A 64,835-nucleotide genomic window follows, 5' to 3' on the forward strand; every position below is an offset into this window, starting at 1 on the left:
TGTGGCCTTATAGATACCCACTCTTCATCTTGACTTGTCGATTTTTTAAAGATACTTAGTCTGTGCTGTAATAAATTTGGGACTTCTCGACTGGGGCATTACTGAGATACATGTAAAGAAGCTGCCAAAGGGGTTGCAGTATATCTCTGGCATGAATTTTACTTTCCGTATGTCATATTTCTTTTCTTCTTGGTTGATAAGGGAGAGAATAGCCAGATAAATTTCTTAGAGCTTTGAACTTAGAAAGACCCAAGAGTATAATTTTTGGTGACTTTCATATAATGAGTTCTTTGATGCCCTACTACTTGCCCTCTTATATTTGCAGCCCTTTTGATTTGGAGTAGTTTGTTTCTATTTAGAGGAACAGTTTGTAGTCTCAGACATAAATTTTCTGTTATGGTAGTTGATAGTAATTTGACATTGTATTTTTTGCTAAAGTAACCCTTGTTCCTTATATCCGTTCATCTCATTCAGTCAAGACGATGCTCAGGAGCCCCTCAAATTTTAAGAACAGGAGATGTGGCTAGAGCAGCAACTTCTCCATTCATTTTACTTTTGAATGTGGAACTATTGTTTCTATATATTGATTGTTTCGTTTTGTGATTTCCTTTGAATAGACTGTGAGGCCATCACCTCTCTCCAGTGGTTTTAACCATCAGGGTTATCGGCCCCATGGACCAGGTGGTCCTCAATGGGGTCCACGAGGGCCTCATCTACCCCAGCAATCTACGTATGATTATCCGCAACGAGGACCATATCCATCCCATAATCCTCATTACCCTCCTGCATATGGAAGTTATCCTCAACATATGGGTCCAAGAAGTGGCTTTGGATCTGGTTGGGAGCAAAGGCCACCTCCTAGCATGCAGGGGATGCCTCCGCATGGTGGTGGTTATGATTACTACAGCGGACAAGGACCTGATGCCCCAGTATCTGCCCAACATTCTACTCCTGTTCCTTCTCATGTTCCTGGCCCTTCTCCCAACCCTACAATGGCCCCACCCCCATCTCAAGCAAATTACAATTATGGACAGCCACATGGTCCAGATTATGGGCATCCAGCACCTTATTCCCAGACTGCACCTCCTCAGCATAGCTATGGGCATGGGTACGAAGAACCAAAATATGATAATCATGCTCCAACACAGCATCCCTATGGAGGGCATGGGACTTCTCAGCCATATCCACAAACTGGAGCTCAGCCAGGTTATGGTCCACAGCAGCATTATGGCAAGCCACAATCATATGGCATGGCATCACAGGGGCCAGCTCCCCAGTCTTATGGCCCTCCTAGGGCTGGTCAACCAGGAGACGCAACTTATCAGGGTGCTGCACCAGCTCAATCATATGGTCCGAATGTTCCGGCCCAACAGCCATATCCATATGCATCTAGTGTGCCTGCACAGCAGACCTATCCTACATATGGTTCTGCCCCAACTGATGGGTATAATCAACCACCGCCTGTCTCTGGCTCAGGATATCCACAGCAAGGAGGACAACCAGTTAGTTATAGCCAGCCTGGTGCGCAGCAGGCACCCGGCTATGCACAAGTGGCTCCTACTGCAGGGTACACACAATATGCATCTGCTCAACAAGGTTACACTGAGCAGTCTGCGCCAAACACAGCAGGTTATGGGTACCAAGGGTCTCAAGACCCCGGATATGGAGGTGTCTCTGCATCAACCTATGGTGCCCCAGCAGCTGCGCAGCCAGGTTATGCCCAACCAACAACCCAACAAAGTTACGATCAGTCAGTCCCACAGTCTGCTGGTTATGGAGCTGCACCGACTGCTTCGGCTGGTTATGGGAAAACAGTTTCACCTCAGCCTGGTTATCCTCAGTATGACTCGAGTCAAATGTATGCTGCTGCACCGCGCTGAATATACTAATCTAGTTTTCATTCTTCAGAGAGCTTCATGTTGTGATTGATGCCAGGTTCGTTTTCCTAGCAGTAGTTGTTAGGCCTAATCTGACTCGGTCGAACTTTGCATGTACTGTTTCTATTGATGTAATGCAGCACTAATGCTTTTTTTAAATTGTGAACCCTGACCATGAATGATACATTTTATGAATTGATGATATATATAAGGGTCTCGTCGTACCATCCTGTATAAAATTCTTATTATCCTGGCAGCTCTAGTTTCCCCTCTCATATGCAATGCACATGACCAATCGGATGACAAATTACAAGGAGTAAAATTCGAGGCAATTGAAAACCGTGTTCGAATGGGAACTCTGTGAAAGTTACAGGAACTAAAAACGTGTTTTGGCGCAAATGTGAGTTGGATTAGTTAAGCAGGCGTTACATTAAAAAAAGAGTGCTGCTATTTTCACCCCCTGTCCTATTTTTCCACCCACCTTATCTTCCCACCCACCATGTAAATTTGAAAGAACACAAACTTATCTTTCCACCCACCATTATTCCTAAAATTTCCTTTAATTATTAATTCTAGTAAATTCTCTTTGCTAATCATTAGTAATTTTACTTTAAAAAAAACATTAATTGTATTTTCATATTTTCCTTTACAATTAAAAAATTCTTCAATTAGCCCATCCCCACTTAAATCTCTCCCTCCCCCCCGCGACCCAAACCTCTCTTCCTTAAAAAATATAAACCCTCAAAACCCAAATAGAACCCATTGAATTTTGATTCCCACCATGATCATGAATGGTTCCTTTTCTTCTCTCTCTCTCTGATATTCAAAATAAACTATTTGATTCCCACCATGATCATGAATGGTTCCTTTTCTTCTCTCTCTCTCTGATATTCAAAATAAACTATTTGTTTTATTTTATTTTCAATTATTTCTCTCAATTAGGAAATCCTTTTTGTCTTTTGAGTTCTGAAGCCTAGATATGATTGAAGGTTCTATTGTTTTTGGAAGAAGGAAGTATATTAGGTCTGATTTGAAAACAAATTAGCCAAGTAGAAAAAACTAAAGATTCTAAATTTTAGTCCGGAAGGAAGGAAAAGAAAAGGGATTAGATTTCAATATGGCATGAAACTAGACAATAAAAATGGGTATTTCAGTTTCAGAGTTTGGGTGGGTTCTGTTCATTCTTTTTGAAGAAAGAAGTGGGATTGGGTTCCCTTTGTTTTATTTTCCTCAAGTAAAAGTGGTGATGCGTCCCTTTTTTTAACCCTTAGATTGAATTTTAATGATGTGTCAAGCTTATATTAATAAATAAAGAGACTTTTAAATTTGTCCTTAAAAGTCATTTTGCAAAGGGACAAATTTATTTTTAAAATTTTGAAAATAAGTGGGTGGGAAAATATGACAGGTGGGTGAAAATAGCAACACTCTAAAAAAAACGTATTTTGGCCGGCTCCCTACTCATTTTCCTCATAATTCTGAGTGACAGACTGATTAAAGGTAGTTAACGTTTGTGCAGCAGGATCGAGTTGGTCAGTGGACACAAAATAAATAAATAATCAGACTGAATCATATGATATATGATATTACATCACGTCTAAATAAAAATAAGAAATTAAATATGAGATCATACGGGGGGTGGTGTGGTGGTGGTGTGGAAAAACTTGTGTGAAACGGGAATAATTTTGTTTTGCTATACCCGCCAATCACGATATATCAAGTGAAAAAATTATCAATTGTGGCATATCGCAATTGGCCAAAATAACAAAATAGTATGTAACAAGTTATCAATTGTGGCATATTACAATTTGCCGAAATAACAAAATAGTGGTATTCTCGTTAAACACAAGTGTTCTCGATGTACTGGGGCAAGAAGTAGAGAAGGGTATAGTGCAAGTGTTATATATTTATCCATTCGAGGTGTGTGGGTGTGTCTAAAATGGAACAGCAACAGGGATTCAGCTTTCTCTGTGTACCCGTTTGTATAATTGTATGGCAACATATCTTGTGGGATACGCAACAGAACTGCCCTGACATACATTTCGAACACCTCACATCTTCAACTCATTTATTATCTTACTTCATGTCGTCACTTCCCCATCAAAAACTCACTCACAGTCTTTTCCTACAAAATTAAATTAATAATAGAGCAGATTAATTTGGCATTCTCTATTTACTATCTTGTGAGATACTTTCATTTTCTTTTTTCTTTTATACATACCTTCACCCCAAAATAGGGATATTCCTTCGTATATCAGTTCTATAAGTAATATTTTTGTGTATTTCATTTAGTGCCCATTTGACATTGCTTATTTAGGGTGATAAGTGATTTTGTAAAAAATTTGGGAAGCCCAGTCCATTTGGTAAACCATGAGAAAATCACTTATTGTTAAAAATTGTTGTGAGAGAAAGCTATAAAGGAAAGCAGCTAATGAGGTACTTTCATTTTCTGATTATGCCGGAATCAATTTCAAAGAGGCGCTAGGTTTAATGAAATTTACAAACTTCCTATAATACCCCAATCTATTTCACGCAATCTCTTCTCTTCGTGTGTTTTCTCCTTCGCATCCCTTTGCTTCTTCACGCCATCTATTCCTTCACAAAGTTCTCCTTCTCTTGAATATCTTTTATTCTTCCTATTATTTTTTCTTCTTGAATCAATTGAAGCACACTCCTAAGAAGCTACAAGACTTAGATAATAGGCATATTATGTTTATTTCTTCTCAATTTCATTTTTCCCTCTTTCTCTTTAATTTCTAGGGTTTTAACTTCAATAGTTGTTGCTGTTGAATATTTTTTTTCCGTTCCTGTTTTTTTTTCTTTGTTTCTTTGATAGAATATTTAACAAGGGCCAATATTAGAAGTATGTAACCAATCTATAACGTAAAATAAAATACTTATTGGAGAATCTCCCAATAAAAATATAACTAAAAAAGTCAGTTGCAAAAAATGGAGAAATAAGCACCTGTTATTTCTGTACAGAACACATTCACGCCAAAAATACCAAGAAGAACCCAAAAACAGAAAAAAGAAAGAAACCCTCATAAGAGTGTACGGATAAAAGTTTTTCTGTTTTTTTTTTTTCCCTCGAACAATTCATAATTGTTATTTACCGAATAATGGAAGATTAAACATGGATGGGCTAATACTTGGATCAAAACAGTCAAGGGTTGAAAAGCAAATCCCCACACTTGCATTTCCAGCTTATAGGCTTATAATTTGTAATGTCATCGCCTCTGGAGTAAGCTACATTCTTGGGGCTTGTTCTGGTGGAAGCAGGGAGGCTGCTATGGCTTCTGATTTTACTGTGGCCTCGGACTTGGGGGGAAACAGGGACCTGAACTGCCACACAATGCCCACAGGCACTGCACCTACTCTCACACCTTGGTGGTCTTGACCCTATTTGACGAGCGTTGACCACCACCCCTGCTTCATTTTCCTCAAGAACATGACCTCTCTGCGTAAATATAATTAAAAAAACTCAGTCAGGAATTAATTAACACTCTGGTATAAAGTTTACAAACTTCATATTCAACTGGTAGAAAGAAGCAAATTAGCAATAGCATAGACATATAATAATGTCCAGACGTCCACATAGGATAATTTATTATGCAAATTAGCAATACCATATATAATATGAAGTCTTACCGGAGCAGCCTTAGTAAGCTTGCTTGAAATTAGTCTAGCACCTGAAAAAGAAAAAAAAAAACAGAACCCATGTTAGTTTTGCCTTTTCTTTTGAACAAAGAGGGTTATATTAGTGAATGAATTTGAACAATGGGGGAGGAGTTGTTTACCTTCAGCCATGAATCTCAGATGGGTCGAGCTTGAAACCAAGAGTAGGAAGATGGAAATGATTAGATGTCTATTTCTGTGCCAACAGGCGCAATTTTGAGTGCTGCCCATTTTTCAGAAGTGGGTGGAGAAGAAGAGAGCAAGTGGCCGCAACCACAACAAACCTAGATTAGAGCAGACAAGTCGTAGGGAGGTAAATAAAAATCAAAGTAAATATATGGTAGAGAGAGAGAGAGAGAGAGAGAGAGAGAGAGAGAGAGAGAGGTGATCAGGGTGGCAGTGTTTGCAGGAATGAAAAATTTCTGAAAAAGTGTAAGAAGAGAGATTTCAGAAATTGAATGCCAGCTTCATAATGCAGAAAGATTACTCGATTTTTTTTCTTTTTCACCCCCCAACTCTGTAGATGTATATGTATCAATGAGGGAACGTGGAGCGCAGAGGCAGAGTACAAAGGGAGAGCTCAAACGAAAAAGGGAAGGACCTCAGCCTCGTTTCATGGGCCTCCCAAAAACCAGGTAATTTGTACAATTATGATTTATGTTAAAAATAAAAAATAAAAAAACTTTTCTGAGTTGCATTGCATGCATAAACTTATTATAAAAATAAAAAATGAAAAATAAAAAAAGATTGACAGATACATACGGACAGAGCAACTGTTGGGAGAGGCCTCTCTCTCTCTGCATGTATGAGAAAAACTTGGTTTTCGTTTTCTTTTCTTTGTGGAAATTTGGGGTGTTCCATTTTAACACGCTAGAGAGTGCTCACTGCTCTGTTTTTTTTTTCTCGTCTTGAAAACAGTACATGGGCTTTGTAGATTTCCCCAGAAAGATACTACTTTTGGGTGTGTTTAGAGGAAAAAGATTTTTTAGCACACCCAGCCAGAAGTTACTATACAAGTTAGTTCTATTATGGGGTAGGTTTGTGACTTTGTGACTGAGAGTGAGAGCGATATAATTTTCTGCCATGAAATTCACACACCACTTGATTTTTTTTTTGGAAGGGAGATCAGATCAATAATGACAGACTCTTCAGAGCTTTTATCATTGTGTGTGGTTGAATTGAATGAATCTGTGCCGTTAGATTTGTACCTCGTGCGCAATAATGAGATTAGTTATTCATCAAGTTCCCAAGCTACCCTGTATAGAAAAAGAAGCATACGTAATCAAATGCCATCCACGCTTGTTTTTTAGCCAAATTTTGAGGGACACCAGTTTTGGAGATGAAATTCCAATCCAGATTTGGACCCTTTTATACTGACAAGAACTGGTGGATATAAACCATCAATCAAAGTTGTTGTCCCTACGACCCATCAATGCATTTTACATTTACCACATAATTTCCTGAGCTGAGATTGTGTTGTGTGGACGACTCTTAGCCATCGAAGCGATATGCGCAAGCATACGACTAAACTCGTGTGTGGATGGATGCTCGTAGCATTTTTCTAATTGTCTATTACATTACCAACATAAACGTATCTCGTGTGGAAAGAAACTTGCATGTCATGAGGTGTATAACTCACTCCTCTTGTCATATATAAAATTTATTAACTTTGAGCAAACAACCGCAAATTATTAACAAAACTTTGAATGTGTATGTCTAAAGCCTCATCTAAAGTTGTTGGTCCCTCGTTCAGCCAGCCACTTCCAACACAGGACCATTGCAGGCTGAAAAAAAAAACACAGGACCATGCATTATGAACAGTGCTTACAAATTTAAAACTAAAGTCTGAAGGTGTAGCCAAAGCTCAATATTTGAGTAACTCCGTGAAGAAGTCGCAGCTTCCAAAGCCTTTGAGAAACAGAGGGCTCTCTCTCTCTGCTTTGCCGTGCTGAGTGGTGAGGTGACCACATTGATTCAGTTCTGACAAAAATGTATATATCATCATCAGCTTAGCTCTCTCATACTTCGAATTTATGATGCCCTGCCCCATATCTTTGTGCTGCTGTTTACCCAATGTAAAAACCTTGTCCTGTGTCAATAGATTTACTGTTTTATTTTTTACTGATGTAAAAGTAATTTCAAATAAGTCTGATATCTCTCATCATCTGAAACTCATTGCATCTTAATACATTCAACAAGATCAATAGCGCTTTCTACTCGTTTATGATAAATTAATAGCGCTTAAAACATGCTTTTGCGGCTGGGTTTTTATCACAAATGGTCCCTGAGATTAGCGAAATTATCACCTTTGGTCCTTTATGTTACACCTCACACATCAATTTGGACATGCTGTTTATGTTATGTCAAAATTTTTGTTAAATTGATAATGTGGCAGGTATGTGGTACCCACATAACCAATGAGATAATGCCATGTGGACCTAAATAAAAAATGGTTTAACATTTAAAATCCTAAAAAATCAGAAAACTAAAATAATGAAAAGAAAATGGAAAAATTGCAACTCTCCCCATCCCCCTTCCCCTCCTCCTTCCCCTTCCCCTCCTCCTTCCCCTTCCGTCTCTCTCTCTCTCTCTCTCTCTCTCAAGCCACCACCCCACTACCGAGACCAACCCCAAGCCCAGTGCCACCATACAACCACCCTCATCCCTACCCGAGATCCGCACCAGCCGCTGCCCAAGTCCCAGCACCACCCGAGAAGGGATGAAATTAACCAAAATGAGAGAGAGGAGATAGGCAAAGAGTGGGTTGCCACAAGGGCAGGGCATTGGCAGAGGGGGGGATGGTTGCAGGTATTTTTCTTTTTCTTTTAGTTTTAATCTTTTTTATTTATAAAAAAAACTTCATTTTCTTTTTAAAAAGGATTTTAAGTTTTAAAATATATCATTATTTTATTTAAACCACATAGCATTTTCTCATTGGATATGTGGGCACCATATACATTCCACGTTAGCAATTTAACAGAAATTTTGACGAAACCTAATGGCAAGACCAAATTGATGTGTGAGGTAAGGTCAGAAAAAAAAAACATAAAGAACCAAAAGTGATAATTTCACCAACCTCGGGACTATTTGTGAATAAAAATAAAAATAATTAATAAATAAAATAAAATAAATAAAACTCTTTGCGTTTTAATACATGACCGACATTAACAGAATAAAATTGCTTGTAATCTCACTACCTGCCTTAGGAAGGCCGCATTATCTCTCTCCCTCTCTATCTCTTCCAGAAAAATGCATGTTGAACCGGGATTTTATGTATGCTAATGCTATGCTCTCCGTCAGTGTCCTTTCATATCTGAAGGATTAAATTTCTCAGTTTGTGAGGTCATATGAGGCTGAAATGTTCATAACACTCCCTCAAAGCTCGGCCCTGAACCTCAATCGCTTCTCTTTCCCGAGCGAAAACTAATGCAGGGAATGCAATGTCACTGGCTTTGAGGTAATAACAAAATTGGCACGTCACACAACAAAGTTGTCAACCATGTGTTGGATCACATCAGCCCCATCAGAATGCAGATAATAGGTTTTCACCTGACCCACCAAAAAAAACCATTTAACTATGTCACACGGCTGCTTCTTAATCTAGCTTGCAGATGGACCAGCATGCATTGTGAAACCGATAAGAAAAAGAAACGTTTTGCAATGACATTAAAAGAAATGTGTTAAACAGTTAAACATGATGAGTTTCAAGGAAAAGCAGGGGGCTTGCCTGAATGGTACTGTGCGCAAGGTATCTTTGCTTACTTCCTTTGAAGCTCACATCAACCCGTTCCCAGCTCATTTTGGTCAAGCTTCTGATCATTTCCTCTACAATCGTGTTGAGAAATAAGTGAATAAAATGCCAATACGCTAAGAATTACTACATTGAGACGAGCTCAGACTACGGCAATCATGGGGTTGACATCATAAAACTGAGTATCAGATGAAAGCAAAACTATCCATATCGGATGTATCGCACTACAGAACTTAGTCTCCCTCTAACTCTAATTACTACATTGTCATCATATTCACCCTATAACTACTAATGAGCTAGTTTTTTATTCACACAAATTTTTCTCAGATTTTAGTTGCATCATTTATAGAACTTTAGTTTTCATAGTACTACGCAAATCTTAGAAATAAGATAACAGCTAAAGGCCATCAGAGAATTCCTGCAGCTACCATCTTATAGACTTAGTGTCCCCCTGATAAAGAAGAAACTTCATATTAAATTTCATTTTCGGTGCCTGTCTAAAAGGCATTGGCAGTCTCGTTCAACTAAAAGGACTTATGTTCTAAGATTGGCTCTATGATTTAGGAACAGCTGATGCACTCCATTAAGTTATTCTGTTGAACACATTTCATACCCAGAAAGCCTCCCCTCCTGTAATCTATGCACCTCCAGTTCTGTAACCATACATTCTGGAGTAATGAATTCCTAAAAATGTCCTGCAGCCTAGTTGCATAACCCTTATGATTTAAAGGGAATAATATGTGAATGAAAGCAGAATTCGCAACGGTTTTCTTCCAATCTACCCATATATCCCATCATGGGAACATGGAGCCTTATCAATAAAATGTCTCCATGCTAAAGCTGCAATAAGCTTCAGAGAGCAATGAGGCACTGATAATAAGTCATTAGTAAAACAAGATAAACAACTAGCAAACCTTCCAAGTCAATATGCTTGCATCCACTGGCTTTCGCTTCGAAAGATACTTCTTCTTGAGTACTGGCAGTTTTTATTGTCTCCACATTCACAATATGTGGATATTTGTCATCTTTGGATAAATGTTTAAGCTGATAGAAAAGTTCACGGTAAGATTAATTCCAGACAATTAAAACATCCATGAGTAGCTACAGAATTACCTTTGGCAGCTCCTTCCTACGCCGTAGAGATGATGTACTCCATCCGACAAGGTCTATAAGAGTTGTCAAGTGCTGCACATAAATTATGGAAATAGTAATAAAAGAAGTTTGTGACAGTGTCAAATTGAAAGATTGACTCACTCAAACTTTAATCTACTTTGAAGACCAGATGTGAACGCCAAATTAATTAATCCCAACATGTTTGCTTGAACAATGAGGATAATATTTAAATAATAAAAAATACATACACATAAATTTAAAGGATACGGTCATAGAGAACATTTGCATAGGCAACACGACGCCTGAAGGACTGCAATGCAGATCTGCAGAGACAAGAGATATGATGGCAAATCCTTGAATCATCACCTACAGTAGCTGATAATATGTTACAAAAACAAATGTAACTAACAACTAGGACTTACAAGAAATTAAGATCTTCAGTATCATTGACCATCTGAATAAGAAGGGGAGGTTTTCCTTTATCCCTATCAGTTAAAAACAGATGTCTTCCACTTCTACCTAGACACCATGAGGTACGAGCTGCTACTTTTTCCAGGGGTTGAAAGCCACAAAACACTGGAACCTGAAAAATGAAAACCAGCAGATAATCAAGAACTCAGAAGAATATGAAACCTCATTTGTAGGCAGAGCAGGAAGACATTCACTTGTCACTAATTTTCCAAATTATGACTTGCAACTTTTGTAGACACCCATAACCAACAATGATAAGGTTCCAAGAGTCTCTCCTCATAAAAGAAATCTTGAAAGCTTCAAAACTACATGTGCTGTTTAAATTAAGGCAACTCAATTAATTCTTCCATCAGGACAGCCTTGGAAATGCAGAAACCGTCACCAATTGGGGAAGAAAACCCAATTGCAGTTCTTCCCCTTACAAAAACTTGGCAGCTATGTGAGCAAATTACCTAATTCTTCATTCAACTAAAACAAATTCTCATGCTTTCACTATCAAACGGCACCAAAGAGTAAAAAACTGATGTGCAAACGAAAGAATTGATAAATTACAACAGAGAATAAGTACTGCAATGGTAAGTTCATAACAACTCAAGTCACCTGTTTATGCCCCCTGGTACCGAGGTGTGGAGTTGCAGAGGTTATAAAATTCACAGGCTCCAGTCCAGCAATTTTGCCTTTGACTTTGTGCTCCAGCAGTGGATCCTCAACTCCGTCACTCCTACATTCTCCATTTTCCTGAGATTGTTCCCTCGTGAGGTCTCTTTCGTAGAGCCTGCCAATGGCGTACCTTGCTATAAGGCCGCCTAATGAATGACCAACAAACGAGATCTTTTGAACACTTGGGTGGCGTTTTATGACGGAAATAACCTTCAAAAAAAAATTATAGCAATGAAACTGAACCAATCCAACAAACAGAAAATCATAAACCCATGAATTCCAATTCAAAGGAAGATGACATTGACAAACAAGTTGGTTGGTTGATGAATGAATTTAGTCCAAAAGATAACGCACCTCTTCTGCTAATCTCTCCCCCATTACATCAACCCCATCAAATGTCAGCATTGAGTAATTGCATTCACTGCCTGCAATGCAAATTGATTGCATGCAAACTCATTTCATTATAGGGAAATGCAATTGGTAATTCAAAAAAACAAAACAAAACAAAAAAAGCAAAAACTTTGTCTAAGCAAGCAAGTCATGGAGAAAAGGACTCACAGTGAACAATAACATCTTCTGGGTATCTCTTGAGAAACTGTTTTGCTGCATATTTCCAATTCTGAGCACTGCACCAAATGTAACACAAATAAATGAATAAATAAATGAAAAAGACGGAAGCTTGAGCTTCAACCCACATTCAATTTAAGCAAACAGAGAATATCAACCTGCCTATAAGACCATTCACCATTATAATAAGATGGGTAGGCGTCATTTTCCCACGCCCTTCATCCTCAACCTCCATATCAAAATTCCCCTTCCCGTCCGTTTCAGATTTCAAGCTGAAACACCGAAACTTTGGCAGGTAATGAAACGTTTCTTTTGTGCTCGTCCCCTTGCTCCTGTTCTTTTTCTTCCTCACCATGTTTTTCTTGCCTCTCTGCTTGATCTCATTGGAAGATACAATTCCAGAACCGTCGATCTCCATCTCCATGGAAGCCATATGCTCTGCAAGTCTTGGTCAAATGGAGAGGTTTTGCTTGTTGGTAGCGGTTTTGGACCTTTAGCAGTTACATATACAGTCTCTCCACAAATCACAGTTCCAGGTTTGGTTTGGCCCGCACCTCGACTAGAGCTTGCCATCTCTGACTGGTTTGATATAATTGCCCCTGTTATTTCCACTTAATTACGAGAATTTTACACTGGTTTCTGTTGGTTAAGTTATGGAAAGCGAGGGGGTATATTTGGAACGTTCGCTACCTCCGTTTGGGAAGCAAACGACTTTGACCGCTTGACACGGAATTCTCCTGCATGCTGTATGATTTTTTATTATTTGTTTTTTTCCCAAAAAGTCCATGTTATTATTGTGAGATTCGTTAGGCAGCTTTTGGTTTAATTACGCAATAAATACAACATAAGATATTTTGTTAAGTTTCTATGTTTTTCAAAATCTGGGAATCTGGGTTGCCATTGGACATGAATCATTCAATTTGTGTGTTTACATCGTGTCGTCATATCTACTATGTTTTGGAATACCTCATGGTTTAGTTTACACAATCTCTTGATTTAGTTTTTTCTTTTCTTTTTGGCAAACAGAGAAAAATGGTTTTTGTCAACCGAAGGGGTGAGGTAGAATTAAGTTAGGTTAAAAGTTCCATTCCCTTATATTTATATGCTAGTTAACGTTATTAAGGATTCTTTTTAAAAATATATATTTTATTTATAGGTAGTAACTCATTCAATCAGTGGGTTCTTTTTCAATGATCATTCATATCAAAAATCAACTAAACTAAAAACTGTTTACCTATTTGATTATTCGCATTTTTCGTTTTCTTTATGTAACAAATTGTTTTTCGTTGCACCTTTTAGATGACCAAATAATTTCCAATCTATATGATTTGTTTGCATGTATGACTCTTGAAGCAGGACCTAAAATGTAGTTTTGATCATTAAATGGAATTGGGCAATAGTCATAAGAAAGAACAGTGAAAAGTATAATCAGAACGAGAGTAATTGTAGCGTAGTAAAAGATTTTGTTGATCAACCGACATAAATTCACATACTCGCATAATCCTCTCACAAACTAGAGTGTCACATATCATATTAGTTAATCTCATTTCACATCTCAAGCCATTTGAGCTTTTGTGTACTCTAAAGTTTAAACCATATTTATTGAAGGTGTAAATTGCATATTAAACATTTAGGTAAAGCACAAAATAAATAAATAAATAAATCCCACAAAACAATTCCAGCCCTCATGTCTTAGGGCCACTAATCCCACAGGTTTTCGGGCTTTCATATTTTACAGTCATAGGTTCCCGGGCTTTCTTACGCTCTCCTTGATCTCATGAAAGAAAGTGAGACGGTTATAGATGAGCGGCTGTAGTCTTTTATATATATATATATATATATATATATATATATCAATAATATATTCGTGTTATATGCACGTCTCATGTTTTTTAAAAAGCAAACATATAATAGTCATATTGTACATGTATGTACATATTTCTAATGTTTTATACACGTATTTTTTACAAAAGTTTTAGTAAGACCCCCAAAAATCACATATTATACAAATAATTCTCACATATTATTGAATAAAAATAATATATGTTATAAATATTATATTAAAATATTATATAGTGGCCGATTAATATCTACTTTGGATACGTCGAGAAACTAGCAAATTAATAACTATAAAGTAGAAACTAATGCAACTACGATTTAAAATAAAAAATAAAAAAACGTATAGCCGTATGGCTATACCTATTTTTGACACGTGGCCCCTAAACTGCTAGAGGGTTCTCTTTTTTTTAAAAATAGTACAGCCGCCCGGCCATACTCCGTGTTTTTAATTTTTTGTTTTGACACATGGCGGCAAATCGCTGGGGTGTCGGCTATACTTAGTTTTTTAATGTTTTTTCAAAAACATTTAGCTGCACGGCTATACTATTTTACAGGAGGCGCTTTGCGGCTGCTCTGGTTTTTTTAAGTAAATAGTATAGCGTGCGGCATAGCCGAAATCGCTCGGGGGGGCGTCTTTTTTTAAAATAGTACAGCCGCACGGCTATACTCCTAAGACAGGTGAAAAACTAATTGACCCATGTTTAAAGAGATGAAGAATCGGTGGTGGAGAGCAGAGCGACACTTGTATACGTTGTTGCAGTCAAATATTGTATATAGTTCTCAAAACCCCATGAAGATTTTTTTGGCTAGAAAACAACCCCATGAGGATTTAATGGACTCTGTTGCTCTACATCTTTGGTGCCAAGAGAAGACAGAGTCAAAGACAGACAATGGGTTTGGGTTTTAGGCTGAACCTCAAGTGTGGCTTTCCTGTTCATTCTTCTCACTGGCAAACCACTTCCCCTTCCAAGCTTTCTTCAACTTCTGGTGAGTTTCATTGGCTTTCTCTGCAGCTGATTTCATATGCCTGCTCCACCAGAGAGACTGTTTGTTTCTCTGCTTTTGCAACTTTCATCTTTGTTTTGAGATTTTCTTGAATTTCCCAGCATTGCATCTGTTTTTGGCAATCTGAAACACCTCATTGTATCTTTTTAAGTAAACCAGCGTCATACTGTGTTACTTCTTAGTTCATAGTAGAGAAAGTGAATTTCCAAGATGATCAAAAGGCATTTTTAAGAATTGGGTCTTGAAGTTTTCAATGGGCTATTGAAACTGACATTGGAAAATTTGGAAATTTGGCTATTATCTAAGCTCCCATCTACCATAAGTGATGCACATTGGTATTGGCTTGAACTTGGCTCTCAACTTGTATTATACTTATAATTTTCTATGTAAATTGATACAGTTAGAGGCAGGGAGGGCTCTTTCAACTCAGCAAGGTTGTCCTTTCTGTCTGTTATTTCTGAGGAAGGTGAGGCTTCTAGTAAAGATCCTCTGAAAGTGTACACTTGTCCATCTGCTTCCCCGCAAATCTTAGAGGATGGTGTCTCAGAAATGGAAGAGGTGAAGGTTTGCCCTTTAATTGAATTGTTGCTTGAAATTTGCACAATCTCAATCACACTGAATTTTCCTTATTTTTAGTAGATGAAAATCTTACCATGACTTTTGCCTTTCAGACAGCCTTTAGGAGGGTGCCAAAGAGCATTAGTGACAACCAGATGCCTGTTGCAGAAGGCAAGTTTATGTCCAGTAAAGGCTTAGAAGCATGCACGGCATCTCATTTTAGTTTGTTACTGCAAAATCTTAATGTTTTGGAGGAGACTTTTGCTACTTCAGATGTGTTAAAGTTGGAGAAAGAGATTCTTTTGCAACTAGGAAGGCTTGGAGCTCTGAAGTTATTCGATATCTGTCTATCGAGAACTCTTAAAACCTCGAGCCTTTTGGATTTTCCTGACATACCCACAGTACCGATTGAAGAGGGTAAGATGGAGAGAAAAGAAGATAACAACGTAGGTGAGATTATTGTTCGTTCTGGGAAAAAGGAAGAAAGAAGATCAAGAAAAAGAACATCAGATAATGCCGTAGTGTCTTCTAATTCATTGCCTCCAAAAACAGTTTGGAAAGGTCTTAAAAAGCCTACTCCTTCGTCAGGAAAAAGAGCATCAAAATATAGAAGTAGAAGACTGACCATTTCTAAAAATGAGGCAGAAATGTCAATCGGGGTTAAGGTTGTGCTTATCTTCAACGGTACAGATTAAAATAAAATTTTGCTTGCTTCAAGGATGTTTTTACCAGCTATGCTTTTGTATCATTACAGGTGATCGCCGACTTGGAGAGAATTAAAGAAACTTTGGAAAAGGAAACTGGTAAAGTAGTGACCTTAAGGTGCTGGGCAGAAGCAGCTGGAGTTCATGAAAAGGTGCTGCTACAGCATTTGCGTTTTGGTTGGTATTGCCAGGATGAGCTTATAAGGAGCACTCGTTCCTTAGTTCTATACCTTGCTAGAAACTATAGAGGGCTAGGGGTAGCCTTGGATGATTTAATGCAGGTTTGTGAAACCTATATTCATTTTGTGGTTGTTCACAGTGCTTATTACACACATTAATTTTTATTTTATTTTCTAGTTTGTAAACGATGTTTCTTAGTAATTTTTTCCATGAAATAATTCAACAGTGATTATATTCGATGCAGTTCGTTGTTGATCACTGAAACAACAACTTTGATCAGATGTCAAAACTTACTCTTACTCCATGTATTTATATGATATTTACTCTCAATTTATTCGTCTATCTCCCCCTCTATTTCACAGGCTGGAAACCTGGGTCTCCTGCAAGGTGCAGAAAGGTTTGATCACTCAAGGGGTTATAGATTCTCAACCTATGTTCAATACTGGATAAGGAAATCAATGTCAAGATTGGTGGCACGGCATGCTAGGGGGGTCCAAATTCCGGTATGTTGTTCCGCTCTTCTTTGAAAGACCATACAATATTGTGTTGATGAGTGCTGGTGGTTGATCATTGAGTTGTTTTATTGTAGTTCACACTAAGCAAGGCAATAAATCAGATACAGAAAGCTCGAAAAGCCAATTACAACAGCCACATGAAATACCCAGATGATGAGGAAATTGCAAAGATTACAGGTCTTTCTTTGGCGAGAATCAGATCAGCTAGTACATGTCTGAGAGTTGTGGGTTCGGTAGATCATAAAATGTGGGAAAGCTCTGATGGGACATATATGGTATTGATCTAGCTAATCTTTCTCTGTCTCTCTTGCATGTAAATTTTATACATATTTTTCCTTTGCTAGGACTTAGTTATGGGAATGGGAATTTGCCGAGAAAAAGTGGAGATCAATGTAGTTAGTATCATTTTGTGGTCAAAGCTCTTATAGTTTAGGAAGCTAAGGATAGAACACACAAAATCCTGCAGGCCTGCAACAAATTGGAAATTTGGGATATCGCGGTCCTTAATCATGTTGAAAGTAGTGGTGAGATTATTTTGTTAACTAGAAAACCTGTTTTGTGTTCATGATCCAGGAATTTACACCAGACACATCACTAAAGAGCCCTGAAGAAACTGTCATGAGGCAACACATGAAAAAGGACATTCACGATCTGCTGAAAGGGTTGAATTTGAGAGAGAGGCAAGTGTTGGTACTGCGATACGGGCTAAACAACTACGACCCCAAGTCACTTGAGGAGATTGGCAGACTTTTCCATGTGAGCAAGGAGTGGATAAGGAAGATAGAAAAGAAAGCTCTGATGAAGCTGAGGGTTGAAGAATCCCACAAATACTTAAGCCATTACTTGAATAACTAGTAGGTTCAGAGTAACATGGAAAGATTTAAGCCATCCTTAGTTTCTCTATCAGAAGCAGTAGCCCGGGCAAATTAGTCAAGTCTATAGCTACTTGCTGGTAGAGATTGAAGGATGCAGAAAATCATGGGTTACCTTCTGTTAGTTCCCCATCAAAATTGCAGCTCACAACTCTACCATGGGAATTTTTGTTGCTCTAATGCGAAGATTACAATTTTGTATGTTAGCATTCTTTCATTTCCCTCGGCGTGCTGGGGAAGAACTGCATGTGCTGATTGTTCTTTCAAGCCTCTTTTTTTTTCTTTCTTTTTCAGTTAACAGTGTATAGTATAGAGGTGTGTTTTGTATTCTCGTCATCACGGGTACATATTAATGATATGAACTAGTGTTTATACACAAGTGTTTGTTCTAATGACGCGGTTAAACTCCGTTTAATCAAGCTCTCCCCCAAGATCTCTGTTTTCACTGTCAACTCTTATCTGTTATCACATTATATATACACCATTGAAAACCTATAACATCTGTGGCTCTGCTGCTCACCCTCCACGCTATGATGCTTACGTAGCCATTTGAAGGCCTTGATGCCAAAGTAGCCTCATTTTTGGGATAAGGATATATTGGTTCATTGATGTCACTAAAGTCATGAAAAGGATGCATAAAACATGCAGCCAACCAGGGTTTCAGAAACTGTTTGCAGAAACCATCCTTACTTCCACCTCTCATTGTAGACCTTATCATTTTCTCTTTGCTCAGATCAGATGAGCTCCTTTTGGGTACTTTTTTTTTTCTTTATGCAAATTTGGGGTTTTCATCTTTTGTATTGCAGCTAAAAAATTAACTCATTTTTATTACAAATTAATGCGTTAATCTATAATTTTTTTTGTTTCCTCATACACATTAACGCATTTAACGGTATATATAATTTGCTCAGTGCTCACTTTTGCAACAAATTAATGCATTTGTCCTCATTTTTATTTTCTCATATAAATTAATGCATTTAACTGTATATATAAACTTACAACTGTATATCCTAAACATTACTTGTCCTAAAACATCAACTGACAAAACCACCAAACTTACCACTTTAGTGATCAATCAAAATATTGGTCATTTAGCTCATTTATTTTCTGTCTTGGTTTTCGTATTTTCTTCTTAGTTGGAAAATTCAGTGCAGTGCATCCGTTCACGGATTTATATAAAAAATATATTAATAACATATCGATAAGTTTTGTTGTTCGCATATCACTAATAATGTTATTGACACCACAAAGAGTTTGTAGCTCATGTGGTTAAGAGTAATTATCTTTGCACTTAAGGTCGTGTGTTCGAATCTGCTCTCTCTCAATATCGTTTATAAACACTATAAAGGATTCAAACTTAAGTGTAAATGAGCGAACACATTATCGTAATCAACTGGATTAATCAACCAACGTGGCCTTATAAGAAAAAAAATATTATTCGTAAAGCTTCCTTAGGAAAATAAAAACAAAAGATATAGTTACAAAGTCCCAACTCCCAACCAACCATGCACAACTCCACAGCCAAACAGCGCTAAGATGCGTGTGAGTAAGCTTGCATTGGGTTGCTTTCACCCAATTATGGCAACGTGTCCTCCCCTTAAATTTTCAGGAAGCACCTAACCCATTCCGTTAAGAAAACGACCTCGTCACCCTGCTCTCCCACGTAAAGCAGTCACAGACCAAGACATTCCCCAATTCCCGTTGAAAAAGAAGCGAAACTTCAACGCAGCAGCCAATGTTGCTGCCTTGCTGGCAGAACACCTCTCCATCGGTCACGCAACTTAGCTCCCCCTCGGGTAAGTAGCCGTTGATCTTTTTCTGCCAAATCTTTTGCCTCCGCCACGCGCCGAGCACCAATGCACGTTAGGTGTCCCTGGTTACTTTCCTTTTACGGCGTCGTTTTACGCTGCTTTTCATTATCTCTCTCTCCGTTGTCTAGGAGAGTGTGTGAAACGTCCTTTATAAAAGCGTGAGATCCATCCGAATATATGATCAGGCACGCTGAACCATACGAAACACCAAACCCGTATAGCCAATCCCAGTTCTATTCCACAAGACATCCGAAAACACACGTAAGCTACAACCAATGGTTGTCTTCCACAACCCAAGCTCATGTAAAACGGACAGCACCTGATCATTTTCTCTAACCTCCTCAACCTTCCCCAAAAATCAATGAACTTCCTGTTCCCCACCCTGTCCCCTCTTTCTCTCTCTTTGTTGCAGAACGATTTCTAGGGTTGTTAGTGCAGTTTCCTTCACCAAAACGCACAAATTCACACGGTGGTCTCTGCGTTTCATTGCATTCAAAATCGCAATCCAATTCGCCTGAAATTCCCAATTCGGAGCTTTCAAATCCAATCTAATGAGTAATGACTCTCGCCACCAGTGAATGGCTCGCTTTCACCCTCCCACTCTCCATTTTGCCTTCTTCTACATCCTCATAGCCCTAACCACAAACCCTCGCCTCCTCCTCGCCTCCGATGACGACGAGTTTTCGATAATCGATTCCGATGCCAATCTCTTCCACCAGGACTACTCGCCGCCGGCTCCGCCTCCACCTCCGCCGCACCCGCCGTCCGTCTCGTGCACCGATGACCTCGGCGGCGTCGGCACTCTGGACGCCACGTGTCAGATAGTCGCCGACACGAACCTCACCAGCGACGTGTACATAGAAGGGAAGGGCAATTTTTATATCCTACCCGGGGTGAGATTCTATTGCTCGAGTCCTGGTTGCGTTGTAATTGTTAACATTACTGGTAACTTTAGTTTAGGCAACTCCTCGTCGATTTTAGCTGGGGCTTTCGAGCTCACGGCGCAAAATGCCAGCTTTCTCGATGGCTCGGCGGTGAACACGACGGCTTTGGCGGGGAAGCCGCCGGCGCAGACTAGTGGGACCCCTCAGGGGATTGATGGGGCGGGTGGGGGCCACGGAGGACGGGGCGCGTGTTGTTTGGTGGATGAGACGAAGCTTCCGGAGGACGTGTGGGGCGGCGACGCCTACTCGTGGTCGACGCTGCAGGATCCGCGTAGTTTTGGGAGCCGAGGGGGGTCGACGAGTAGGGAGGTGGATTATGGTGGTTTAGGGGGTGGGAGGGTGTGGCTGGAGATCAAGACATTTCTTGTAGTAAATGGAAGTGTTTTGGCTGAAGGAGGTGATGGAGGAACAAAAGGTGGAGGTGGTTCTGGTGGCAGCATCTACATTAAGGCTCGTAAAATGTAATATTCATCATTAATTCTCCTTTTTTTTCCTTAGAATATTTTTGAAAAAGCTCTTATATTGGTTTTTATGTTGAATGAGCTTTAGGTTTTGATTATATGTTGATGAGAAAATCCGGAACAAAGTAGATATATGATTACTGTAGTTAAGATGGTGAGTTTGGCTTTATTTGTTTAGTGAGAATGTTATAGAAATGAAAAGGAAATTTAAAATTTTCCATTTCTCTATGTAGGAAGTAGCAATACGATAGACTTCTCTACCTAACATTAATTATGCCTTCGTTTGGTTTAGTTTTTAGCTTGTTGAGGCAAAGCAAAAAGAGTGGAATATAAAATGACAAAAAATAAAATTTCATTGGTTGCCATGAATCTTACAATGTTACACTTTGTTCACTGTGTAGATTTTTCTTAAAAGAAAAATGAAAAATGGGAAAGGCAAAAGTTGGCAATAATGCCAGTTACAATGTACTAATGAGGCTATTCGCTCTATTTCAGTTACACATTGGTTGTACATTTGATTCTCGACATGTGTTCTGATATCTACTTCCTTGTCTCTTGGAGTGGACTTTTGGTGGATGGAAAAAGATGTTTGAGAATGATGTTTAATTTTAACTTTATTCAATCCTTGAATGTTTGTTTTTTGATTCTTGCTTTCTATTCTGATGACAAAATGCTAGAAAGGTAACAACCGGATACATGGTATCTTGGTAGGCGTGCATCAAAACATGGTTATATTGCTTATATATATTATCAGGTGTTATTCTTATGTCTGCATAGGTGTTTGTAAATGTGTCACTATGTTTTATCTAATTGTTCTGATTCCCCAAGTCTATGTGACTGTTGGTATGACTGCTTTCCATCTGCATCAAGTTGCATCACTACATATATTGTTATACCTTATACGTGCATATTATGCAAGGGGGCCTTTATGCTTTCTCATAGAACTCTGTTGTTGTGAAGTGCAGGACTGGTAATGGCAGGATAAGTGCTTGTGGTGGCAATGGTTATGCTGGTGGTGGCGGTGGAAGAGTGTCAGTTGATGTCTTTAGCAGGCATGACGACCCAAAAATTTTTGCGCATGGTGAGACACCATTTTGTTTGCCTTGCATGGCTAGCGCTGTTGTCATTTCTTGTAAACATTTTGGAACAACCTTATTTGCAACTTAATGATTGACAATTTTCTTGCCCTGCATTTTGGCATTGTATGTGATTTTCTCAGTAGTTTCTCATGTTTTGTAATATGCTGTTCTGATTTCAATATATGTTGGTGGATCTTGTAAAACATCTCTTTATCTACTTACTGAGTAGCATTTTTCGATTGATGGTCTTGTCCTAGTTTTCCAAATGGGTCCCACTGAGTTGGACCTCCACCCTCTCAATGCTTCTTATGATTAAGTAGAATTCCTTAGATATCTATCTGTTTCCATCTTATAAATCTTATTCGAGCTAATATAACTTTAGCAGTTCTATTGTTCACTTCTTATGTTTTTAATACTGAACTACAATTTAAGTGTTTATAATTTTTCCATTGATCTTGTTGGTTTTATTTATGAAAGACAGATTCTACTCAAGTAGCTCAACTCAACTAAGGTTTCATCCCTAAAATATTGGGTTGACTATTAGAAGATATATTGTTGCTTAATTTAATGTAAGTTATGCAATTAGTCTCCAGGATATGTGACAGCATTTATGCAAGCCCTCTTTAAGAAGATCAAAATTGTGTTAGTGGTGCTTACTTCCTGATGTGGAATGATGGGAGTATTATTTTCTGAGTGTGCAAACACTGACCTTAATTATCTCATTTGCAGGAGGAAGTAGCTATGCTTGTCCAGAAAATGCGGGTGCTGCTGGGACTCTATATGATGCAGTTCCTCGAAGCCTTTTTGTTAACAATCATAACAAGTCAACAGATACAGAAACACTTCTTTTGGAGTTTCCTTTTCATCCTCTTTGGACAAATGTTTATATTGAAAATAAGGCTAGGGCCACTGTTCCTTTGCTTTGGAGTCGTGTCCAGGTTTGTGAAACTCAAATTTGTAACCTATAGTAGACTTCTGAAGGTGTTTCTTCCTGCTCATTACATTCTCATTTTTTTGTACGGCTTATGTGTTCTTTTTCTTACTTTCTTATAGATTTTGTATCTAGTTTAAAAAATTGAGAGACTGCAGGTGTTACACAAAAGTTTTAAATTTTTAGGAAAAGTTTCAGTTATCTGTTCCTTGTGCTGTACAGGTACAAGGACAGATAAGCCTTTTGAGTGATGGTGTGTTAAGCTTTGGACTTCCACATTATGCTTCGTCAGAGTTTGAGTTATTGGCTGAAGAGTTGTTAATGAGTGACTCTGTAATCAAGGTAAGTGGCAAATTTGTCAATTTCCTTGTTTGCAGTTCCTTTCCTGATTCCATCAGATGCAATTTTGTGGACAATATTTTTTTATTTTTCATTTGCTTCAGCTACTTTCCTTATCATGTGGATAACTTGTATACCATGTTTCAGTTCAGCAGAAAGCTTAATAATCTTGATGAGAATATCATATTTCTGCTTACTGTCAAATGTCTGTGACACTGACACGCCTTGCATTTCACCTTGTGCGAAGCCATTCATTTTTGTCACTTATGATTTTTAACTATGATGGTTATGGTATTCTAATGATAAACTGGCCGTTTTTTTTTCCCTTTTCTAACTTCAGGTGTATGGGGCCTTACGCATGTCTGTAAAAATGTTCTTGATGTGGAATTCCAAGATGCTCATTGACGGTGGTGGGGAAGAAGCTGTTGAGACATCCTTGCTTGAGGCTAGTAACTTAGTTGTTCTCAGGGTAAATTGCTTACTATCTCTTTGCATTTTCTGGAGTTTATTGCTTATGATGCATTCATATATGACAAGTAATCTTTATTCATAATAGGAATCATCTGTGATACACTCTAATGCAAACCTGGGAGTTCATGGACAAGGTTTGTTGAACTTGTCAGGACCAGGAGATTGGATTCAAGCACAACGTCTGGTTCTATCACTATTCTACAGTATTCATGTGAGTGATTTTTCTTGATGTAATAGGCATCCTTGATGATCTATTTACATGTAGTTTGTTCAACTGTTTATTCTTTTGTTCTGGAGACTAATTATTAATTTTGGACATGCTAGGCCTGATGGAATATACTTGTTCTACATCATTAATTGATGATTCCTTTTTCTTTATGAAGGTTGGACCTGGATCTGTTTTGCGTGGTCCCTTGGAGAATGCCACATCTGATTCTGTGTAAGTTTGACTTGGGTTGTATCGTACCCAGGTCTGATGCTGTGTACGGTTGACTTTGTATGGTCCTTTAGTCACCAATTTTATCAGTTGTCATGTTCTAATGTTCTATAGGACACCGAAGCTGTATTGTGAAAACGAAGATTGCCCCTCTGAACTACTCCATCCACCTGAAGATTGCAATGTAAACTCATCCCTGTCCTTTACTCTTCAGGTGTGTACTGAGTTGAGATATCCAGTAGGGGGCTTAACAATGAACTTGTGTTGGAAATTTTTCAATCTTGTTACTTTGGTCTGTCAGATATGCCGAGTTGAGGATATCATTATTGAAGGCCTTGTAAAAGGATCCGTTGTTCATTTTCACCGGGCAAGGACCATTGCTATCCAGTCTTCTGGAGCAATAAGTGCATCAGGAATGGGTAAGCTTTTCAGGACACCCCTACCTGTCCAAATTTGACCGAAATACATGCTGCAAAGTGTGAATGCTTGGAAAGAATAATCTTTTTTGTTTGGAATTATTACATATACATGCAGGCTGTACTGGCGGCATTGGTAGTGGCAACATTCTAAGCAATGGAAGTGGTAGTGGTGGCGGGCATGGTGGTAAAGGTGGGATTGCATGTTATAATGGTAGTTGTGTTCAGGGTGGAATCTCATATGGGAATGAAGAGTTGCCTTGTGAACTTGGTAGTGGAAGCGGAAAGGACATTTCTGCTGGTTCAACTGCTGGTGGTGGTATTATTGGTAAGCTTATATTTTGAGCTGTTAGGTTAGGTAGTTTTCATGCTATTTTTCTTGCAATCAGTGTAAGGCATTTTAAATATAACCATATCCTAGTGTTAGTGGTAGTTTTCCATTTCACCATATGTCTGAGGCTGAAGCAATGCTAATCATCTGTCACTTAAACTTGTATTTTGTTTTTGATTTAGCTATGTTTATACTTGCATAATTGAGTTCACGGTTACCCTTTCAAATTCTTTTCCCCATAGTAATACATTGTATCTTCCAAACAGTAATGGGTTCTTCGGAGCATCCCTTGTCAAGTTTGTCCGTTGAAGGCTCGATGACAGCTGATGGTGAAAGTTTTGAAAGGACTACTTTAAAAGAAAAGTTTCCCCTTGTTGATAGTTTAAGTGGAGGTCCTGGGGGTGGGTCTGGTGGTACTGTACTTCTGTTCTTGCGAACACTAGCTCTTGGTGAGTCTGCCATTCTTTCGAGTGCTGGGGGATACAGTAGTTCCATTGGGGGTGGTGGAGGTGGTGGTGGAAGGATTCATTTCCATTGGTCAGACATTCCCACTGGAGATGTGTATCAGCCTATTGCAAGTGTGGAGGGAAGCATCCTTTCAGGGTTTGTATAGTCTAATTTGTTCATATTTTCTTACAAACTACTATGAGTAGGACCCCACGTTCAATCCATATTTGAAGGGTATTATTATGCAATCAACTCTGAAAAAAAGAAATACTTTTTCTCTGTATTGCAGGGGAGGGGTGGGTAGGGACCAGGGTGGTGCTGGAGAAGATGGAACAGTGACGGGGAAAGATTGCCCAAAAGGTCTTTATGGGACCTTTTGTGAGGTATGCCTAAATTGTTTGGACATAGTTCGTATGTCTATGGTTGGGGTTTCTCTCTCTCCCTTCCCACTACCATTATCAATAATTAAAAGTGGTTTGATTAACAATAATATTATAGAACTTAAATTCTTTGTCATTTTTTCGTTCTTCAGGAATGCCCAGCTGGCACTTACAAGAATGTTATTGGGTCTGATAGGGCACTTTGTCATCATTGTCCTGCTAATGAGCTTCCCCTTCGTGCAATTTATATTTCTGTCCGAGGTACTTTTATAACTGTAGTGATTAATTGCTTTATTAGGAGCCAGAAGTCCTACTGCCTTTGAGTTCTAATGGTATTGTATCTTTGATTTGTAGTCATTATATATTGTTTCCAGATCCATATTATTACTTGTTGAATTGCATCCAAAAGTATTTGCAACTTCTGGTAATTTATCTATTAAACCACACCTTGTCTTCTTATCAGGTGGTGTTGCTGAGGCTCCATGTCCTTTCGAATGCATTTCAGACAGATATCACATGCCACACTGTTATACAGCTCTTGAAGAATTGATTTACACATTTGGTGGGCCTTGGCTATTTGGTCTTCTTCTGATTGGTCTCCTCATCCTATTAGCTTTGGTTCTCAGTGTTGCACGAATGAAATTTGTTGGGGTTGATGAATTACCAGGCCCCGCTCCCACTCAACATGGCTCACAAATAGATCACTCCTTCCCTTTCCTGGAGTCATTGAATGAGGTTTGTTCTTGCATAAAAGAACTTTGCCATTGCCCTATCTCTCTCTCTCTCCCCCCATCCCCCCCACCCACACCCATTTCCCCCACTTTTTTGATTGATAAGCTGTGTTCATATTGTAGGTTTTGGAAACAAATAGAGCCGAGGAATCACAGAGCCACGTGCACCGGATGTATTTTATGGGTCCTAATACGTTTGGAAAACCTTGGCATTTGCCCCACACTCCGCCAGAGCAAGTAAAAGAGATTGTGTGAGTTAACTTGTATATATTATTTATGTACAATTATTTCAGTATCCACTTAGGACTTCAAGGAACTTTAACATTGTGGCTATTTTCTCTTTCTTATTTATATATGACAAATCTAAAAGATTATAGTTTGAAGTATAGCGTTCCCTCTGGCAGATATGAGGGGCCATTCAATACATTTGTCGATGAGATTAATTCCATAGCCACTTATCAATGGTGGGAGGGAGCAATGTACAGCATTCTTTCTGTTCTTGCCTACCCCCTTGCATGGTCATGGCAGCACTGGCGCCGAAGATTGAAATTGCAACGTCTCCGTGAATTTGTTAGATCGGAATATGATCATGCCTGCTTACGGTCTTGTCGTTCACGAGCTCTATATGAAGGGATCAAGGTTTGTGACTACCAGTGTTTTTCCTTTCTTTTAAACTCCTTTTTCTTGTATCTTTTAAAAACTGAATACCATTTATGGGTGTTTGTGTAATTGATTGTTTACATGTATGCCATAATTGATTGTATTTCCTTTTAAATCTATTTTGTTATTTAGATTTTTCTTTTATTTGAGTTTTAACTTAGTATTAGAGTTTGAGTACAGCATGCATGTGGGAAGACAATTGCTTTCTCTTTATCTGTTGAGTGATTACCGTATAACGTGTGAGGGTTTATTACTTGTTTCAATGTTTCTTTTTCTTGTGGGCCATCTTGGGATGTTATTTCCTGTATTTTTCTTCTCAATTATGTTCATGTATATTTATGTTTTACATAATTCTTTAACATTTATTTGGACGTTTATATACTGGCATACATGCTTCTCTTCTGAATTCCCTTGGCCATTTAGAGGAGCAAAGTTCCTTATAAACAATTAGCATGTTCTTCAAAACTTAATTACTTGTAATGTGTAAAAGGAACAATATTCACAATGCGGACTTGGTTACTTGGTTTTTCATTGTGTAACTTTTTGCTGTATTATTGTCAGGTAGCTGCAACTTCTGACTTAATGCTAGCATATGTGGACTTCTTCCTTGGTGGGGATGAAAAGAGAACTGATCTTCCTCCTCGTTTACATCAAAGATTTCCTATGTCATTACCTTTTGGAGGTGATGGAAGTTACATGGCCCCTTTCTCACTTCACAGCGATAATATTGTTACAAGCCTCATGAGTCAGGTTTGGTTGTTGATCTGACAAATTTAAAGCCCAGTTAGCGAAACTGATCTTTTTTATGTTCTAGCTTCTTTACAACTTTATTAATCTTAACACATTTGATGTGCAGTCAGTCCCACCTACCACATGGTACCGTATGGTGGCTGGTTTGAATGCACAATTACGCTTAGTTTGCCGTGGGCGGCTAAGAGTTACTCTTCATCCTGTCCTTAGGTGGCTTGAAAGTTATGCCAACCCTGCTTTGAAGATTTATGGTGTACGTGTCGATCTTGCTTGGTTTCAGGCTACAGCTTGTGGTTATTGTCATTATGGATTGGTGGTGGATGCTCTTGAAGAGGACAGTGATCCGGCCTCTGTTGTGTGCATCGATGGAGCAATACGAACTGAAGAATCACGGTAATGGCTTGTAATGCGTGCCCGGAACAATTGTTTTTTTGTTATCATTTAGGTCCCTGCCAATTTCATTTTATATTAAATTATTGTCAGAACTGATTGTGGCGTAGTGAAAATTCTGTGCATGAGATTATGATTGAAATTTAGTGAAACTTATGTGCATTAGATTAGGAGTAAAATTTTGTCCATTAGCAGTCCCAATTTTTTTTTATAATACCGTCATTATGGTTATTACCCTTACGTTGGAAACTGGGTTTTTTGAATAGCGGTAAAGAAATATTATGCAAAATGTAACTAATAAGATCAGATGAAATTTGGAACAATGATAATATGCACAAGCATGAACATGTGAACACTGAGACAAAATAATGGTACTGGCATAACATCTAATAGATAAGTCCGTTGGCCTGTGTAGTGATACTTGAACAGATTTAAGTGGTATAAAGCACTACTTTGAGTACATATGTAGCGATACACTTGGATGCTAGTGAGTTTGACTCTGTTTTCTTTGACTTTCTGCGCAAATAGCATTTACAAAGAAGATTCATTGGGTCATTTGAGAGAAACACTCATAATCCAATCCCGCAGAAGCAGTGAAAATCTAATGAGGCGAAAGAGAACATATGGAGGGATTATAGAGGCTAACAACTTACAAATGCTTGAAGAAAAGAGAGATATATTTTATCTTCTCTCTTTTATACTTCATAATACTAAACCTGTTGGACACCAGGTATCTCTCATGCTTATATAACAGTACATATATAATATATGTTAGCTGGAGATTTCAAATCTCTCATTATTAACAATTTTTTATATGAACTGCAGGATCTCGTTGGTTTAGTCATCTCGATGCTCCTCTTAGGAGATTTTAGCTTAGTTTTGCTTACATTGCTCCAGTTGTATTCAATTTCATTAGCGGATGTCTTTCTGGTTTTATTTATTTTACCACTTGGCATTCTTCTTCCATTTCCTGCTGGTATCAATGCTCTATTCAGTCATGGACCCAGACGTTCTGCTGGCCTTGCACGTGTACATGCTTTGTGGAACCTTACATCCTTGATTAATGTCGTAAGTTTCTACTTTTTATCCTTTGCTTTGTAAGTCTTACCTCTCCCAATAAGATATAAGGAAGGCTTTCAAAAAGAAATAAATATTTTGGTACAATTGCTTCAAGTTCAGAAATTTTCTATTTCTTTACTGGAATCTGAGTTTGCTAATTTGTATTATATATTGATGCTGTATTCTTTTGCCAGGTGGTTGCTTTTGTTTGTGGATATGTTCATTATAGCACTCAGTCATCAAATAAAATACATCAATTTCAACCCTGGAATATTAGCATGTGAGAAGATCTCTAGCTGCCAAAAACTCTGTTAGTCCAAATAGTAAGTTCTGTTCTTGGCACAATACTCAACTAACAAGTTGTCTTTCTTTATCCGTGGCCGTCGATGCAGGGATGAAAGTGAATGGTGGATTTTTCCTGCTGGACTGCTGCTTTGTAAAATTTTTCAATCCCAGCTAATCAACTGGCATGTTGCCAATCTGGAGATTCAAGACCGTTCGTTGTACAGCAATGATGTTGAGCTGTTCTGGCAGTCGTGACCATATTTAACAAGATATTCTCCACAATTAACATGTATTTTTTGCTTTGTTCCTATTTTGTAATACTTTCCTCTTGTATGCTATTTTGACAGTAGGTGAGTGATTGACGTAGGTTAGGGAAAAAAAAAAGTGTTGAAATATGAAGTCAGGAAAGTAAAAAGAAATAGATGAGAGCAACAGTTGAGAGGAAATGATTTATTATGTAACCACTTTTGAAAAATGTGAAGTAAGTTTTCTGTAAATAGTAATTGGGGCACATATCATACCCACTCTTTAGTGGATTTGAGTCTTCATCGCCTACATTTTCCTGTAATACTTGGGCCCTGGCCCCGCTTATATATATAATCAGGACTTTCTTGGTCCATTTTATTTATTTTCATTATTGTTATTCGATTGGATCAATTGGCATGCGCAACTTTTCTAGATACAAACTGGTGTCTTCTTTGAGTCTTAAGTTCTCTGCCAAGTTCAGATTGCAGCTGGTTTTCGGTTTTGGGAGGAAAATCCTGTTCGTCCAAGTAGCACTCTTTCTGTTTTTGGTTGTAACTATATTGCAGCCGCAGCATATACCCACCCCAGTGTTGCACAAGATGGCAGAATTTGATTAGAAAGTATGACGAAACTGAAAACCTAAGTTCAATAGCTTTCTTTTCAGCAACTTATTTTTAACCTCAGTGTCTGATGCTTGGATCATGGATGATGTCTCATATTTTTAAGCTAAAAATGCATCCTCTAAGGCTCAGTCAGTAAGCAGCATATGATTGGTAAAATCGGACACATTTCTAATGATCAAACTGAAGCAGACGCATTTCTAAACTACGTAAGGTAAGATCGGCTAGCGCCACGACAGAAAGCTCATGTCCCATATCTTCATTTCATCACAAATGCACTGTTATATTGAAACAAAAGATTGAACGAGGACACATTTGAAATCAGGAAACATAAAGAAATATTTTTTTGAATGATAGGTTTCATGTTATTCCCTTGAGCCCACACATAGCTTAAGAGCTCCAAGAGAGAAGGAAAAAGCTATCTCTACTCCTTGTTCAAGACCTTGGGAACTTTAATATATGGCTCCTCATAGTTTGGAACAGCAGCAATCATGGCCTCCCTGTTGAAACACAAAAATAAGTTTCGATGGCTTTATCGATCGAATAAATGTGAACCCAAATTTGGATGCATGAATAGAGTGAACACAACCATCACACCTGTTCTCAAATGTTTCAGGAATATCGGCCCGGAAACTATCACCTTCAGTATCTGTAGTTAGCACAGAGAGAAATATAAGCAAGATTCAACCTCCTGCATTTGTTTATTTTTTTATTATAAATAATAATAATTACGAACAGGAAAAGCAATGCAGCTAAAGCCATGTGGTTGGGTTTTCAATCCCATTAATTTATTTTCAAAAAGAAAAATAATAACTCAAAACAAGAGTGAAATGTGAACTAAAAATGAGTGTTTATGAATGGTTTTGAAGCACCTGCTCTGATTGAGGGCTCCACACTTTGAAGATCAACATCTTGAAGCTGCCCAAACCTGTAAAAGAACCAGCCAACCATTACTCATCATAACAACAAACAAAACCCATAAAATACTTCAACATGATGTTAATTAAAGGAAAAGACTAAGCTTACCAATCTATAACAAGTCCAATTTTGGGAGCAAATTCTTCAACCTTTATAAGAGTGAAAATAATTATTAAAAAAAATTAAGAAATAAAAAGAATGGAAATTTAGTCAATGAAATGTATGACTATGATGAGGCATCAATTCAAAAGAAAACAGATAAGGGTAAGACACCTCATGAGGGGTCAGAGAAATTCGAGCAGTCTGAGCCAAACGAGGCAAGTCTGGAGGCTCCAGAGAAGGCCCGCTGCTTTGGGTTGTTGAGCAATTTGTTCGAACCCAGTTGTTGCTAGGACGAGGAAAGTTGCTTTTGCTGTTAAAGTTGTAGAAAAGCTGGTTCTTGGGTAGCGAAGAAGACGACACTCCCTTGACCAGAAGCAAAGCTCTGCTTCCCATTTTCTTCCTTCCTATCTGAAGTAAATTTGATGTTGAAAAAGGAACACGGCAGTAAAGTTTGTTTATTGGGCTGCTGGGCTGGGAGGAAAAAAAAACAAAAAAAATTACTGAAAAAGGAAGAGGACAGGTTGGACTGCTCGTTGTTTTACTAAGGGATTTAGAGTGAAATTTTTGACACTTAAGAAATTGGAGTGTAAATTTTTGGCATTTTGGAAGTTGCGAGCATGAATTTTATATTGGGAGTTTCACTAAAACACCCAAAATTGGGCTGAAATTATAAAAAAACCAAACACCCAAAACACTTTATAAACACACCCAAAACCCATCATTACACACACTCAAAACCCATTTATAAACACACCCAAAAAATATACAATTATTGATTTTGGGGTTAATTTTGGGTGTGTTTCTATGTTTAAATAGTATGTGAGTTTTTTTATAAATACATGTCTAGGATTGGGTTTAGTTATAATAATCTATTTTATATTTTGGGATTTGGAGAGTAAATTTTGACATTTTAGGATTTTGGGTGTGATTTTTGGCATTTGGTGGTTTGGAGTTGAATTTTAGCATGTGATGTTGACTTTGACATTTTGAGGTTTCGAGTCTGAATTTTGGTATTTTGGAGTTTGATGTATGTAATGTGACATTTTAGAGTTTGGGATGTCATTTCGGTGTTTTTTAAAAGATCATTTTCTGAGTTTTTGTGCTGTTAAATTTTACACCCCCAAACCCCAATTTCAAACCAGTTGTATATATATTATCCACCATTTACCTACAAATGATCTTTGACACTACTAAGTTTTGTGTTGCTATCACGGTATAAATGATCTTGACAACGGCCTGTTTTCTCATGCCCTTAAATCCAAACTGCATCCAGTTGGGTATCACATCACATCAGCATCCGGTTAGCCTAATGATACGTTAGATTAACAGGGAGAAAATATTTACAAGAATACCTATACAATTTGCTAATTTTAATTCAACTTTTGTCTAAACCTCCTCCATCTGCCGTTGTATTGCTCTTCTCTGCAACGGTGTTGCTGCAATGGTGCAGTTGGGGAGCAAATAAACTCCTTCGACAGACGCCGGAAGGTGGTGGATTGGCACATTGCATGGAGTCCTCAGGTAATGACGCGGATACAACTGTTGTCACCGGAGCGGCCTCTGCATCACCGGCTCCAGCATGGCCGGCTCCATCTCTCCCACAACCTGCAACCAGTAACGCAGCTACAACCATCAGTGTGTGTGAGTGAAAAGACAATCTGCAGATGACAGTGCTTTTTTTAACCCCAAAAGCAGACAGGCAAACTTTTAAAAGGGGTAAATTGCTTCAGCTCTGGTTTACCAAGCCTTGTCTCCTCTCCGTACATGGTCCCAATAAGGTTTTAACAAAAAATATGAAAGGAAGAAGTTGAATAACCTGCTTGCGTAGTGCTGGTGTTGGGTGTGCTTGTGTTTGAGGGCGCAAATAAGGTTCCAGCTCCTTTTTTCATTTTAGACTGCAAAATACAACCGCAAATTCGTAATGCATTAGTCAATTTCATTTCCTTAACTACCTCAAACTTGTGCAGAAGATCGTTTGCTTTGATGTGGACATCAAATGCTAAATGCAAGTTATGTTCATGTTTCTTAACATATCAGAACTAAGAGAAGCGCATTTTATGGTGTCATCATGCCCTTGTGAATGCTTAAAGGACTGCGGCTGTTGAGTTTCCATACCTTTGCATTCTCTTCACAATGCTTTACGACAAAAGATATGTTTGTGTAACGGCCATGCAATAGCGTGTAAGCCCACAAGAGAAGCTTTCTCGGAATGCTAAGGTCAAGGATTTCAGCCCCATCCATGGTCGGCTTGAACTGTGTATCCTTTGCTAACCAAGACGGAACCAAATACAGGTTGACACCAGACGAGGGCATCACACAGGAGCTCTCGCGATAAAAATTGTAAGAAGATCGAAGCAGAGCGCTGGCAGCCTCCAAATTTTCATCTGAAGCTTTCTTAACTGTTAAATTCTTTATTTTAGACAAAATAGGATTCCGTTTTGCTTCAAGATTTTTAAAATGGGTTGGGTCCTCGAATGCTGAACTCCATAATTCGTCTGTTTGCAGATCAACACAAAGCAGCTGGCTGTTTTCCGACATCTCTGTTGGATTAAGGACCTGCATCTCACCGGTGATTTCAGACTGTGACGGAGTGATCTTTGCCAAGCTTAGTATAAGAGATCGACACCAAGCAATGGAAGCATGCCTACAAACTTTTGCACAGTTACTGTTTGATAATTTTGGATTCTTAAACCTCTTTCGTATCTTCTCATTTATGGCTTCAAGTGTCTCCAGCTTGCCATTTTTCTCCAATGTTATTATGTGTTCATGAAGATATCTGTAGAAGTACGAGGAGTGCATTAGACTCCGGAAGGAGAACTATCTTGTTCAAGATTAATAAACAAAGATGGATCAGGACTCTCGAGTTAAACACTGGAATTTAATAAGAAGTTGAGAAATAAAGTAAACATAAATTTTTCTGTGCAATTTAAATTACCCATATAAACTGCTTTCTGATGTTTCTGCGACCTTAATCTCAGACAAACCACATATTTCTGGCCATAAGTTCCCCTGCTCCATGAACAAAACAAACACTTTCTCCAATATATGCTCAGAATTACTTGTAGCACCAGAGCCAACAGTCTCAGCTTGTCGCATGGATGAAACCAAGGCCTTAACGTACCTCCCAAGTGCTACTGGAACAAGATCTTCAATGCATAGTGAAAACTGGATTTTCTAATCAAGTTAGATCCCACTTAAATTGGTAGCGAAAAATAAAATCAGAAATAGAATAAGATGAGCTAGACAAGACATGCTATTTTGACAGTAACAATGACGCGTAATTGAACTGCTATTATAGAGGCATACATGACGAGTGAATTAAGAAAAATGCACTGAAACATAAAATATTTTGTTCCACAAGTCATAGAACTCATCAAGAAATTACATCAGCTATGGCAGTCAAAAGTAATGGCACTAGAGGTTAAAATATTACCCTCTTATCAGCTCGCAGAGATATATAAGCACGGTCGAGAGTACAGATGTCTCCAGTCTTCTCCAACAGTTCCAAATAGAACAACAGATATTTCCGGATGCAAGTAATAAACTTTCGAGAACTTTCAGGTAAGTTAACTTCAAGGGACTTTTTACTCCCAGAGAAACCAGGAGTTTTCCGCCTGATACACAGAGAAGATATATCCAATTAGTTTCATATGGAATTATAATTTTAAGCTAATTAACAACATGGACAGCAAACAAACTGAAAATATTGAAAGGGGGCGTTTGGGTAGTATGTCAACGTGGAAAAATCTTTGTTTGAAATTTTTTTTGGTGTGTGTGTTTAAACATATGAAATTAGTTTAAAGGAATTTGCATTCCGTTTCTTTTTCAGAAGAAAAAACCGGTGAAAGAAATTTTTTGTATATTCCTTGTGGTGTCAAAATTCCTTAGATTCAGAAATATATAATATAAAAACATAATTGTTGCATAAAATTATAGTTGCACCTTCCTTTTTTGACCATGCTATCAATCTCCCACATATTTATTGTAAATGATGAGCGAGATGATTTGAAGCAAAAGGAGAGTTCTTCCTTTGCCCTCTCCAGCGCACCACTTTCCCCACTTCTATACAGACCTTGAGCAAGCATATATCTGGCTTTATGAAAATGTTTAAGCTCCCCTTCAACACAAGTTTCAAGGGCAGAAAGACAGTCACTGTAAAGCATGTTCCACACCTCTAATTTGAGTGAATCTTCATGCTTCTGCTCCCCAGTGTTTGCTTGTGTGCTTCTATCCTCCGGTGAGTTTGAGTTTTCAGAATCCATGCTACCTAAGATTGTCATGATAGCATCCTTTCTCGATTGATTAAAGGCATATGATGAAAGAACCTGGAATGGTAAAAAATTAATTGCAAAACAGGCAGCTGTCAAGCAAGCATCCATCTTATGGACTTCAATAGATTTTTCCGGCCAGTTTGACTTCATTATTAAGACAAATATAATACCTATTAAGGAATATATTATTTGGATTGAAAAAAATAAAGATTCAATGAAAAAAGAGGGGGGCTGGTGATTTGGAGAAGCAAGACCAAAGAAGAAAAAACCTTTAAAGTGTCTATACTTTGTTTTCCACTTGTACAAAGCATCTTCAAACGTGAAGCATGCATCCTGTAGACTGGATCTACAGCTGTTGGATTTAGAGCAATAGCTTTATCATAATATGACAATGATGTCTCATAAGAGAATCCTAGCTTTTCACAGAGCTTCCCAATATAGTAAGCATGGGACCAATCTTGCCTGATACAGAAGACAGCACAGACAAATTACCGTTTTAATTTGACACATCAGGTGGTTGGTTTGAGTAGGTAACTGGAAAAATGAAACTATGCAGAAAAGAGGACATACTTGTGAGCGAAAGCTTTTTTAAAATGTCTCATCGAGTTCTCACAAAACATCATCCATGCTGCATCCTTCAAGGGTACAACAGTTCGCTGATCATAAAATGGCACCACATTTTGAAGGCTATCATAGTACACCAATGCCAATAGCTCGTGTATCTCAGACTGGGCCACAAAAAGAGAAAACAAATCAGTACATTCTCAGTAACATCCCAAAGACATTCTAATTTCGAACTCAAGCAGAAAAGACTGGATTTTTTTTTTTTTTTTTGCCTTAATGGCATGTATTATAGCATGTAAAATATTTTTATTCAGGATCCACTGCAAGATGGCCCCTACTGTATAATTTCGGAAACAAAACAATTCCAGCCATTTTATTTGATCTGATGCTCTGCTTGAAAAAAGATTAGTTAAAATGTCAAAGGATCTATATGCCCAGCATGACCAAGAAAGAAAGAAGGAAAGACCCTACTCCCCACCAATACAATAACATATAGGAAAGAAAGGGGTCTAACCTGCTGAACTGATGTCTTTGCCAAAGCCAAACTCATTAATAGACACCGTCTACTCCTCCGTCGACTTGTCTCAACTCTCTGAGGTAAAGTAGCACTCTTCCTCCATCCTGCCACATTGATGTGCTTACTGCCATCATTTAGCAACAAGTCTACTTCCTGTAAAAAAGGATCATTAGAAAATGAAACTTTTCCACACCAGAATTGTGCTCTGTTTTGGTTTCTACAGCATTAACAAATCAGAATGATAAACAACAAACATTACCTCATCATAGATATTTCCGAGTCTTTGCCAACTTTCGAAACGTAGAGGATTGTAGAGTAAATCATATTTGAAGAGTTTTGCGTTATGCTGTACAAATTCTTCCCCTTCCTTGGTAAGCACAAAGCCAGGCCACTTATCAGTAGCACTCATTTCCTCAGATAGGGCAAGGAAATAATACAAGTTGCAATAGACATCCAGATACGGTTCAGAGCTGCAATCATACATGTAGAAAGCTCACTTCTTCAAATTAGAAAACTTATGAATTTAACCATCAAATGATAACAATTACATTTTAAAATTAAAATACAAATTAGAACTTATATTTATGTATACCTCCCAACGGATGATGGCTTCTGTTGTTTAAGGCTTCTCGCATCAGGGAGTATAATCTTTGTTATGGTTTCAAGAAACCCATCAGATCCAGCCTCCTCTGACAGCTTATCTTCACACAAATGAGGATCATCTAAGAACTTATCTATTGCATTTCCAGCCAAAACATCGTCTGGTGGTTGTGGAAAATGTTTGCGTATGGCTCTGAGTACTCTTCGAACTTTAACTAATCCTGTCCTCTGTAACATACATGTATAAGCTTAGAAAAACAAATGTTGGGAAACTAAATAGTTGACGTTTTTTCATTAGAACCCTTGTAATAAATTGTTATAATGCACATATGCACACACATGGAAAAAAAAAGGGGGGGGGGGGGGGAGGGGGGGGTTTGGGAGAGAGAGAGCTCACCGAAGAAGCCTTTGCATAAGGTAGTATGTACTGAAAAACATCAGCACACTGTTCCTTTGTCTGGTAATCACCAGGGCTAGTATTTTTGTGCACAACTAAATCATCTTCGTAGGATGAATCAGATCTTATATTTAGACCATATAAGCAGAAGAAACACTGATCCAATGCATAATCAATTTTCAACTCAAGTTCCTCCCTTTCATCTTCAAGGAGCTCAGCTCCGGCTTTGTTCAATTGAACATTTTCTTTTTCACATCCGTTGAACTTGCCACCAGACCCATCTACACCTTGCTTTCCACCTTCCAATCCCACACTGTCTTTATCTAGGGTATTATCAAATGAAGTGCTTTTGGAAGGTGTCCTTTCAGAAGCATCCTTTCCTGCAGCACTGGTCTCATCTATTCCTGTGTGAACCATTTCCAAATCAGTATCTGATTTGGCATGACTGTTTAGGCAAAGTTGCTCTTTGTATTGAGTTGTTTCCTTGTTTAATGAGTTAGAGTTAGATTTAAACTTCATATCCAAGGCCAATAGATGTTTAATTGCAAACTTAAGAAATGTTCCTTCCTCCCCTTCACCACCCAGACCAGCACAGCAGAGCCCATACTCAGCCAGCAAATCATGCATTGTGACAATTAAGTCAACCTACGACACAAAGTCGGGAAAATTAGAAAAAGGGAAGAAAGAGTGAAACATATATATATACATATATATCATCATCATCATCATGATGAAAGGATTCATTGTATGAACAATTTGAGGAGACAAGACTCACTTGAGTTTTAACAGTTATCATGATGTTGAGGTGTTGGAGCTTGCAAAATGCAATGGAAGCTTCAATAAAGCAACTTCTTTCAATTTGATCAGTAATTACTAGATCAGAAGACTTCTTAGAGAGGAATATACTTGCAACGTTGCACATGACTGACAAGAGCAAGCATTGCATATCACCTATGCTGCTCATTGGAATAGTGTCCTGCAAGCATAAGATATAATTATGTAGTGCATAAAACATGAACCTACACAGACTGATCCATAAGATTATTCACTTGTGAAAACATAATTCTATGTTTGAATGGAACGAATGTACTGAAATTTTACAGTTTGAGGTAAGCATGACCAAATATCACAGCTATTTATATATAAATACTGATAGACTTACAGAAGCCCCAGATTGATCAATAAAGTTCTTCACTTGGGACACACATTGAGAAATAGCCTTCACTTCCTCTGCAACCAAGAAATTCCAGCAATGCTTGCTTGAACTTTCTTTTGTATCTACATCAGAAGCATAGCGAGGGTTTGACCCAGATTTCAATAGGAAGGATTTACAGGAAGCAAGGCATTCATCGATTCCTGCTGCTGCCATAAGAATTTGCAGTTTCCGCCGATGGCAACTCAAATAAACATCAACATCCATAGGTTTTGTCTTCTCACATGCTTTGATTAAAATATCTAGTGCTGATAGTTCAACAGAAGTAATTCCTTCTCCTCCTTTATCAGCTAAGCGCAAGGGTAATGCATCAGGGGGAACATTTTTTGTTGCAAATAGAAGTGGAACAAGCAAGGACATGCACTCCATATACATTTCTTTCTCAATCATCTCACCTAAAGTCTTCTCCATCAAGAAATCAACCTTTAAAATGTTGATTTCATGGAGAATTCTATGAATGGTTAACTCTTTAACAACCTTGCAATAAGGGAGGTGGATCACACATTGGGAATCAGTCGTATTTTCCTTCTTCGCCAAAAGAGACAAGGAAATACAGAATTCTTGGTGGGCTTTTTCCTTGTTGCCATCCAAAATACATAACCGTCCGCTTAACCAGAAAAACCGAACCCAGAAGGAACTGTTACTTGTTAAAGACAAACCATCTAATGGTACATCCGGGCAAACAGAAGTATTCGCTGATATTCCACTAGTACCAAAGAATCTCTTAAGCCCAGAGATACTTTCATCTTCCACAGCTACAGATTCAATAATTTTACAAAGATGATAAGATGCCTCAGACATGAACTCAGATAGCCTGGAAACATCGGAAGACAATGACCCAAGGTCATAATAAAGCTCAGCAAGAAAAAGGCAACACTCACGGCTCCTATCCTTCCCCCAATTCCTTGTCATCTTTTCCAACTCCAGGATCTTAATAAATGCATCCTGATACAAAAGACCTCTACTTGCAGCCTCCTCTAAAAGCAAATGTGCCATATGGAAAGCACCATAATTATTTGAAGTTTTTTCGACAAATCTGGAAACTTCGCCATATTCAGTATCCCACGGATTAGTTTGATCAGGACATGAAACAACACAATTACCAGAATGACCAGAATCTTTGATTCCTGATCCACCAGCAATAAAAGGTTCTAGATATTGAACTACAACCTTGGCCTGATCCTTACCATTACCAAAGTCAAGATCTTCTTTCCCCGGTTTACGACTTCTAAGCCTTTCAAGACGAGTACTCCGCCTCTCTTGTGGTTGTAATTCTAGAAGATTTGTGGCTTTTTCTTTAACAGTACCTATTTTTTCAGAGTTACAATCACCAAATACAGCATTTCCACCAATTGGGGATAAGTTAAACCCTTTCCTTTCCTCAAATCCTACGGTACTTTCTGAACTAGAAGGTAAGTGTAAAATCAATCTTACATCCCCAGATCGGTGTGATTTTGCAGCCCCCATCTCAGATTGACTCCCATTCAATGGAAGTAAGATATCCATGAGTGCATCAACAAGAGCAGCCCAAGAAGCTTCTGCCAGGTTCAGATCTATGCTCTGCTTCAGCTTCTTGGATGCAACGCCCTCCTCTATATTTTCATCACTTGCTTTTCTCTTGTCAACAAATTTTAGACGGACATGTTTAGGTTCCAGCTTATCTATACCTCTAGGAGCATATGGAACTGGCTCGGATTCTTCAATGGTTTCCTTGACATGCAAAGCACGAGAATGTGATGGCCAATGCCTCAAAATTAACTCTGCAACAGAAAGGCATGCAACCTCATCACCAATAGCAATAAGAACTTCCAATAATTTCTCCATGCAGTTCCCTGCATAAAAAGATCAGAGAAAGACATAATCTGTCACAAATACGGTGCTGAGTCCATCATTGTGGAATAAAGAAAAGTTATTTTGGCATGGACGTATAGAACATATTTAAACACCATAAATTGCTTACAATTACTAGGGCTGCATAAAAGCCCTTGCTCAAATGCCCAACGGGATATACTCAGAGAGCCCATTGAGCATGACAATGTTCCCAGCTGGTTCCAGACAACAGAATCTTTGGTATCAATCTCTACAGCTTGAAGATAACATCGTAGAGCACTCTCATAATATGCCGAACCTTGTTGAAGGTAAACATTAGCAAGGTTCTTCAGTGCCAAGAATCTGCATCAGCAAGAAAAAGATAATGGAGAAGATATTTAAGAACATCTTGTTCATTTTCTTTCCTTTGTATCCTTTCTATTGTCACAAAAATATTAATAAGAGAAAATTTACAAAACTAACATTCTACTGGAGACTGATTCATCCTATGTGAATTAGAAAATTGTAAATCCACTCAGAGCATTGCACAAAATAATAGATATTTTTCATAAAGTTGGCCAAGGCCTACAATATACTATGGGTAGTGGATATATCCAAACCTGAGTTGCAATAGATGGCAATCGCTGACATTACCATCCACCTGCATGGCAATAGACACTTGATTCAGAGGCAACCAACAAGACTGCCATCTTAAAACTGTTTGATGAAAGTCTAACGCTCACCTGAGCGTTTGCTATAAGAGGATCTTGTAGGACAGATTCTAACAGCTCGGTAGCCTTTTTGTATTCTTTAGCTTGTAACTTGTGAAGTCCTTCATGATAAGTTTGTGAAAGATGAAATTCCTGCCATGACCAAGCCAAACAGTATGAACTCTATTCTTGGACAAATATCTAACCAAAAAAGAAAGCATTTCAGCTCAGAAGATCTAAAAGCTTCAGAATTGGACTACAATACAGAAAGAAACCCGTGTTCAATTCACAGTTTATGGTGCATTCAATTGGTCGAAACCGCGAGTTTAGTTCTCTCTCCTTTTCCGTAACTTCTAGTGAAATGTGAACAATACTCTTTTTTTTTTCTTTTTTTTTTTTCTGGTTTGCAAACAATACTCAAATTCACAACACTCACTACAAGCCAAGAAAATCCCAATTCATTGACATAACAAAAATTTGACGCATTCTTGACCTAACTCCAGCAAAAAGTAGCTACATGTAGAAAAAAATTACGAATACAAAAAATATGTGAGAGAGAGAGTGAGAGAGAGGCATGCCTGAGCTTCTTTGGTGGGAGCTAAAGGTTCCCATTTGCCTTTGGATTCAGTATCATTGATAGCTGCAATTGAGAACTGAAGAAGCATAGAAATTCAGAATTAGAAAACCCAAAAAACAAACAACTAAGGAAATTCAATCGAGTAAAAGCAACGTAAATTAGCTCACCATTGTCGACAATTCGAATGCGGCAATGAAGCAGCTTCGCAGAGAATTTGGGCTTTCAGCAAATTCTAATGCTCACTACGACTACTTACTAAGGGGATTTTTAGGGTTTTGAAATCCCTTTAGAAATTGAAAACAAGAAATTGTTTGTAGCTCACTTGCTGTTATTAAGCGAGGGAGATTTCATTAGGAAAACGATAAAAACGCCAAAACACAGTGCGTCGTTTTAGCGGTTTTATCAAGCAAGAAAGACTAAAACGCGGCGTTTAAACGTGCCACCGTTTTATAATCTTATTAGTGCTCCTTTTTTGGTCAAGCGTTTGTTATTTCCTTTTACGAGTTTTTTTGCGCCTTTATTTATTTATTTATTGGATCATTCGTTTTTTGTTGAGATGATAGCTCACTGATAGATTCCCGAGAAAATTTGTAATCGGGAAATGCGAGTTTCTGTAGCTGTTATTGCAACCGCTGATCGATTATTGGTCTGTTTGGTTGCCGAGAAAGACTGAGAAAGGTAATGAAAACTAGCATGCATGCAAAACGACTAATCGTTCGTGTTTTGACGATGTTTGCTGTTAAATGTTCCCAGAATTAGATGTGCATCACTACAAAACTTCACTTAGATTTTGTGATTTCTTTTTCACTGACACATTCAAAAGCAAGTTTGCTTTCAGTGCTCTTACTTGTATTGCATATAGTTTGTGCACTCGATAAAGAAAGGGATAAAATTTCTACCAAATTAAAGATTTTAGTTATAGTGAGTCTTAGGGGGAAGTGCTTCAGCGGCCATACTATTTATTTTTAAAATAAATAAATAAAAAAAGACCAGCCTAATAGCACCTCGATGGCCAATTTTTTTATTTCAAATTTTTTTAAAGAGCATAAATTTTATAATTAAAAAAATCCATAGTAAGAACTAACAGCATGAAAAGCACCATTGCTCAACTTGATCAACCCTGGACAGTTCCTCTTGCAATAACATTGGGTGTTGGAGTTTTAGGACTCATTGTATACAAGGGTATCTTTCTCGAAATTGATGTGATTTCGAAAATCATTAGACTAATAAACCTTTACTTTGCCCCTTCTGCTTGAGAAATACAGTTAATAGAGAGAGCTTACGTTGGAAGCAAAACTTAAGCTTTCTATTTTGAGAGTTTGCAAAGAAGGGTGCCCTAACAATTTTGAAATTTTGTGGCCTACTTCTATTAGTTTATACCTTATAGTTATTAATTTGCTAGTTTCAACATATCCAAAACATATATTGAAAAGAGAGAAATTTCGCACTAAATCAATATAAGAACTCAATTTTTTTATTATTTCTTTTTTTTTCGTGGGAATGTTTGCCTTTGATCTACTTCGTTTTCTTGAGTGCTACTAAATTATGATACTGCACACATTATTTGTCGTAGAGAATTGCATGCTGAGTTGTAATGGTCTTGGTAATTGCTTCACTTTTCAAACAACACTTTACATGAAGAATACTACCACCTCTCTTACTACTATATCCATTAAACTTTGCTTGAAATTGTTGTTCTAGTTGGCAAAGAAACTGCAAAATCAATATCTTGCATTTTTCTTACAACAAGTAAGAAATAATATTTGCCTCTCAAATTGTTTCATAGTTGGTAAAATATGGAACAGGAAAAATGTGAATAAAATACATTCGTGTTTTATTCGGAAAAATTTTGGCAAGTTACGACTGAAAAGTTCGGCCACTATATAATATTTTAAACAAGAAAAATACGTACGTACATGTACAATACAAGTATTAAACGTGAAAATGTTAAATTCTTGATACGGGTAATAACTCTGAAAAAGTGAAAACTCAAAAGGGGACAATAGAGACTCGGGTAATGGCCTACTAGTAATGGATAATGCTATAAACTACTTTTATCTATAAATAAAAATCGAGGAAAAACAATTTTTAAAAAATAAGATCATAGTGTCTATGTAAATCGTATAGCCATTCAGCTATAGTATTTATATATAATTAAAAGGCTTATTATCACAAAACGTCCCTGACGTTTGCGAAATTATCACATTGCATCCCTAACGTTTTTTTGTATCATTAATGGTCCCTAACGTTAATACAGGTACTCTTAAATAGTCCTTCTGTAAAAAAAACCGTTAAATCTAGGGGTATAATCGTCAAATCGATCCAAAATTATAATATTTTTTTTCCTTCCCTTCTCTCTCTCTCTGTTTCTCTTTTTTTTTCTCCTCTCTTTCCTCCTCTTTTCTTCTTCTTTTCCTTCGCTGTTTCTTCTTTTAGATATTTATAAAAATACCCAATCCTAGACATGTATTTATAAAAATACCCAAGCACTATTTAAACATAGAAACATACCCAAAATGGGTTTTGGGTATGTGTGTAATGATGGATTTTGGGTATGTTTATAAATGGGTTTTGAGTGTGTGTAATGATGAGTTTTGGGTATGTTTATAAAGTGTTTTGGGTGTTGGGTATTTTTATAATTTCAGCCCGCATTTTGGGTATTTTAGTGAAACTCCCTTCTTCTTTCTCTCCCTTTTTTTTTTCTTCTTTCCTTCTTTGTTCCTCATTTTTCTTATTTCCTTCTTTCTCTTTTTTCTTCCTCTTTCCTTCTCTCGGGGTGGTGATTTGGGTGGCTAGAGTGCTGGGTTGGTGGGCTGTGGAATGGGGCAGGGAGAGAGTTGCAGAGAAAGTACATAGAGGGGCAGGGGTATAAGATCCCACGGTGGTGGTTATGGAGGTCGAGGTGGTGGTTTGGGTGGCTAGAGTGGATGGGTTGGTGGGCTGTGGGAGGGGGCAGGGAGAGAGTTGCAGACAGAGTAGAGAGAGGGGCAGGGATATAAGATCCCACGGTGGTGGCTTTGGTGGTCGGGGTGGTGGTTTGGGTGGTGGTTTGGGTGGCTAGAGAGAGAGAGAGAGAGAGAGAGAGAGAGAAGGGAAGGAAAAAAGAAAGAAAGAAAAAGAGTGAGCGGGGCCAGGCGGAGAGAAAGAAGAAAGAAGAAAGAAAGAAAGAGAGAAGGGAAGGAAAAAAAATTATAGTTTTGGATTGATTTGACGATTATACCCTTGGATTTAACGGTTTTTTTGACAGAGGGACTATTTAAGAGTACCTGTATTAACGTTAGGGACCATTAATAATACAAAAAAACGTTAGGGATGCAATGTGATAATTTCGCAAACGTCAGGGATGTTTTGTGATAATAAGCCTAATTAAAAAAAACCCTAGCAAAGCCGCACGGCTATACTCTTTTTAAAAAAAATATTGAGTATAGCCGTGCGACTATACTCTCGCATATAGCTATTCAATGCCCACGTGTCAATAGTCCTTTTAATCCCTATTTTTTAATTTGGTCAATTTGATTCCTGTGTTTAGGACCATTAGCCAATGTGATCCAATCCGTTAAATTTATGTTAAAAAAATTTAAAAACTGTTTAATTAAAAAAATAGATATATTTGAATTCTATTTAAAAATAGATAATTAAATAAGATCTAAAATTTTGTTCTGGGCTACTTTTTGCAGCCAGACCCAAAGGCCCCACCTCCACTACACACACCCACCTCCTGAACACACCCCCCCCACCACAACAAAAAATCGCTGAGCAGCCTGTCCCTCCTCCTTGATTATGCCCATCCTGTTTTTTTTCCTTCCAATGTTATGTTTTGGTTTTAATGAAGTTTCAATATATTTTTAATTTAATTAAAATTTTAAAATCAATTTCAAATAAGTTTATAGGTTTTCAAAAAAAAGAAAAAAAATGTTTATTGAACGGCAATTTTAATGGAATGTACTACATTGGCTAATGGTCCTAAACACAGGAACCAAATTGGCCAAATTGAAAACACAAGGATTAAATTGACCAACGTGGTAAAATACAAGAATTATTTTTGCATTTGAGCCTAAAAAAAAAACAAAGACCATAGTAAAGCTGCGTGGCTATACGATTTAAAAAAAAAAATCCCGAGTATATCCGCTCGGCTATACTATTTATATATATATATATATATATATATATATATATATATATATATATATATATAAAGGGACACGCATAGCGCCTAGGGCCCGCATAGCGATTCGGTGCCACGTGTCCAAAAAAAAGTATAGTCGCGCGGCTATACGCGTTAAATATATTATATTTAAAAGGAGTACAGCCGCACAGTATACTATTTATTTAAAAAAAAAAATCCCAGTAAAGCCGCTCGGCTATACTATTTTTTAAAAATAAAAACCGTAGTATAGCTGCGCGGCGATACTCTTTAAGTATATTATATTTAGAAGGCGTATAGCCGCACGGTTATACTATTTGTTACAAAAAATATATATAAAATCATGGAAAATTCTTTTAATTACCAAAAAAATATTGTAAAAACTATTTTAGTATTCCAAAAAATTGATTTTAGCCTCCAAGCCCGAAATCCAAGTCTCAAACCAAAAACCCTAACTTCTAAACCTATTGCAAAACCGTTTTCAAGCCTCGAACCCTAACATAAGCCTACTCTAGGACCCTTATGACTCAATTAGGCTTAGATACTCACATAACTCGACCTAGCATTTTACGATAGTATCTTAGACTTATTTAATTACTTGAATTAGTAATTAGTTTTAATTATTATTTCTTTAGTGAATAATTAGTATTTAAATATTTTATTAAATTTCAGAAATTACTTAATAAATAGTATTTAATTCTTTTAAATTCTTTTATGGACTTGAAACACTATTTTTACTTTCCAAAAGTATTTTTAAAATAGTTTATATTATTTAAAAATCCTGTAAAATTAAATTAAGTACCCAAAAATATTGTAAAAACTATTTTAGTATTCCAAAAATTGATTTTAGCCTCCAAACCCGAAATCCAAGTCTTGGGTTTATCAAGTCGACAATTCGAATGCGGCAATGAAGCAGTTTCGCAGAGAATTTGGGCTTTCAGCTAATACTAATGCTCACTATGGGGATTTTTAGGGTTTTGAAATCCCTTTAGAAATTGAAAACAAGAAATTGTTTGTAGCTCACTTGCTGTTATTAAGCGAGGGAGATTTCATTAGGAAAACGATTAAAACGCCAAAACACTGCGCGTCGTTTTAGCGGTTTTATCAAGCAAGAAGGACTAAAACGCGGCGTTTAAACGTGACACCGTTTATAATCTTTTAGATCTCGTTTTTCTGTCAAGCTTTTGTTATTTCCTTTTACGAGTTTTTTGCTGTTTGGATCATTCGTTTTTTGTTGTGCTGATAGCTCACTGATAGATTCCTGAGAAAATATGGACTCGGGCATTGCGAGTTTCTGTAGCTGTTATTGCAACCGTTGATCGATTATTGGTCTGTTTGGTTGCCGAGAAAGCCTGAGAAAGGTAATGAAAACTAGCCTACATGCAAAACGACTAGTCGTTCATGTTTTGAATTGATTCAAAAGACTGAAGGGTTTGTATTATTTCATAAATCCAAATCTTCAACACCCTCGCTGAAAATAAAGTTGTTCACTTGATTGCTCTGCAGTTTTTATTACCCACCAAGTATTTGATGAAATGTGCAGGTGAAGAAACAAATCCACTAAAATGTGTACTTGTGATTGGTTAGGTTGAAGAAGTAAGAAAGCAGCGTGCCACATTCGTCCACAACCACAATGCGTCAAATGCGTACTCGTAGTCTTATGATCACACTCTACATCATCTGCATCGTTATCAGCTGCTCAAATTCAAGCCATGGGAACACGTTAGTATATCCAAATGAAACCCATTTTGCACATTTTTCTGCTTTGATGTTAATCTCTGGGCACATTGCCTTAAACCCAATTCACTACTCTGCACCCTTTTACAGGACAGACGGCAAAGTTTTGAATGTTGGTGAAGAGCTGTGGAAGGAAACTCTGCCACTAAAAATGGGTTCACGCCTTTACCAGCTTCAAGGACTGAAGCCTGATACGTGGTATGAAGTGAAGATATCGTATCCAGCTTCTGTATGTGTTTCTAAAACTTTCAATGGAGTTTCTTTATGTTGCTCAGCAATACCTTTATGGGTTCCTTAACTTGCATTTGTGTGTTCACAGATACCTGCTAGATTTTCCATACAACTCAAGAGAGGGGACTTGGAATCTGCACTGACTGGGAACAGAAGATTACTAAATACAGAAAAGCTGATTTTCAAGACTGAAAGTCTTGGCTCGAACGATCAGGTTCGATTTTTGCTGCTGAATCTTTGAATACTTAGTTTCATTAATTTGAATTTCATGAGATGCCCAGTGAGTTTTGGACTCTGCTGACTACTTAGGGTGGCATGTATGTGTTGGTGAGTGTGGAGCCAGAAGGAGTTGTTGCAATACCAAATGTGCAGGAGAGGGAACACATCATTTTCAATATAGGTAATGTAATATCAATCAAATTTGGCATGAGAAATTAAAATGTATTTTTTACTATAATTTTTGCTGTGTAATGCTAGGCACATTGCAATTTGTTTGTATAACAAAGCTTATCTCTTACATGTTGGTGGCAGTTTGTGATGAACTACTATTGGGAATTCCGTACAAAGCTTGGTGGGTTGTAGGTTTTGTGTTGGTGTGCTTGGTTTTGGCGTTCACCATCCCAGCATTTCTTCCACCCTTTCTGTTACGGCCAGTGGATCAAAATGCTTCTAAAGATTCTTGAATATCTGACTCATAAAAGTGGTTGGCTTCATCAAGTTTTGGTTATTTCAGTATGATCACGGCAGCTCCATTTTAGACCAATTGAGGCATTGGAGTATCTAAGATTTCAGTTTGGTCCCGCAGTACATTTTGAAGCAACTTCTGGGCATTGACCTGACCATTATTGGCTTGCAATTCGAATGGTGCGTTTTCTAGTTTCTCTTTTTGCTTGTTCTCTCAAAGAAGAGTAGATGAGATAAAGTCCTATTAGCATCAAAATTTTATGCTTTTTAATTTTCCTTTGCGAATTGGATCTTGCAACTGTAGACAGATGAGCACATTATTTCAAATTTGTTAATGTACTCAGGCAATGAAATCACTTGAGCAGATGTAGATATATGGATTAGCACATTCTTTCCTCTAAGTTTTCCATTTTACTTGTCTATTTTTGTTTGTCTTCCACATCAATCAATGAATGTAATGTGATTTGAGAATGGTGAATTGTTAGGGGATTTATAGCAGAACAAATATTAGCTTCACAAGCAAACAAAAACACCAACCACATTTGACAATTTGCACTCCTCCATAAACCAACTCACGCTCACCATTTCTATATATCAAGCATCACGAACTGCCCGTACGCATTAGCCCTTTGCTTCGCAGCCGCATAGTTAGATACATAGTTATATAACCAGGCGATCACCGTCATTGCTGCCATGCCACAACAGCCGGAGAAAACAAATCCGGCTGCTATGAGGAGCATGACTAATCCAGCCGGGACTAGAATTGGACTAAACAGCAACAGGACAGGGGTAGCCATGATCAGGGCAATCACCGTCCCGGTCAGAGTTAACCCGTACAAGAATAACAGCGTGGCACCAACTGTGGCTGCGGTCAAGAGCTTGACTGTTTGGTGTGAGGGTGGAGCTGACCGGCCGTAGAGGTTCTGGGTAATTTCTTTTGATTGATTCGCCATGTTTGATCAAGAAATCTCTGTGAGACCCTGTGGATGCTGTGGAAATTATGGGTTTATAAAACGTGATGTCGTGTGGTACGTGGCGGGTTGCATGGGATTGAGTTTTGTGAACTGGAAACATGTCAAAAGAAGTGAATTTTTTGCGTGGCAATTTGTGAGCAACAAGGAGACCACCATGTGTTGATGAGGTGGCTGTTCTGTTTTCCTCTGCAACTAGGTTGTCCAGAAAGCCTAATATCAATGAAAACGACTTGTTTAAATTTAGTTTATCCGGCAAATGGAATAACTGCTTTGGAGCAATTGCTCCCAGGTAAGCTTATGGATTGTCCAGAAAGCCTAATATCAATGAAAACGACTTGTGGTTATTGTTTAAATTTAGTTTATCCGGCAAATGGAATAATTGCTTTGGAGCAATTGCTCCAGGTAAGCTTATGGGCTAGCATTCGTATAATGTTTCTAGCATAGAGTCCTAGCATGTGGTGTTTATAAGACTAATGAGGATTTGGAGCAATTGCTCCGGGTAATGTTGCATCCGTGTAGTGTTTATAAGATTAATGAGGATTTGGAGCAATTGCTCTCCAAACAAATTTTGAATTTGAGTCCTAGTATCCTTGTAATGTTTTTGAGTTTAGTATCCTTGTAATGTTTTTTAGTATATACCCCTCTTTAAATTCGAGTCCTAGTATGTTTGTAATGTTTTTGAGTTTAGTATCCTTTCTTCAAAATATTTTTTGTAAAAGCGTCACATAGGTTTCATTAGGGCTTCAAAACTTATTAAAATTTGACTCGAATTCAGAGAGAGGTATATACTAAAAAACATTACAAGGATACTCAAATAGGGGTATATACTAAAAAACATTAATGTAGATACATATAAATCACCATGTTAATAGGTCAAGTGAAGTTACTGTCCAGAACCCTGAGCAAATTGAAATCCTTTAAAACAAAGTCGAGTTTTGAATAACTTGTAATGTTTTTTTAGTATATACTCCTATTTGTTTTTTAGTTTAGTATCCTTGTAATGTTTTTGAGTTTAGTATCCTTGTAATGTTTTTTAGGGGTGTTTAGTATTCTTGTAATGTTTTTTAGTATATTTGAGTTTAGTATCCTTGTAATGTTTTTTAGGGGTGTTTAGTATTCTTGTAATGTTTTTTAGTATATACCCCTCTCAATAAGAAATGTCCTTAAATTTTAAAAAAATTGAGTATCCAAACAACACAACTTACCCAATTTGCACATTCTAGTCTGCTTTTGCTTTGATGTAAGTATAGATCCTCAGAAACATGGTCTTGCGCCGAAGTTACTGTTTTATTATAAATCTAGTTTTCGGCTGATCAAAATGCTTGAAACGCTTCTTAATATTTTCACTCAAATTTAGTATATGATCATCAGTGTTTTAGAAGTACAGATACAGTTCATTAAGAGCAACTTCTCTGGGAATTGACCATCAACTTGCAAATGAACCAAAGACATGCGTACATAGCAGGGCTATGACAAGCAGAAATCAAAGGAGTTTTTATTTTCATCAACAAAAAGCTAAAACACCAAACCAACAGGATAGTTTATTTTCTCGATACATAAACCAACCCTGAAATTCAAAAAGGGCAGAAGTACTGCCCATACAGGTAAGCTCTTTTCTTTGTAGCCACGTAGCTAGATATGTACTTGTACATCAATGTCAACGTTGTTACTGCCGCTACGCCGCACCCGCCAGAGAAAACAAGGCCGGCTGCTGTCAGGAACACGACTATCCCAGCCGGGACTAGGATTGGACTAAACACCACCAGTACTGGGGTGGCCATGATCAGGGCCATCACTGTCCCGGTTAACGTTAACCCGGACAGGACTAAAAGGGTTGTCCCAGCTGCGCCTGCTGTCAAGAACTTGCCAGTCAGGCGTAGGGAGGATGGTGGGGCTGCTGGCTGGTCGTGGTCCTGGAGCTTCAGGGTGACGTGTCTTGATTGATCAGCCATAGTGATCAGTGATACAAAGAGTCAGTGCTGCAGGAGGCGGTGATATATAGATGTGATCATGTGATGACGGAGATGTGGCGTGGCACGTGGTGGGTTGCATGAGTTTTGCGTTTAAAAATGGGAAACATGCATATGTGCTAAGTGGCACTAGAATGAATGCTTTACGTGGCAGTTCTTGTTTCTGGCACTTTCTGAATCTGAACTTCAAAAATCAATCGTTTTTGATGAGGTGGTTGCTCCTGTTGATGGATTTACCGCGAGCTTCTGTAGCTCTCACTGCAACTGCTGTCAATTACTTGCTTCTGTTACCTCTGTTCTGTACGGCATTAGTTGCTCAAAGAGCACGAGAAGTGTAAATACAATAAAATATAATATATCAAGGTTAAAAGTCACTTTTAGTCTATGTAGCTTGTTGGTCTTTCTCCTTTTAGTCTCTCTAGTTTTAATTTTGCCAATTTAGTATTTGATTCTTGAATCCATCCAAAATTCTGTCCGAAATATCATTTGTCAAGAAATTGGACGGAAATTTAAATGTGTCCTTAAATTGCAATACAATTAAACTACACATGAGTTAAATTGCCAAAATTAAAACCATAGGGACAAAATTTACATAGAACAAAAATTGACTTTTTGCCATGTATCAAATAGCACCAAAGTCTTTTGCAATAAAATCTCTCACACTATACAGATAAAACCCTAAGATACGACTTTTGTGATAGAATTTTATAAGTTAAGTTGGAACCTCACACCAAGTGATTTAGGAGGGTGTATTCAATTAAGATTTTAAAAAAGTTCAATAAAGTTATAAAATTTATAAAGTTTAATATATTCCAAATAGAGTTTGACTAAATTATATATGATGTACAACAACAAAGGAAAAATAACATAACAAAATAAAATTGCACACCATACGATTGCAAGAAGGGAAGAGAAGAGACTTTTTACCTCCGCTTGACAAGCACACATGAGGGTACAACAATAAAAACACACACGATATATGAATTGCAAGAAGATCATATATATATGAAAACATACATAGAAAAAGAAGAGAATATATTTTTTTTACCTCAGACAAGCACACACATTCAAAGATTATGGAAAACATAGAGCACGTTCAAAGTTTCTAGGATTGACATAAAATTTGTCATGACCTTTGGTATTTATACTTACCACTTTAAATTCTAATAAAATCAAACAACTCATTAATTCTTTCAAAATAAATAACTTTTTGAATACACCTAGATTTCAATATATTTTTTGAAAGTCAATATAAATATGAATTGAATACACCCAAACTTTTACAAATTCTTTTAAAATCTTAATTGAATAGACATAAACTTTTAAAGTCTTTTAAAAGCTTAATTGGATACGTAATTATACATCAATGTTAACGTTGTTACAACCACCACGCCGCAACCGCCGAAGAAAACAAGACCGGTTGCTGTCAGGAATACATCTATCGACGTATTCCTGTTGAGTGTAATTATAGTGTGGTACAAGAGTATGACTACGTGATATAATTTATTCATGTATTATAATATAAATAGATATTTATTGATGTTATATGGTGGAGAAATCTAAATTATATTAATTAAGTGGACAAATTATACAGCATGGCCGTATTTCAGTATCGTTGTGTGAACTGAATCCAGGGCCAGCTGGCAATGACTGGGGATGTTGTCGCGGCTGTGACTTTGATGTCTCGATGATATTAGCGCTGCTCATATTAAACATCCCCGAGGACGCTCCTCATCCAAATAAAGAAACCAGGTAAAATCACCTGCGCTTACTACCGTCGATCTCGTGGGCCCCACGAGACTCAAAAATTGGTAAATCTACCCGGCAACAGACATATACCCCCTAAATTTTGAAAATATTTAGACAAGGCCAGAGCGGGAGGGAGCACGTGGCGACAACTCAGAATTCGACCGTTGCGAAGTGCTTATTCAAGCCCCATCTTTAGCCTTCGCTTTCCTTCAATCTTACGCCCCTCTCTCTCTTTTTCTCTCTCTATCTCTCTCGCTTTCTCTCTCTTCTCTCTCTCATGGCGATCGCTGCGGAGAACCAAGCCCAAGAGAAGGTCAGATTGAAAGAAAAACCTTTCAAGTTTCAATTTTTTTGTAGCCGTTGGGATCTTGAGTCCCCAAATTCAAATGCTAGGGTTTTAATTTATTTTCGGTTCTTTTGTTTTTCTCTGAAGATGAGATGTTTAATAGTTTTTCTTGATGATGAAGATAATGGTTTCTTTGGGTATATGTGAATTTTGAGATCGCATTATCAAAATTCGAATTCGAGCCTCTGACTGTAGGGTTTTCTGATTGGAAATTTAGGGCTCGAGGTGTAGGTTAATTAGCTTCAATAGGGTTTAAAGTGCTAATTGGTGAATGTTTATATATTTAGGTTCTATGAGGATTTTTAAATATGGGTTTTCTTTCATCAGGCTTCTTCGGAGGTTTCAGCGACGGAGACAAGAAGATGGACGCTCAATGACTTCGACATTGGAAAGCCTCTTGGCCGAGGAAAGTTTGGTCACGTCTATTTGGCAAGAGAGAAACGGGTATGTTCTTCTTTTTCTTCTCCTTTATGGCCATGCATTTTGTAAATTTTGGCTTTCTTTAGCCGCTATTTCAATTATTTTTGGTACTAGCATTCGTGGGGTTTTCTTGTGGGGTTTGTGTAGTCAAGGAATTAATATTCTATAGCTGTCGACTTGGGTTTCATTCTTGATCTGCGAAGATTGAAATGAAGAAGAAAATAAAATTTTGAAAAACATGTTTTATGGACCACAAATAGAACTGCCAGTTTTTGTGGCTTAATTATACTTATGTAGTCCGGAGTGCCGATATTCTATTAACTTTAAAAAAAAATGGAAAGAAGATGAAGAGTGAATGTGTGTGAGACAGAATGAGAAATTTTGGTTTATAATATGCATTCTTATCAAATGAAGTGGAATTTAAATGGTGTCTCTTTGTTTGCCTACTTTCAATTGTGCACCTAACTTGATTTTTTATTCCTGGAACAGAGCAATCACATTGTGGCACTTAAAGTCCTCTTTAAGAGCCAGCTGCAACAGTCTCAGGTTGAACATCAGCTTCGTCGGGAAGTTGAAATACAAAGTCATCTTCGACATCCCAATATCTTACGCCTTTATGGGTACTTCTACGATCAGGTATATTGCTCATAGCCTCATAAGCTGCTAATATTTCAACATCTTAAACTTGTCTTACTCAGTGGAAACACAGGTGTTTTACCATTCATTTTGAAATTTATTTATTGCAGAAACGAGTTTATTTGATTTTAGAATATGCTGCCAAAGGTGAACTATACAAGGAACTTCAGAAGTGTAAATACTTCAGTGAAAGACGTTCTGCCACTGTAAGTTGTTTTTATGTAGTGTCTCCTAATTCAGTTTCTTTTGCGCTTATACCATTTACCATGTCACCTATAGTAACAAGAATGACTACTCTTTTGGGACAAAAACCAATTTAGGTAATTTATTTTTGAGAACTTTGACTAAAAATTCTAATGTGTGTACTTATCTTGCATGGCCAGTATGTTGCATCGTTGGCACGGGCCCTTATATACTGCCATGGAAAGCACGTAATTCACAGAGATATCAAGCCAGAGAACCTTCTAATTGGTGCACAGGTTTGGATTGCCATCCTTGCTATTATATCTTTTATTTTTTAAGGATACATATTTGGTTTTTATCAAATCAATGTGGATCTCCTTTGACAGGGTGAACTCAAGATAGCAGATTTTGGGTGGTCAGTGCATACATTCAACCGCAGGCGGACCATGTGTGGTACTCTTGATTACCTCCCTCCTGAGATGGGTATGTTAACAACCCTAAATATTCTCCTGCTTTCGTAACAGTGTCTATCCAAACTGATCATCTTCACATGTATTTCATACCGCTGTGTTCAAGAGAAATTTTACAAAAAAACCATTTATAGCATTCTTCTGCAAAAACACAACTACTACTATATCTTACTACTACTATTGACATTGTGAAACAGTGGAGAGCGTAGAGCATGATGCTAGTGTGGATATCTGGAGCCTTGGTGTCCTGTGCTATGAATTTCTCTATGGAGTCCCGCCTTTTGAGGCCAAGGAGCATTCAGATACATATAGAAGGTAAAGTGTGACCTGCAAAATGATTAAAGTTCACAAAATAGATTCTATTATCACGTAACTTGTATGTGTGATGAGGAATTCTACATGGAATGAAGTACTTTTTATTAAAACAATAATCTTATGATATGAGTTTTCTCTGAATGAAAAAAGATTCATGGGAGGTATGGAATTCTAGACATGGCTAATATGGCTCTGCTATTTGTCTTCACAGGATTGTTCAAGTGGATCTAAAGTTTCCTCCAAAACCAATTGTCTCTTCTCATGCAAAGGACCTTATTAGTCAGGTTTTTGTCCTCATGCTTTTGCACCTCAGTTCTAGTATTTGCTATTTCATTGTTGCTTCAAAACAAAGGGTTATTAGTAATGTCCGAATTTTTTTGTTTTTTAAATGCAGATGCTTGTGAAGGACTCTTCTCAACGCCTGCCATTGCACAAGCTTCTAGAACATCCATGGATTGTTCAGAACGCGGAGCCCTCTGGCGTATATAGGATATAATTTGCCAAGCCAGATATAATGAAGGAGATAATGGCAGTAGAATTTAATTTTCTATGAACATCTGAACAATTTATCTAGCCGGCCTCAGCCAACTTTGTGATGTAATACTTCCTTGTATGAATCTATTCATAAAAAAAATGTTTGTTAATAAAAATTCTTTGTTCTTCGTGCTAAGCAGTGACTCGTATTAGTTTCCCCATGTTTGCATCTGGTAAACTTTCAAATTCCCATTCATGCATGACCTCAGTTCCTACATGTAAGAAAATTTTCCTTCCATTTTCTGCCAGGGCACATTTATGGAAATGGTAGCGATTTTGACACCTCCAGAGTAAAAAGACAAAACGGTCATCCACACACCTTACCGCTCTTCATATTAAGAAAAACACAAACTCCTCTGCACACTATTGCCAGATTACTCCTCTTTCAATCCAAGAAACCTACTACACTCTCATCTTCTCTTCACAAATCCTAAATTGGGATTGTGAGAGTAATATGGGTGGATAGGGAGGGAGTGGATATTACAAATTCCCCTGACTTTGCGTTCCTTCCTCACCTCTCTATCCCTCTCTTTCTTTTATTAACAGATTTCTTCCCCGCCCACAGCCCAACACTTCTGCTTGCTGTTTTTATTTATCTCCTAAATTGACATAATGCCCTCAATAATATAAACGTAGTGTTTACTGCAATTCTTTTGGTCATTTCAACTCACAGAGAGGATTACGTCAGGGCTGTCCATTATCCCCTTATCTTTTCTTGTTTTGTGCTGAAGGCTTTTCTGGTTTACTTCGTTTTGCTGAGAGGAATGGAAGTTTAATTGGGGTCTGTGCTGGTCGTTATGGCCCTCCAATTACGCATTTATTATTTGCAGATGACAGTTTATTATTTTTAGAGCAAACTTCAGATGTATGCCCCATATTGAAGAATATCTTTCAAGTGTTTGAAGAAGTAACAGGTCAGGTAATTAATTTTCAGAAGTCAGCTTTGTCTTTTAGTCCTAATACTTCTATGGAATTTCAACAACTAGTGACTGATTCTTTATTCATTCCGGTGGTGGTTTGCCATGAGTTTTATTTGGGTTTGCCTACTTTGGCTGGTAGGGGAAGAAAAGAATTATTTCGATCTGTTAAAGATCGTGTTTGGCATCGTCTCAATGGGTGGAAAGAAAAACTTCTTTCACAAGCTGGTAAAGAAGTTCTTATTAAATCTGTAATCCAAGCTATTCCTTCTTATCCTATGGGGGGTGTTTCAATTACCCAAAAGCCTATGTAAAGAACTCTCTGCTATGTGTGCGAGATTTTGGTGGGGAAAAACTCATAATCGTCATGGGATTCATTGGCTCAAATGGTCTTCCTTATGTAAAACCAAAAAAGTTGGTGGCTTGGGTTTCAGAGATTTTGAACAATTTAATCAGGCTTTGGTGGCTAAACAAGGTTGGAGGCTTCTCACCAATGCAAATTCTTTTGTGGGGCAGGTGTATCGTGGAAGGTAATTTCCTAATGGAGATTTTTTGACTGCTCCATTAGGGAATTCTCCTTCACTTATTTGGAGATCCTTAATTTGGGGTCGGGAATTACTGACTGCTGGTCTTCGTTGGAGAGTAGGTGATGGTTCATCAATTAAAATTAATCGAGATCCTTGGCTGCCTCTGCCGTCCTCTTTTCGGCCTTCTTCACCTCCATTTTTTGGGGATGATGCTACTGTTGATTCAGCTGGTTGTTGGAATTTAGAGTTACTTTCTGCAATTTTTTGGGAAGAAGAAGTTACTGCTATTTTGTCCATTTCTATGGTACCAAACTCTTCAGATAGGCTAATTTGGCATTATGCTGTGAATGGGAAATATAGTGTCAAAAGTGGTTATTGGTTATCTCAAAGTTTAATTTCGAGACAGCAGGGAGATGTAAGTGGGTCAGATATTTCTGTGGATATGTTATGGTCATCTATCTGGTCCTTGCGAGTTCCAAATAAATTGAAGGTGTTCTTATGGAGAGCGGTACATGACATTATTCCATGTAAGGTGAACCTTTTTAAGCGTCAAATTGTTCTAGATTCACTTTGTTTTAGATGCTCTCAACAGCCTGAAACTGTTATACATGCTCTTTGTTTTTGTCGATTGTCAAGAGAGGTTTGGCAGCATTCGCCTATTCATGATTTGACTATTCCCCTACAGGTTGGTACTTTTAAGGAGTTATACCGATATATTATCTCAGTTTTGACTAATGACGAGTTAGTCTTCTTTGTTTTTTTGAGTTGGGGATTATGGAGCTCTCGTAATGATTTTTACATTTTGGCCGAAGTACTTCACATCTCTGTCTTTTGGCTCGCACTCGAAAGCTTGTTTTGGAATATCAACGGGCTATTATTTTATTACCATCTCGTGTTCCAGCAAATAATCTTACTCGACATTGGTCTCCACCTACTGGTAATTTTGTGAAGATAAATGTTGATGGTGCTGTCAATTTGCTGTTTGGATTTAGGGGTTTGGGAGTTGTGATACGGGATAATATGGGTGATTTAATGATGGCTGGCTATAAAGGTCTTCACGGCATGTTTTCTCCTAAAGCTACTGAACTTTATGCAGCAATTTTGGGATTACAGATTGCACGTCAACTGGGACATCTTTCTGTCATTTTGGAAATGGATGCAAAGGAGATTATTATGAATCTTCAATCTTTTGAGGACAGCTGGTCGGTAGAGGGTGTTTTAGTCGATGAAGTCAAGAGCCTTTTTAATCATTTTACTCATATTTCCTGTCAATTTGCTCCTCGGAAATGTAATCAGGTTGCTCATCTATTGGCTAAGCAGGCACTTCTGACTCAGGATTTCAAAGTGTGGTTAGAGGATGGTCCCTTATGGATTTATGATGTTTTGGCTAGTGACAAATTATTTTCTGCTGGATGTGATGTAGTGGTACTCTTTTTCCTTGACCGGATTTTCCCCCATTTGGGGGTTTTTAAAGGCAAGGTTTTAATGAGGCCACATTTGTTACATTACTAAGGTCCAGTTTTCATTTGTACTATGACATTGTTGATTCAATGAAGTTATCTCACTTTGATAAAATAAAAAATAAAAAATATAGAATAAGAAAATATACATCAAAATACCATGTGCCAAATCCATTTTCCAGAGAGGAACAAAATTCTTGATGAAGAACGACTACATTTGTAAGTTATTACTTGTAAAATATTTATCACACTATGTTACATTGAAAATTATAGAACCTGTTCTACAAAAAAAAAAAAAAAAAAAAAAAAGAAAAAAAAAGAAAAAGTGCAAAAGAATAATGATGCAATAATGCTTGCAAAATGCTGGTATGAAATTGCAAGATGGACTTGAAGATCTTAGGATTCGAGCGTGGGGTGTGGGGTGTAAGGTTGATGAGTTTTTTTTCTCTGTTGGTTTGTATTTAGGGGTAATTTGGGAAGATAGTGGGATTTTCTTAGAAATTGTGAAAATTTGAATTTAAAGTTGGGGTGAACAAAACAAGTGCGGAGTTTAAATAGAAAAACTCTTAATTTTTGACACTCCACTTTCCATTTGAGTGTGTAAGAATAAGAATACTCAGTTTAGAGTAAAATAACATGGAGTAACATGGGAGTGTTAAAATCCCTACCCTTTTGGAAATCGAAGCATAGCAAAGAAAAGTCGAATGAAATATCAACAGAACGCAGTTCTCATGTATGCAAATCTGTGGAAGCAGAAACAGTCGGCATACGACATCGTTTTCATAGAACTTGTTCAATTGAGAAAGAATCTTTCGATACAAGAAAACAATCATGCTCTAAAGATACTAGAAGTCAAAATTTGAGTTTCCCTCATCCACAATCTGGGGATGGTATATCAATAACATCTGACCACTGATCATAACTTACGGTGCTAAAGAAGCGAGAGCCTCGTGTATTTTCACGTCATGCTAGGAATATCTTTAGTTGCAAACTTGCTATGTTTACAATTTTCCCCTTCTAGCAGTTGAGTTGGAGGCTCTTCCCCTTCTTGGACTTCAATGACGTCTTTGGGGTTCAAGAAGCTCGGCTGGTTAGTTGAAGAAAGAAGTCGTGCCCACATCCTGTCGGTAATCACAACCTTGTTTTGCTTCTCAGTGATATGCTGTATATAAAAAAATCAAACAAATTAATTACTGGTCGGTCTTAATTCCAAATTGTCGGAGCATCATTTAAATTTAAGATATCTAGCATGAAATTAGAGAAGATGCAGTTGATGGATAGCTATGTAAATAACTTGTAAAATAAAGGATAACTATGTAAGGGATGTAAAACGTACATTAAAAGGAATATAAGAATGTCTTCCATTGACAGGCCCACATATGAAGCCTGTGTACCCCGCCATTGCTCCATGAACAGCACTTTGAGCAAGGAGCGTGCAGTAGACATTATCAGCTGCATTGCTCGGAATAGCACGGATCATGTATGTAGGATCTGGCAAACAATTTAATCGGTTAGATGCTAATGCTTCTTGTTTTGGTGAATTTTTTAATGAGGAAAAGAAACCATTAAAGGAGGAAAATCTGGGGCCACTGACCTATATACTTGAGATTGATGGAAATCTTTTGTTGTCTCCCAAAATGATTCTGAAACATAAGCAAACAATGGTTAACCAAACAAAAGAAATTTAAACAGATATAACTTCTCAGTTGCCAGTCGTAGATGAGATTTTTTATTGGAAATTGAGAAACAGAGTTCGATTTCCTCTGCTTTTAAATTATAATACAATTTCCAATTCTTATTCCGCCCACGTGAAGAGTGAAAGGGAACTTTTATGACAGTAAATTCTTACATGGACACGAAAAGCTTCATGTGATGTGAAGAAAAAAAAAAACAGAGAGAGAAGGTTGCAAGCGATACCTTTATCCTCTGAGAAATCCATAGGCCAACATCTTTAAGTAGTTTGTTTCCTGAAGCATCCTGCTGGTTCATGGATTGCAAGCTCTCTGACAGAAGATCCTGTCCCGCACCCTCAGCTATCACAATAACCATATGCCCATTTTCTTTGAGTCGTTTTTCTACGTACTCAAAAAGTCCACCTCTTCCTTCAAGATAGAAGGGGGACTCCGGAATCAAACAGCAGTCCACATCTCGGCTGGCAAGTGTAGCATACATAGCTATGAAACCTGCATCAAGAAATCCAGTCTAAGTCAAAAGCTGTACAAGGCTGGTATCAAACATAACTAGTACAAAAATTAACTGTTGTAATTTATGTTCCAAAAAATGTATTTTTGTGGCATTGAAACAAGAAAATGGAGACACAAAATGAGAATCTTTACCGCTGTAGCGTCCCATTAGCTTCACAACACCAATACCATTCTCAATACTTTCAGCTTCAACATGAGCTGCATTAATGGCACGTTGAGCCTCCTCAACCGCAGTATCAAAGCCAAAGGATCTGTCTATAACCGGAATGTCATTGTCTATGGTTTTAGGAATTCCTGCAACAGAAACTTTGAGGCCGCGCCGTCTAATTTCCTGCACAGTGAGAAGTAAACTGTTTTAAGAATGAAACTGTAACATATAATTCATCAAGACAAGTCAGATACAGTTAGGCATGGAGTTATTCTTTAGTAGGGTCCAAAAAAACTAGAAAGTAGCCACGATCCTTTAGCATTGGCCTCAGTTATAACTTTAAGGTGGCCTCCATAATAAACTGTAAGGTCTACATCTAGCAATGCATATATATATTATATAACAAATCCCACCTTTATGCTAAGGCATCAAACTTTCATCAGTTAGTGTAGAGTATTTTTACCTCATAGATGACAGCTGCTCCTTTTTGAGTTCCATCACCTCCAATTATGTAAACCTGTTTCACAAAAAGCAAGCCATGAGAGTCCCGTCTGTGTGCCTTTGCTGTGAGATATTATGTTAGAATTTACAATATATAGCTAACATCATACAGAAAAATAGTTAAGAAAAACTAATCCTTACCTGATTAATTCCACGATCCTGAATGCTGTCAACAATCTTTGAGGTATCATGTCCTCCTCGTGATGTACCAAGGATAGTACCACCACGTTTGTGGATGTCATTGACAACTTTGGGTGTTAAGTCAATGGTATTTCGGGCATAGAAACCCTTGTATCCTCCCTAATATATGTCAATATAGAATTTGTTAGCGAGACATATTGAACCTCAAGAAATGTCAACATAACCCACTCATATCTATTTCACAGAAGTAATATCAGACCATTTCCTTTCTCTACATCACAAAACATATTGAACCCCAAGCATATGTCAGTATAACCACTCACATCTATCCCAAGAACTTTGTTGACGCCATACATGTGATTAAGTCCACACACAATTTCCCTGATCACCGTGTTGAGTCCAGGGCACAAACCACCACATGTTACAATACAAGCATGAACTTCATCCGAGTCGAAATACACCTGAACCAACGCACATGAATGCATGTCACTACCACATACAATGCACATTTCTTAGTACCATAACTTCAGCAGCATTCAGACAGCTTAAATTCCATACCTTTTGGCGTGGTCCTGCTCGCCGAAAATGCGTCCCTCTTGGACTATCCGTGTGGACAACAATCTGAAAAAAAGAGTGGAACCACCACATTGTAAGCTCACATATACAACCAGGGCCAAAAAACAAAAGGTGCTAAATTTACAGATAATTCATCAAAATTGCAGCATTTAACAATAATGAGATCTACCCTCTATTGAAAAGAAAATACTTTTAAATAAAAATCAAATTTTAAAAAAGCCAAGTACCTTTTGAGCAACGGTATCGTCCACATTAACAAAATACTGCCTAAAAAAAGTAAGATCATAAATAGTCATTGTATTGCATTGAGAGATTAAACAAAGCAAAAGCAGAGACCATTCTTCTCGAGAATTAGTACGTACTTTACAACTGAATAAGCCGGATTGAATTGCAACGGATTGGGATAAGTCTGCAACACAACCAAACACACCCTCAAAATCGATTAAATTCAGAAAAATATCATATTAACAGTGCAAATGCAGAAAGAAAAAAAACTTTACAGGAAGATCGGACAAGTAGTCGCAGAGATGAGGCACGTCTTCGAGCACATAACCAAAATCGCCTTTCACGACCTTCATCTGCAAGTTTCCAGTAGGCCCCATTGCTTTTGCGGATTTCTGATCACTCATAGCAAAACCAGAAGAATAATCTGCGATTGAAAGCAATTGAAGCAGAAACGAAATCGGAGTGTACGGTTCTCGGACAGGGGACGAGGGGCTGCTAGTAAATTGGATAAGGTGCAGGGGTATTTATACTCCGCAATGATTGGGCCCGCGAGGGCCTGGAACGCGTAGTAAAATAGTAAAAAAAGTTGAGGACACGTGATATGGGGAAAGCGACGTCGTTGGGTGTTTTGAGTTTTTATGTCTGGTCCACATCAGCCGCACAGTTTGAAAGAATACAGTTCTGGTAAGTGAAAACAGGTGGCGGGATTTAGCGGCGGTAGAATAAAGGAAGCCTCTCGTCAAAGGCGACGTGTTTTTGGTATTTTCTTTTGTTTTTGGGCCGGAGGTTTTGTGAGGCGCATACGAGGTTTTGCGCGAAAACAGGTGGCCTGTTTTGATTACTGGTAATTGTCGGTTTTGGCCCCTGGTTTTTAATTACTCCATAAAAATATGGGCCTTCGCATGGGTTTCCTAGCTAGAACATCATGTGAATTTGTCAACAGGGAAGAGTGCGTTGACAACACAAATTAATTTCTTCGTGAAATTACTTTCGTTGAGACCAAAAAGTTTTAAGGTAACGAAATTTTAAAACTTGTCGATATAGATAGCGACCAGTGGTGATGGTAGTGGCAGTGAGCTGAAGGATATGGTTTTTTTTTTCCTCTTTTGTCTTCAATTCTGAAAAATGTTCTAAATTCGAATTAAAACTTGAGATACAAGATTTCAACCCAACTCACTCAACTCAAGTGTTTTAGAAAATAATTTTGTTTTTTTGTTTTGTTTTGTGTGGATTCTATGCAAATGTTGCGGGCTTTCTCTAAAGACCCAAATTCATTACTTCAAAGTTTATATTAGTTTAGCCCACTGACCTAAGTGGACCAATAGATCTAAGGATGCGTAGCTCTTCTTCCCTAAGAAAAGGCATGGACCCATTGACAGATTTGGTAAGGAAAAGAAAGTAATAAATATATAAAAACGGACAACTCACCGCACGCCACGTGTATCCTACTGCGACAATTCTTAATAAAGTATGAGGCAGGCACCGAGATATTAT

General features: G+C 37.8%; 13 protein-coding genes across 19 annotated transcripts in view; 6 read left to right on the forward strand and 7 right to left on the reverse strand.

Annotated features, from left to right (window-relative positions):
* Positions 1-2,116, forward strand: part of LOC110761169 (KH domain-containing protein) — a 6,016-nt gene extending 3,900 nt beyond the window's left edge. For both annotated transcript variants that reach the window (XM_021963586.2, XM_021963587.2), the window contains exon 7: positions 618-2,116. In XM_021963586.2, the coding sequence (XP_021819278.2) occupies positions 618-1,880 (1,263 nt within the window). In that variant the 3' untranslated portion in view covers positions 1,881-2,116. The remainder of the gene's footprint in view (positions 1-617) is intronic.
* A 2,676-nt stretch (positions 2,117-4,792) lies between these two features.
* LOC110761290 (EPIDERMAL PATTERNING FACTOR-like protein 2) lies at positions 4,793-6,435 on the reverse strand. Its single transcript, XM_021963737.2, has 3 exons — positions 5,672-6,435; positions 5,523-5,563; positions 4,793-5,331 (listed from the first exon to the last, which is right to left on the reverse strand). Exons 1-3 carry the CDS (start codon positions 5,778-5,780, stop codon positions 5,038-5,040), a joined length of 444 nt encoding a protein of 147 aa, XP_021819429.1. The 5' UTR covers positions 5,781-6,435; the 3' UTR covers positions 4,793-5,037.
* Positions 6,436-8,649: 2,214 nt separating this feature from the next.
* On the reverse strand, positions 8,650-12,647 carry LOC110761336 (alpha/beta-Hydrolases superfamily protein). The gene is made up of 10 exons (XM_021963797.2): positions 12,270-12,647; positions 12,103-12,170; positions 11,899-11,969; positions 11,485-11,754; positions 10,836-10,996; positions 10,681-10,736; positions 10,414-10,466; positions 10,215-10,344; positions 9,277-9,374; positions 8,650-9,098 (listed from the first exon to the last, which is right to left on the reverse strand). Exons 1-10 carry the CDS (start codon positions 12,542-12,544, stop codon positions 9,027-9,029), a joined length of 1,254 nt encoding a protein of 417 aa, XP_021819489.1. The 5' UTR covers positions 12,545-12,647; the 3' UTR covers positions 8,650-9,026.
* Positions 12,648-14,710: 2,063 nt separating this feature from the next.
* On the forward strand, positions 14,711-18,163 carry SIGC (RNApolymerase sigma-subunit C). 2 transcript variants are annotated; one of them, XM_021963545.2, is made up of 7 exons: positions 14,711-14,937; positions 15,356-15,519; positions 15,627-16,178; positions 16,268-16,498; positions 16,760-16,900; positions 16,987-17,187; positions 17,486-18,163. In XM_021963545.2, the coding sequence occupies exons 1-7, from the start codon at positions 14,841-14,843 to the stop codon at positions 17,765-17,767; spliced, it is 1,668 nt and encodes a 555-aa protein (XP_021819237.1). In that variant the 5' UTR covers positions 14,711-14,840; the 3' UTR covers positions 17,768-18,163. The 2 variants fall into 2 exon arrangements, with proteins under 2 accessions (XP_021819237.1, XP_021819238.1); XM_021963546.2 differs by having other exon boundaries at positions 14,712-14,937; positions 15,356-15,513.
* A 1,699-nt stretch (positions 18,164-19,862) lies between these two features.
* LOC110761195 (uncharacterized) lies at positions 19,863-30,339 on the forward strand. Of its 3 annotated transcripts, none has more exons than XM_021963621.2 (22): positions 19,863-21,000; positions 21,966-22,081; positions 22,809-23,017; positions 23,233-23,352; positions 23,690-23,818; positions 23,906-24,031; positions 24,204-24,259; positions 24,371-24,440; positions 24,558-24,675; positions 24,791-25,000; positions 25,270-25,606; positions 25,740-25,833; positions 25,983-26,091; positions 26,294-26,565; positions 26,685-26,812; positions 26,951-27,200; positions 27,783-27,971; positions 28,078-28,364; positions 28,890-29,091; positions 29,187-29,429; positions 29,615-29,700; positions 29,813-30,339. In XM_021963621.2, exons 1-22 carry the CDS (start codon positions 20,174-20,176, stop codon positions 29,958-29,960), a joined length of 4,326 nt encoding a protein of 1,441 aa, XP_021819313.1. In that variant the 5' UTR covers positions 19,863-20,173; the 3' UTR covers positions 29,961-30,339. The 3 variants fall into 3 exon arrangements, with proteins under 3 accessions (XP_021819313.1, XP_021819311.1, XP_021819312.1); XM_021963619.2 differs by having other exon boundaries at positions 19,866-21,000; positions 24,371-24,470; XM_021963620.2 differs by having other exon boundaries at positions 19,873-21,000; positions 24,371-24,470; positions 26,966-27,200.
* Positions 30,340-30,805: 466 nt separating this feature from the next.
* LOC110748732 (glutamyl-tRNA(Gln) amidotransferase subunit C) lies at positions 30,806-32,032 on the reverse strand. Its single transcript, XM_021948677.2, has 5 exons — positions 31,763-32,032; positions 31,598-31,638; positions 31,444-31,499; positions 31,169-31,220; positions 30,806-31,071 (listed from the first exon to the last, which is right to left on the reverse strand). The coding sequence occupies exons 1-5, from the start codon at positions 31,982-31,984 to the stop codon at positions 30,996-30,998; spliced, it is 447 nt and encodes a 148-aa protein (XP_021804369.1). The 5' UTR covers positions 31,985-32,032; the 3' UTR covers positions 30,806-30,995.
* A 784-nt stretch (positions 32,033-32,816) lies between these two features.
* LOC110761151 (Tetratricopeptide repeat (TPR)-like superfamily protein) lies at positions 32,817-42,607 on the reverse strand. 2 transcript variants are annotated; one of them, XM_021963552.2, is made up of 19 exons: positions 42,417-42,607; positions 42,251-42,325; positions 41,706-41,825; positions 41,583-41,623; positions 41,114-41,325; positions 39,103-40,985; positions 38,716-38,916; positions 37,941-38,585; positions 37,536-37,771; positions 37,203-37,413; positions 36,941-37,096; positions 36,433-36,590; positions 36,132-36,324; positions 35,534-35,916; positions 35,025-35,205; positions 34,527-34,756; positions 33,707-34,367; positions 33,408-33,486; positions 32,817-33,196 (listed from the first exon to the last, which is right to left on the reverse strand). In XM_021963552.2, the coding sequence occupies exons 1-19, from the start codon at positions 42,417-42,419 to the stop codon at positions 32,967-32,969; spliced, it is 5,898 nt and encodes a 1,965-aa protein (XP_021819244.1). In that variant the 5' UTR covers positions 42,420-42,607; the 3' UTR covers positions 32,817-32,966. The 2 variants fall into 2 exon arrangements, with proteins under 2 accessions (XP_021819244.1, XP_088102688.1); XM_088246562.1 differs by lacking the exon at positions 42,417-42,607 and having other exon boundaries at positions 42,251-42,337.
* Positions 42,608-47,377: 4,770 nt separating this feature from the next.
* Positions 47,378-49,446, forward strand: LOC110761152 (uncharacterized). 2 transcript variants are annotated; one of them, XM_021963554.2, is made up of 6 exons: positions 47,378-47,754; positions 47,937-48,115; positions 48,221-48,359; positions 48,450-48,575; positions 48,671-48,761; positions 48,893-49,446. In XM_021963554.2, the coding sequence occupies exons 2-6, from the start codon at positions 48,027-48,029 to the stop codon at positions 49,042-49,044; spliced, it is 597 nt and encodes a 198-aa protein (XP_021819246.1). In that variant the 5' UTR covers positions 47,378-47,754; positions 47,937-48,026; the 3' UTR covers positions 49,045-49,446. The 2 variants fall into 2 exon arrangements, with proteins under 2 accessions (XP_021819246.1, XP_021819245.1); XM_021963553.2 differs by having other exon boundaries at positions 47,385-47,754; positions 47,981-48,115.
* Positions 49,447-49,632: 186 nt separating this feature from the next.
* Positions 49,633-49,998, reverse strand: LOC110761207 (oleosin Ara h 15.0101-like). The gene has a single exon (XM_021963632.1). The coding sequence runs from the start codon at positions 49,996-49,998 to the stop codon at positions 49,633-49,635; it is 366 nt and encodes a 121-aa protein (XP_021819324.1).
* A 1,595-nt stretch (positions 49,999-51,593) lies between these two features.
* On the reverse strand, positions 51,594-51,971 carry LOC110761209 (oleosin Ara h 15.0101-like). Its single transcript, XM_021963633.1, has one exon. It carries the CDS (start codon positions 51,969-51,971, stop codon positions 51,594-51,596), a length of 378 nt encoding a protein of 125 aa, XP_021819325.1.
* A 1,921-nt stretch (positions 51,972-53,892) lies between these two features.
* AUR1 (ataurora1) lies at positions 53,893-56,778 on the forward strand. The gene is made up of 9 exons (XM_021963556.2): positions 53,893-54,051; positions 54,412-54,528; positions 54,994-55,140; positions 55,251-55,346; positions 55,524-55,619; positions 55,710-55,806; positions 55,991-56,108; positions 56,320-56,392; positions 56,503-56,778. Exons 1-9 carry the CDS (start codon positions 54,016-54,018, stop codon positions 56,602-56,604), a joined length of 882 nt encoding a protein of 293 aa, XP_021819248.1. The 5' UTR covers positions 53,893-54,015; the 3' UTR covers positions 56,605-56,778.
* Positions 56,779-57,926: 1,148 nt separating this feature from the next.
* Positions 57,927-60,017, forward strand: LOC148297987 (uncharacterized). The gene is made up of 5 exons (XM_088249293.1): positions 57,927-58,089; positions 58,206-58,594; positions 58,679-58,771; positions 59,038-59,511; positions 60,012-60,017. Exons 1-5 carry the CDS (start codon positions 57,927-57,929, stop codon positions 60,015-60,017), a joined length of 1,125 nt encoding a protein of 374 aa, XP_088105419.1.
* A 277-nt stretch (positions 60,018-60,294) lies between these two features.
* PFK6 (phosphofructokinase 6) lies at positions 60,295-63,848 on the reverse strand. The gene is made up of 12 exons (XM_021963734.2): positions 63,617-63,848; positions 63,479-63,525; positions 63,344-63,383; positions 63,099-63,161; positions 62,864-63,001; positions 62,541-62,699; positions 62,362-62,415; positions 61,883-62,081; positions 61,464-61,729; positions 61,141-61,189; positions 60,883-61,037; positions 60,295-60,708 (listed from the first exon to the last, which is right to left on the reverse strand). Exons 1-12 carry the CDS (start codon positions 63,743-63,745, stop codon positions 60,505-60,507), a joined length of 1,503 nt encoding a protein of 500 aa, XP_021819426.1. The 5' UTR covers positions 63,746-63,848; the 3' UTR covers positions 60,295-60,504.
* Positions 63,849-64,835: the final 987 nt, after the last annotated feature.

This window comes from Prunus avium, chromosome 1 (assembly GCF_965620075.1).
Source record: "Prunus avium chromosome 1, drPruAviu1.hap1.1, whole genome shotgun sequence".
Classification (NCBI taxonomy): domain Eukaryota; kingdom Viridiplantae; phylum Streptophyta; class Magnoliopsida; order Rosales; family Rosaceae; genus Prunus; species Prunus avium.

What these genes read in the sequence shown, in the direction of transcription:
- LOC110761290 (XM_021963737.2), bottom strand. Translation starts at nt 5,780, where the DNA reads ATGGGCAGCACTCAAAATTGCGCCTGTTGGCACAGAAATAGACATCTA. An exon ending in TCTGAGATTCATGGCTGAAG is followed by an intron (nt 5,564 to 5,671) that starts GTAAACAACTCC and finishes TTTCTTTTTCAG; the next exon opens with GTGCTAGACTAATTTCAAGC. An exon ending in AGCTTACTAAGGCTGCTCCG is followed by an intron (nt 5,332 to 5,522) that starts GTAAGACTTCAT and finishes ATATTTACGCAG; the next exon opens with AGAGGTCATGTTCTTGAGGA.
- LOC110761336 (XM_021963797.2), bottom strand. Translation starts at nt 12,544, where the DNA reads ATGGCTTCCATGGAGATGGAGATCGACGGTTCTGGAATTGTATCTTCC. An exon ending in GTGAATGGTCTTATAGGCAG is followed by an intron (nt 12,171 to 12,269) that starts GTTGATATTCTC and finishes CATTTGGTGCAG; the next exon opens with TGCTCAGAATTGGAAATATG. An exon ending in ACTGAAGATCTTAATTTCTT is followed by an intron (nt 10,737 to 10,835) that starts GTAAGTCCTAGT and finishes TTGTCTCTGCAG; the next exon opens with ATCTGCATTGCAGTCCTTCA.
- SIGC (XM_021963545.2), top strand. Translation starts at nt 14,841, where the DNA reads ATGGGTTTGGGTTTTAGGCTGAACCTCAAGTGTGGCTTTCCTGTTCAT. An exon ending in CAAGCTTTCTTCAACTTCTG is followed by an intron (nt 14,938 to 15,355) that starts GTGAGTTTCATT and finishes AAATTGATACAG; the next exon opens with TTAGAGGCAGGGAGGGCTCT. An exon ending in AAATGTCAATCGGGGTTAAG is followed by an intron (nt 16,179 to 16,267) that starts GTTGTGCTTATC and finishes GTATCATTACAG; the next exon opens with GTGATCGCCGACTTGGAGAG.
- LOC110761195 (XM_021963619.2), top strand. Translation starts at nt 20,174, where the DNA reads ATGGCTCGCTTTCACCCTCCCACTCTCCATTTTGCCTTCTTCTACATC. An exon ending in TACATTAAGGCTCGTAAAAT is followed by an intron (nt 21,001 to 21,965) that starts GTAATATTCATC and finishes TGTGAAGTGCAG; the next exon opens with GACTGGTAATGGCAGGATAA. An exon ending in TTACAAGCCTCATGAGTCAG is followed by an intron (nt 27,972 to 28,077) that starts GTTTGGTTGTTG and finishes TTTGATGTGCAG; the next exon opens with TCAGTCCCACCTACCACATG.
- LOC110748732 (XM_021948677.2), bottom strand. Translation starts at nt 31,984, where the DNA reads ATGGGAAGCAGAGCTTTGCTTCTGGTCAAGGGAGTGTCGTCTTCTTCG. An exon ending in ATTGGACTTGTTATAGATTG is followed by an intron (nt 31,500 to 31,597) that starts GTAAGCTTAGTC and finishes GTTCTTTTACAG; the next exon opens with GTTTGGGCAGCTTCAAGATG. An exon ending in GGAGCCCTCAATCAGAGCAG is followed by an intron (nt 31,221 to 31,443) that starts GTGCTTCAAAAC and finishes TGCTAACTACAG; the next exon opens with ATACTGAAGGTGATAGTTTC.
- LOC110761151 (XM_088246562.1), bottom strand. Translation starts at nt 42,337, where the DNA reads ATGCTTCTTCAGTTCTCAATTGCAGCTATCAATGATACTGAATCCAAA. An exon ending in CTTATGCAAAGGCTTCTTCG is followed by an intron (nt 37,772 to 37,940) that starts GTGAGCTCTCTC and finishes TGTATGTTACAG; the next exon opens with AGGACAGGATTAGTTAAAGT. An exon ending in TCAGAAAGCAGTTTATATGG is followed by an intron (nt 34,368 to 34,526) that starts GTAATTTAAATT and finishes GTACTTCTACAG; the next exon opens with ATATCTTCATGAACACATAA.
- LOC110761152 (XM_021963554.2), top strand. Translation starts at nt 48,027, where the DNA reads ATGCGTCAAATGCGTACTCGTAGTCTTATGATCACACTCTACATCATC. An exon ending in AATTCAAGCCATGGGAACAC is followed by an intron (nt 48,116 to 48,220) that starts GTTAGTATATCC and finishes ACCCTTTTACAG; the next exon opens with GACAGACGGCAAAGTTTTGA. An exon ending in AGATATCGTATCCAGCTTCT is followed by an intron (nt 48,360 to 48,449) that starts GTATGTGTTTCT and finishes GTGTGTTCACAG; the next exon opens with ATACCTGCTAGATTTTCCAT.
- LOC110761207 (XM_021963632.1), bottom strand. Translation starts at nt 49,998, where the DNA reads ATGGCGAATCAATCAAAAGAAATTACCCAGAACCTCTACGGCCGGTCA.
- LOC110761209 (XM_021963633.1), bottom strand. Translation starts at nt 51,971, where the DNA reads ATGGCTGATCAATCAAGACACGTCACCCTGAAGCTCCAGGACCACGAC.
- AUR1 (XM_021963556.2), top strand. Translation starts at nt 54,016, where the DNA reads ATGGCGATCGCTGCGGAGAACCAAGCCCAAGAGAAG. An exon ending in ATTTGGCAAGAGAGAAACGG is followed by an intron (nt 54,529 to 54,993) that starts GTATGTTCTTCT and finishes TTCCTGGAACAG; the next exon opens with AGCAATCACATTGTGGCACT. An exon ending in ACCTTCTAATTGGTGCACAG is followed by an intron (nt 55,620 to 55,709) that starts GTTTGGATTGCC and finishes CTCCTTTGACAG; the next exon opens with GGTGAACTCAAGATAGCAGA.
- LOC148297987 (XM_088249293.1), top strand. Translation starts at nt 57,927, where the DNA reads ATGGGATTCATTGGCTCAAATGGTCTTCCTTATGTAAAACCAAAAAAG. An exon ending in AGGTGTTCTTATGGAGAGCG is followed by an intron (nt 58,595 to 58,678) that starts GTACATGACATT and finishes TGCTCTCAACAG; the next exon opens with CCTGAAACTGTTATACATGC. An exon ending in ATTTGACTATTCCCCTACAG is followed by an intron (nt 58,772 to 59,037) that starts GTTGGTACTTTT and finishes AATTTTGTGAAG; the next exon opens with ATAAATGTTGATGGTGCTGT.
- PFK6 (XM_021963734.2), bottom strand. Translation starts at nt 63,745, where the DNA reads ATGAGTGATCAGAAATCCGCAAAAGCAATGGGGCCTACTGGAAACTTG. An exon ending in ACGATACCGTTGCTCAAAAG is followed by an intron (nt 63,162 to 63,343) that starts GTACTTGGCTTT and finishes TCTTTTTTTCAG; the next exon opens with ATTGTTGTCCACACGGATAG. An exon ending in GAGCAGGACCACGCCAAAAG is followed by an intron (nt 63,002 to 63,098) that starts GTATGGAATTTA and finishes GCGTTGGTTCAG; the next exon opens with GTGTATTTCGACTCGGATGA.